Genomic DNA, 72,089 nt, shown 5'->3' on the forward strand with positions numbered 1-72,089 from the left:
AGGTCATGATCCCAGGGTTGTGGGATCGAGCCCTACATCAGGCTACATGCTGAGAGTGGAGGTGGAGCCTGCTGAAGATTCTGTATGTCTTTCTCTCTCTGGCCCTCTCCCCTGCTCATGCACATTCTTTCTTTAAAAAAAAAAAAAAAAAAAAAAAAAAAAAAAAAGTTCTAAAGATCTAATGTACAGCTTATGACTATGGTTAATAATATGGTTATTAATGACTATGGTTAATAATACAGTATTATATACTTGAAAGTTGCTGAAAGTAGATCTTACACATTCTCACCCAAAGGAAAACAAAGTTAACTATGTGTGGTGTTATAGGACAAGTTTCAAGTAAATAGGATGAAAAGCTTCTCTGCTGATAAAAGTTCCACCCTTTCTGTTTCTTCTTTGTTCCTCTAGTATGGAACACAAAGGTGATATATGGAGATGCAGCAGCTATTTTGAAACTATGAAGATATACATAAAGAAAGGCCTTCACCCCAAAGATTAAAAGATACAATCCAAGACCCTGATGAAACATTTAAGCCACTGCAGGAGTCCTAAACTGCCACTTCCCCTTTTTGCCTAAGCTGTTGTATTTGGGATTTCCATAACCTGTATCTTAACTTCCCCCAAAGTTCTCTAGATCATGGTTTAAATCATCAGTATCTACTCCTAATTAAAACTAAAAGTTGAAATGACTTAGACACTAGAGATTTTATATAATTTATTTTCTTTTCATTAGTTCTCTCAGATCTAGTATCTCCTGTTTATTTCAAAACTGTGAAAGTTGTATGTAATTACTTCATATTTGAACACTGCAACAGCTTTCAAAGTAGTTTCACTGTATCTGTTTTCTCTTAACCCACTCATGGTTACTAAAATAATCTTAAAAAAAAACCCACAACATTTCTTTTCTTTAGTTATAACCCCACACAAAGAACCTCACTACCTCCTGTCCCCTGCACTGACTCTAAATTCCTGATGGTTCACTTCTCCCACGATTTGGAAGTCTTTCAAACAATCTCTTCAATCTCAATATACATGCCCCTGCACTCTAATCGTGAGCTCATGTTATGGTTTATTTCTTCCTCCTTGTCCATACCATTCTCTACGTGTTTTCTGCCAACTTTCAACCTTCCATTATCCTTTTCCACCAAGTCTGAATTTGGTGTCCCCTACCAAAAAAAACAAAAATTAAAACAAAAACAAAAAAACTCTCAGGAAGTTTTTCTGATTCAAATCCTTTACATTACCTCTGTGATTACTATGACCTTGGTTTACAAAAAAAAAAAAACAAAAAACAGCAAATATTTAAGCAAACTCTATAGTAAAAACCCTCATATAGATAGTTATAGGGTATTCTTGAATGCAGGGATATTGTTTCTCTTTCATTCTACTTGAGTGCTTAGCACACAGCAAGTACTAAAATAAATGAATATGCCCAACATGATTATTTGAGTACATGGTATACATTTACAAATTCAGAAACTATTCATAAGATGACACTCAAAGTTATTCGATTTCAAAAATAACCTACATAGGCATAATACTTAATGCACTTAAAATCTAAACTGACCAAAAATGTACATATGTCACTGAAAATAAGTTGAGTTTATTACAATTAGCTGTTCTTTCCTTCTGGAAAACCTAAGCAGTCTAGTTACAAAAATCTAAGAACATCTAATTTTCATAGCAGAGGGTACTCTGCACAAAATTACAGGGTTAGGAGCATTTAATCAATTTACTGATCTGATTGTCTCACCAACCTACCCCTTTGATCCCCCAAGTGCTCTATACTGGGATTTGTAGCTAAGTATATTGTACTTATAAGTACATGATATTTATAGGTGTAATATACTTAAATACTATATGACAATTTTGAAAATAGATACTTTAACAGTTTAACATAACTAAAACTTCAGTAAGTTTTCTAAAATAATTAAAAATCTTGTATAGTCTTGAAAATTGCCATCATTTCATTAGCCAAACTATTCATGCAAAGAAATTACTGAAAGATATGTATTCTTTTTATATCACGGGCTTCATAATATAAAGAGTGAACTTTTTGAAAACAACTATAGAATAAAACTTTATAAGAGAAAAAATTATTTTCAGGTCTTTGATTTCATCTTATAATACAAATCAAATGTAACTATACTATATATATATATATATATACTATATATATACTATGCATTGTTTTTCCCTGCATAGTAAAGATTAAAATAGCACACTCAATCCCAACTTTATTTTCAAATTTGAATTTTTAGTATTTGCTTTACAACTGCAAAGTCTTAAAATTTAATGTTATTAGGAATCAAAATGAATGTTTTCCTTATTTAAGTCTTGGCAGCCTTAACTCTCAAGGCCTGGAGATAAAATTTGATTTAAAGCCCACTAAGGACAAACTGCTTAATCAGAAATCTGGACTTCACAATTAAGGAATTTCATCACTCACAAAATATGAGGGGGAAAAACTCATATGGCCACAAAACATAAAAATACTCATTTTCATTTAATGTTTTGTGGATCAGAGTGAAGGAGAAAACAGGGATTTTTTTTCCTGCTTTACTAGTTACTAAAATCCCTAAATGGTAGCTTTAGAATATCTGTTCATCATAAACACTTATTTTTAAACACAGGTTAACATTATTTTTCTTCACACTGTGGTATCCTAGTGTGGTTTAACCCCAACTCATATAAATTTCTGAAAATGTACAATTAGGTCACTATTCCATTTTAATCATCTCTAGCCCCTAAGTTTATAGTATTTAAAGTACAATTAGGCCAGTCGATTAGAGTTCATTATAATGCTACCATCCCCAATAGTCTGTGGTTCTACTTGAAAATTAAGAAATATAAAAATTCCAGTCACTTCACAACCAGGTCTTAGACTCACTGAGACCTTTTCCTTCAGTCTTTTTGTTTACATGAAAATTGCCCACCACAGGCAATTTTGAGCATGATTATAAGCATCAAGTCACTTCTCTCTGAATGTTTTCTGATTTGTGATTTACGAGAATAATTTTAAATAACATCTATTTTACAGGCTGTTAGTAAGGACTAAATACCTTCACCATAATGCAGATGGGTTGTCTTCTGACCTGTTTTTATTCAGTCATGATTTGTCTAGGTATTAAACTTATATATCCCATACTATGTCAATACTTCTCCTCCTTCATGCTTCTCCAACCTGGTTGGGTGGGTGAAAAATATATGGAGGGGAACAAGAAACAAATTTCCTTCATTCAAGTTTTCTTTGACATATAAAAAAGTGAATAATTTTAACGTGGAGCCTGCTTGGGATTCTGTCTCCCTCTCTTTCTGCTCCTTGCCTGCTTGCTCTCCCTTTCTTAAAAATAAATATTTAAAAAAATAAACAATTTTATTCACCCATTCACAAGAGCAGATTTTGAAGAGAAAAGCAACCTTGATAGAAAAATTAAATTTAGAGTCAATGAAGGGTAAGAACAGCTCCAAACATAGAGGGGTCAATGTGGTCATAAGAATTAGGATGCCTAAAAGCTCCACCCAGGAAAAGAAGAGCTATTAAACACTGAAAGAAAAAAAAAATGGTGGTGACACTACTCTGGAAAGTGAAAGCAGCAGAAATTTTAGCCAATTTCATAAATAAGAAACAGAAAATCTGAAGAAAAACTTTAGAAGCTTTCTGAGTGAAATGCTTAGAAAACCCTGCGCTGTGCCTTCAAGAAAGACTAGAGTTACCATCTGCATTATTCTTCAAAACCTTTGCAAACAGGTATCTATTCCTTTGAATGTGACACAGCAAAGACTAGGCTAAGTGGTCAATTTTAAGTGACTTCCATTACTCATCCATTCATCAAATGTGTAACTGAGTGCCCAATTGATGCAGTCACCACAATAGTACATTTTGCACGGCTACCATCTAGAATTCTAGATCTCAGATTTAGTACCAGGTGACTCTAGGAAGCACCACAGAACTACATATAGAATGGATTTTCACCATGCCTGTCAAATACTTGGGGGTCAGTATGCAATGGATTGAATGCAAGACAAATAACTGTTACTATTACAGTTCCTGGTACAGCATCATAAAGGAAAGAGACATTATTAAAATAAGTACAATTTGAGAACGTTCTTTTTAGTGATGAATATAGAAAAGCAAATCAACACTATTATCTGTGTATTATCTGTTTATTATCTGTGTATCAAGAAACTCCCTTGAGAAATTGCAAATTAGACATGAATTTTAATCCAATTTGCATAGATACAAGAAATCTTAAACTTGAGTTACTTTTGGATGGGTGAGACAAGGTTGATGAGAGATATACTTGGATGAGTTCAAACACTTTGCCCTAATCTGTTGCCAGAGGCCAGATTCTTTAAGGATCTGGCTGCTACTATTGGACTTAGAACAAGCTTTGGAGCCAATGGTACAAGCTAATTGCTACCAGAAACTTGACGATATGTTGGAAAATATCATGCTGAGGAAGAGAACACAACTTGAGTCACAGCTAGGTCATGCCACTAAAATTGGCCAGGGAGGTCAAGAAAAATACCAATTTTTAAGTTTTCAAATGGGTTGTAAACTCAAATGTTTACAGAGGTGCAGTAGTTAACATAAATAAGTAAAGAAGGCCTGATTAACTGGGGTGAACAAACAAAAGAATGTTGTCATCTAAGAGAAGCTACTATTTAGGTCCTACTGACTGTGGATGTATTATTGTCATACTGCACAATTTTTCAAAGAAAAAAAAAGCCAGAAGTTTAATTTGCAAGTGAAATTTAATTTTTAAATATTATTAATTCAATTTAAAAAAAAAAAAAAACTATGTGTGTCAAACAAAACTTCTGTGCAAGCCAAATATAGTACCTGAACCACCAGTTAGTTTATGGTCTCTGGTTATTCCACCCCATTATATAATGGTGGTCAGCTGATGAAATCCCTCCACCGTGAACATAATCACTTCCCTGGCTGGTCTAGTTGATATGAACTCAACAATCAAATACCAGATACTCTCCATTTGGCCATATACTGTCTTTTGGCAGTGCTGCTGTTCATTAAAGAAAGAGATCTCAGTGCCTATGTGTCCACAAAGAATCCTCAAGTTGAGACTTAACAGACATAAGCCATTTTTCTTTTAAAATACATTTCTTTTAAAAAAAAATTTTTTTTATGTTTATTTGTTTCTGAGACAGAAAGAGACAGAGCATTAGCTGGGGAGGGGCAGAGAGAGAGGGAGACACAGAACTCGAACCAGGCTCCAGGCTCTGAGCTGTCAGCACAGAGCCCGACTCGGGGCTCGAAGTCACAAACCGTGAGATCATGACCTGAGCCGAAGTCCGTCCTCAACCGACTGAGCCTCCCAGGCGGCCCTAAAATACATTTCTATGTTAACTAGAAGGATTTTTAAAATAAAATTTAAGTATGCAGGCCAAAACTATCCCAATTTCACCAAGATATACCTTTGAAACAACATCTATCTTCTAACAGTTTTCCTCTCCTTATCATATGTAGCTTTAGATAAATGAAGAACAGTGTGAATCTTAACTCTGAAAAGTTTGTTTTCAGCACAATACTAAAGAAAATCAGGGGAAAAAATAGAAATGAAGAGAACATAAGAAAAAACAACTAAATGCAACAGATCTAAGAAAAGTTATCAATAACTTTTATGGTCTTTTATGGAAACAAAATAAAAGATATTAGGGAGCTCAGAAATGCTATAATCACAGCAGTTCATGGACTTCAGACAACATGGGTTAAGGCTCTGATACGTCCAAATAGAACATTCTCCATATTAGCTCTCTCAGAAACCAGTCTATTTTTTTATTTTTATTTTTGAAGAGTTAGAAGGAATGTCAGAAACTATTGTCTTCAAATCCTTAATTTTACAGAGAGAGAAACTGAAACTACTTTGCTTAAGTGTAGTTAATGGCAGAATCCAGATGATCATCTAGATTTCTTAAAACTTGTGGCAATGTTCTTTCTTTTGGATTATTTTTGGAGTTCGGTAAGGTCATGATATATATAAAGATGCATTATCTGGCCATAAGTAACTGCTCATTGAAAATCCAGTCCTCTTGGAAATTAAATAAAAATCTGTACATCGGCTTTGAGGAATCAAATAATGAGAAGCTCTTGCCCTAGAAGACCTTATATTCTACTTGGCAAAATCAGAAATGAATATAAAATGACAATTAAAAATATAAACTGAAATACAATTTAAGACAGCATGACACTATCACAAGGCAAGTATTTCCCAAATCACATACAAAATATTGAATCTAGCCTTTTAAAAATTATATCTCCACTAATAAAAACATCTGCTCTTGTAGCATTTTTTACTGGACAAATTTTATTTTTTTTGTTTCAAACTTTAAATATGATAAAATATAAACAAGATACAGTACCTACAAATGAAAGAATTTCTTGAGCTTAATGAATAAAGCTTTGTCATCCAAGAGCCGTGTTCCTCTGCCTCACTTTTCTATGGTGCATATTAGCTATGAAGCCACAGAGCACTGAGTTCACTGCCTTCACACAGGATAGACCAGCCAGCATGAATTTTTACTTAGACACAAAAGTATCTGATCAAAAACGTCTTAGAGCCAAAAAATGCATTTTAAAAAGAGATAAATGAAAGTCAGAATTTGTACAAACACTTAAAACGATTTCAAAGACAAACCGATGATTTTGCCAACTTTCTTAGAACAATTAACAAAATAATGATTAGACAGTCTTTTAAAATTTCTAAACAATAGACATTTGTATTTCCTTAAGCACTCTTACTCATGAAAATATTGGCTTAACAATTATGAGCTAAGTAATTTAACATACAACCTCAGTATGAAAAGTAGTCTTTCTCACATGTTTTGTTAAAAATACCTTCCTACATATTAGTTTCATATTAATTTAAATTTACTAACTACCGTTTCTGGATGGCTTATAATTACAATGACCAACTGTGTCAGTGTGCCTGTGGATGAAGAGTTTCCTGGGATTGGCGATCTACAGTGCTGAACTGGAACAGCTTGGCAAACTGGGACAGGTGGTCACACTCACTTAAGTTTATGGCCAACCAGTGTTCCTTCTGAGAACAAAAAACCACTAGATAAAATACAAAAGCCATTTATATGAAGACAAATAAGATCTGCTCAGAAGAAATAGAAGGACTAAGACTGCAGAAGGGAGAACATTAAGAAAAGTGAGCTAGTATTTGCAGCCAATTTTACCCTATAGCCATCTGCCAACTCTAACAAAGAAAGCAGGCTAAGCCTCCAGGCTGCAATAGCAGAGCTTTTGATGGAGACCTAGAACCTTTAATCAGAAGGTCAGTTTTTCCTTCAGAGCATTTATAGAATTCTGGTGCCTATGTGGAAAAGACTCTGAAAAGTAAAGCAGAGTTTTTGGCATTCTGACATGTCAAAGTCTTAGCATTCAGTACATGCAAGAAGAGGAGCTACTAAAAAACATATCAAGTTCCCAGTAAAAATACCTGGAAGGCCACGGGCAAACAAGAGGTGACCGAATCTCTTCTGAACAACAACACAGCCATGGATTAGCATAGTCACTGATTAGATTAAGGTGATCAGCCATCACTCTGTTTGCACGGTGCAGGAGAGAATGACCCTTCTGTGGAGAATAACTTATTTTTTCAAACTAAATATCCAGCATTTGGGCCAAATTTATTAGGCATGCCAAAAGACAAAACTACGTGAACAAAACCCAAGAGAAAAAACAAAGAGAAAAAGAGGAAAAAAATTCAGATAACCCAAATATTGGAATTCACTGACAATTACCTTAAAATACAATTAATATGTCGGGGAGCCTGGATGGCTCAGCTCAGTGAAGCATCTGACTCTGGCTCAGGTCATGATCTCACAGTTTGTGAGTTCAAGTCCCTCATCAGGCTCACTGCTGTCAGTGAGGAGTCTGCTTGGGATCCTGTCCTCTCTGCTCCTCCCCCACTGCCTCTCTCTCTCCCTCTCTGAGTAAAATAAACTTCTATATATATACTATATAGTATATATATAATTAATATGTCCAAGACAACAGAGGAAAGAATGGATAAAAAATATTAAAAGTTTCAATAGATGAACCAAATGCATTTAAGAGAGAAAAAACGTCTGTAATATAGACCTCATCTGATGTGTGTGTGAGCAGATGAAATAGAGAAGACAAAATTAGTAAACCTGGGACAAGTGAACAGAAATATCCAAACTAAAGGACAGAGAAAAAAAATTAATGTAAAAAACACAGGAGTCTAAGAGACAAGTGGCATAGTCAGAAGTCTAATAAGACATAATTGGAATCCCAGAAGAGGAAAAAGAAAATGGACAGAACCAATATCAGAAAAGATAATGACTAAGAATCTTCCAAAACTGATGAAAGACACCACGTATTTTCAGAAACATCAAGCAAAATAAAAAGGAAAGCAAATGAACAAAGAAAACAAACCTAGGGAAAGTAATCACAGTAACATTGCTGAAAACCAGAAAGGAAACCCTTTGCTAACAGAAAGAAAGAAAGACATATTAAGTCTTCTGAATTTCTCAAAACAAAACAAAATGATGGAAGCCTGAAAATATCGAGTAATTTTTAAAGTGCTGTAACAGCTAATCTAGAATTCTATATCTAATGAAAATATCTTTCAAATTTAAAGTTGAAATTTTTTTCACAGACAAAAACAAAGAATTTATTACTAAGACACTAAAGAAAATATTAAAGAAAGTTTTTCAGGGAGTTCTTATATTCTAGATTATCTTCATCTTTTCTTATTCAGGTGTGAGGGATGGGTGGCATATAAATATAAGACACAGAAGACAAACCAATGAATTTCTCCTACTCTTCTATCTTCATTATGTCTTGCTTCTGGCTTACTTCAGTCTCTAACTCTCATGAAATGTTGGGAGTTATAATTGTTACCAAGATAGTAAAATTTCTACCTATAACAAAAAACCTCCCAGAAGAGGTGCCAAACCCACATGACACTCACGCGCCTCTACTCACTCTTACCTCTACCAATTCCCTTCATCCCATCCTACTCCCCAGGTTGTGTGCACAGCACACAAGCACATACCTCTTTTGGTCTTGTATTTTCCTGCAGGTTAGCAATATCATGGTCTGTAACGATGGAGCAAAAACCTCCAGGCCTCTCCAAATACTCGATTAGAATCTTATTTTGCCCTTCAATTGGAGAAGTTTAATCTTAGCCCACTCTCCTAGAAGTTTTCATGACTTAAAAGTTGGGGTGAGGTAGAAAATTTGTATATAGAAACCTAACATAGACACTGTAAGAATAAGTCCAGACTATTTGAAAGTCTTCTCAGGAAGTGGTAGTGGGCCTAACTGCAATATTATGCTCATCTGTCATCATATAAGAAACAGAAAAGATGAGAAAATCTCATTTTTTAAAAATATGAATGCTTCATGAATTTGCATGTCACCCTTGAGTAGGGCCATGCTAATCTTCTCTGTATTATTCCATTTTTAATACAGGTGCTGCCAAAGCAAGCACAAGGGAAAACCTCATTTTTAAAAAATCTTAAATATTAACTCCAAATACATTAGTTCTAGTTGTCCTGGATCCAATGTTCCCTAATCTAGCTCTTAAAGACAAGTGACAAATGAGATTTTGATATTACATACATTTACAGAACTCTTCAGCATGAATTATTCTAGTTGCATGTTTTTTCAATTTTATACATTCTTATGAAAAATCTTAATATTGATCTATAATTTATCCTCATATTTAACATAGTTTTATGTTAAAAATGTGTTATTTATATTGCAAATAATATGTTGAAACCTTGGCACATTAATGCTTTAGAAGTATTAACTTATTAAATTTTATTTATGTTGAACTAAGAATTCACAAGGCTTTCTGTTCAAGACCGACCACACACACACACAATCTTTCCCTCCTTAGACTCCATTAAAATAAGAAAATATAAAAAGGTATAAACCAAAATTGAAGAGATAAGATACAGACATTCAAAAGTTCAGGAAACTTCTAGATGCAAAGAGTGCTGAGGCAGAGCCTAAGAAGTTACAGGTAACAATAAAAGATGCTGCAGCAGAAGCAGCTGACCTGCTGAGGCAGAACTTGGGCCTCTCCTGAGTGCAGACAGCCATGTACAATGGAGGAAGAGACTTAAGGGCAATAACAAAATGATTTAACTGGTGATCTGTACGTGGGACAGTCCATTCCCCGAAGTTTATCACAGGGGGGGAAAAAGTGTGGAAGGGATTTTTCTCTAAAGAAATTAAATTACACAGAGGATTAGGCCACTAGGATGGCTGTACACACCTCATCCATATATAAGGAGACTCTGAAAAATATAAAGAAAACACCAGACTAGCTAGAAACCTGGGACAAAAAAAATAATAATAATAATACAGTGATGAGTACACTGGGTTTTCTTTTTCCCATTTCTACCCTAGACTGGATATTAGAGAAGCTGGCAACTCAGAAAACACCAATAAGCACAAACAAAAGAGGGAAAACTGAAAAGCCCTCTAAAAAGCTACTCTCTCTAACCAAAAGACAAGAAAAGGGGTATCCAAGCAAGACAAAAATTGAAGACAATAACCAATCTATTCCAGCCAAATACAACAGATAAAAACTGTAGCCTCCACTTCTCACTCCCTTCAGCAAGTCAAGTAGACAGCCTAGACTTCTACTCTTGCCAGAATATAATGTAGCATTCCAAACCCTGCTACCAGGGTGATGTCAGAGAAGACCAAGTGAGAAGCTAGTAATTTCAGTTCATCTTGAGCCCAAAATTTCATCTACAACTAGCACTAACAAGGAACCCCATCCTCTCCTTGTTGGTGAGGTATCAGAAACCTACTGGAGAGGCAGGACCCTTACCACTCAACATGGAAGCACACCCTCACAGTCAGCGAAGACCAGAAGTCTGGTATTCCATTCTCATGCTGTAGGAAAAAAAAAAAAAAAAAAAAAAAACTCTATCCCTTCCCCATTGGGTGGTATCAGAGACTAGTAAAGTTGGAACTTTTCATCACTGCTCAAGGGTAACACGGCTACCGTCCCACCAGAGGAATACAAGTGAATAGCAATAATAAAATACCTCTCCCCCTCCCAATCAGGATGGTATCAGCAAAGACCCAGTGGGGAGCGTAAACTCCCACCTCTACCCAGCAATAACAACAGACAGCTCCTTCCTTCACCATCATGGGCTATCAACAGTGGCTAAGTGAAGAACCTGGACTTTTACTTCCACCAGCAGTAACAAGGCAGTATCAGGTTTTATCCACCAGAAGGGTGCCAAAAAAGTCCTGTTTTAAATAAGATCCAGTCTTGTAACATAATACCCCAAATGTCCAAGTTTCAATTAAAAAAACACACAGAATACCAAGAATCAGCAGATCACAAACTGAATGATAGAAAACAAATGTCAACACCAAGATGGCACAGATGTTAGAATTATCAAACAAGAATTTCAAAGCAGCCATCATAAAAATTCTTGAATAATTACAAACATACTTAAATGAAAAAAAAATATGAAGTCTCAGGAAAGATATATAAGATAAAGAAGAAACAAGTGAAACTTTGAGAACTATAAAGTTTAATAACCAAAAAAAACCCCTCAATGAGTCAACAGTAGAATGGGGAAACAGAAGAAATAAGCAGTGAATTTGAAGACAGAACATAGAAATTACCCAATCTGAACAGAGAAACAGACATTCCCCCCTTCCCAAGAAAAGGCCTCAGGAATTTATGGAACTTAAAAAAAAATCTTACATTTGTGTCATTAGACACCCACAAAATAAGATGGGGCTAAAAAGTATTCAAAAACATAATGGCTGAAAATTCCCCAAATTTGGCAGAAAAACATTCCCAGAGTAACCTCCAGATAGGATATATGCAAAGGCATCCATGCCAAAGCACATGGTATCAAACTTCTAAAATATGACAAGAAAACTCTTAAAAGTAGCCAAAGATACAAAGCATTAATTACAGATTTTTTTCATCAAAGAGTATATAAGCCAAAAGGAAATGATACAGTATTTTTCAAGTACAAAAGAACAGTCAAACCAGAATTCTCTATCCAGTGAAAATATGCTTCAAGAATGATGGGAAAATCACATCCTAAGACATTCAAACAGGGGGGTGCCTGGGTGGCTCAGTCAGTTAAGAGTCTGACTTTGGCTCAAGTCATGATCTCCTGGTTTGTGAGTTCCAGCCCTGTGTTGGGTTCTGTGCTGGCAGCTCAGAGCCTGGAGCCGGGAGCCTGCTTCAGATTCTGTGTCTCCCTCTCTCTCTGCCCCTTTCCACTCATTCTCTCTCTCTCTCTCTCTCTCTCCCAAAAATAAAATATTTTAAAAAATTGAAAAAAAAGACATTCAAAGAAAATTTGTCACCAGAGACCTACCCTAAAAGAATGACAAAAGGAAGTTCTCTAAACACAAAGAAAATGATAAAAAAGTGAAATCTACAAGACAATGATGAAGAAATCAAAGATGTAAATAAACATAGAGACTTTCCATACCATATCAATGGGTTGGAACATTTAACATAGTTAAGATGCCAAGTCTTCCCCAGACTGATTCACAGGTTTAATCCAATTCCTATCAAAATTCTGGCAAGACTTTTTTTTTTTTTTTGTAGATACAAACGAAATCATTCTAAAATTTATATGGAAAGGCAAAGGAACAGAAGAGCCAAAAAAAAAAATTTTTTTTTTTACCAGTTTTCAACAAGCATTCAAGTCTTTATTTCAGATAGCCATTTAAAAACACACACAGCTTCACGAATCTGCATGTCACCCCTGTGCAGTGGCCATGCTTATCTTCTCTGTATCATTCCAATTTTAGTATGTGTGCTGAGCCAAAGTGAGCATGAGCCAAAACAATTCTGACCAAAAATCATGTGAGAGCAATCACTCCAGATGATTTCAAGACTGATTATATGGCCACAGTAATAAAGACTATGTGTTATTGGTGGAACAACTGAGACAAATTAATGGAATAGAGAACTCAGGACCAGCCCACACAAGTATGGCCAACAGATCTGTGACAAAACTGCAAAAGAATGGAGGAAATACAGTATTTTCAAAATAATGGTGCTGAAATAATATCTACAGACAAAAAATTAAATCTTGACCTAAACCTCACACCTCATACAAAAATTAACTCAAAATACATCAGAAATTAAAACATAAACTATAAAACTTGTAAAATAAATAATATAGGAGAAAATCTTTAGGACCAAGGCCTTGGGAAAGACTCCTTCAACATTACACCAATACCATGAAAAGGCAGAGGGTGAGAGGGTGAGGGGAACCCAATTAAGTTGGAATTCACCAAAATCAAAAACTGTTAGGGCACCTGGGTGGCTCAGTCAGTTAAGAATTTAACTCTTGATTTCAGCTCAGGTCATGATCTCACAGGTCCGTGAGAATAAGCCCAGCATTGGGCTCTGCTAGGTTTATTCCACAAAGAGCCTGCTTGGGATTCTCTCTCTCCTTCTCTCTCTGCCCCTCCCCGGTTCAAACTCTCAAAATAAATGGATAAACATTAAAAAAAAAAAAAAAAAAAAAAAAGCTGTTGATCTATAAAAGACCCTGTTAAGAGGGTAAAAAGCAACAGAAAATATTGCAAACCACATATCTGACAAATGACCCATACCTACAAAAAGTTCTCTCAGAATTCAACGTTGAAAAAAAAATCCAAGTAGAAAGTAGCCAAAAGAAATGAAGAAACATTTTACCAAAGAAAAAAAAATGGATGAGAAAGAAACATATGAAAATATGTGCAATATCATTAGCCATTAGGGAAATGGAAAAAACCATGAGACACACTCTCATCAAAACAACTTAAAATAAAAAATAACAATACAAATATTTATGAGAATGTGAAGAAACTGGACCTCTCATAAACTGATGAGAATATAAAATGGTACAGCCATTCTGGAAAATAGTTTGGCCATTTCTTTTTTAAAAAATAAACAAACGTACCATTCAACCTAGCAATCACACTCCTGGGCATTTATCCCAAAGAAATGAAAACTTCTATCTGTATAAAAACTTGTACACATTGGTTCATAGCAGCTTTACTTGTAATAGCCAAAACCTGGAAATAATCAAAATGCCTTACAATGGGTGAATAGCTGCACAAACTGTGGTACATAAATACCATAGAATACGACTAAGTAACAAAAATGAACTGATATATGCAGCAACTTGAATGGATCTCAAGGAAGTTATGCTGAGTGAAAAAAATAAATAAATACCCAAAAGTCATAGCCTGTATGATTCCATCAAAATGACAAAATTATAGAAACAGAGAAGAGATTGGTGACTGTCAGGGCTTAGGGACTGGAGGGGAGGAGTGTCCATAGAAGGCTAGGCGTAAGTATAAAAGGACATCATGGGGGTGCCTGGGTGGTTCAGTCGGTTGAGCATCTGTAACTGCGGCTCAGGTCATGATCTCACTTTTGTGAGTTCAAGCCCCGCGTCAAGCTCTGTGCTGATGGCTCAGAGGCTAGAGCCTGCTTTGGATTCTGTGTCTCCCTCTCTCTCTGGCCCTCCCCTGCTTGCACTCTGTCTCTGTCTCTCAAAAAGTTAAACATTAAAAAAAACTTTTAAATGAAAAAAAAAAGGATAGCATGAAGGAGAACTTTCTGGTAATGAAACAGTTCTGTATCTTGACTGCAGCAGCAGTTACACAAATCTACATATGATAAAATGGTACAGAATCACACCCACACTATGCTAATATCAAATTCCTGGTTTTGATTGTCATACTTCAATATTTAAGATATAACCATTGGCAAAAACCTGGATGTAGAGTACATGGGGACCTCTCTGTACTATCTTTGCAACTTCATATTGCAATCTATAATTATTCCAAAATAAAAAGTTAAAAATAACTATCAGGTGATACACAAGAACTTCTAACAGATTCCTTAGAGGAAATAAAACACCTATCTATTAAATCTACTTAAAGAAAATAAGTTTGCTCTGTTATTTTTTTGGCTCAGGAAGAGAGACAGGTTTTGAAAACACCTCACTGATATTTTCAGTTGAGAAATGTCATTAATAGTGTAAAGTAAAAATTGCATTGCTTATATGAAGGCATTAAAAAGTTAAAAATCAGTGTTAAAATGTACTGAGATTCACTGCACATTGTCTTTAGAAATGAAACTGATTCCATAGTTAATTGTAACAAAATCTAAATCCATATAAATTTAATTCTAAAATCACATCTCTTCAAACTACTTTATATAGTAAAATGTTATTTTTGTTATGTTAAACATTTGCAATACCAATAAAGTGGAAGTAAAATGAGGCCACTTAAAGTGAATGAAATGATTCCTCAAAAAAAAAAAAAAAGTTATACAGTCCTAGGTGTTAGAGATATTCCAATATCAGTAAAAAATATACAAATACACACAGTCCACAACTAGCCAATATTTTAATATACAATTTAGCTGATATATAAAAAGTGCTTTCAAGATGTGTTACCACCTAAAATAATACATCATATAATTTTCAAAAATGGTTCTTTGACTTCTAACCTCTGCTCTTCTTTAGAATTACCTGTGAGGGGGAAAAAATGAAGATTCATATTATACACAAGGCAAATAAAACAGAATTCCTCAACAAAATGTTAAATCATCCTATGTGTATAATATGCAAGATTCTGAATTTGTAAAATACAATTTAGAAGGTGATTAGGGAATTTTTTGCCTTAAAATGGTCCTAGACTTCCCTAAAATAGTCTACTTCTCTCAAAAAATGTGAAACATGCAATTCTCAAAATTTAGTTTTATAGTCACTTCTGAATGTCAATTTCTTCAAACGTAAGCCAAAAGTACCCAGATTAATGGCTCCCAACTTGAGGTTTGTAGACAATTTAGTAATCCAGGGAGTTAAAGAATGTTCCAAAAGTCGAAAATCCTATTATAAATCAAGCATTTAACAACTATAAAGCAATACAAATCCACTGTAACACCAAATTTCTTACATTTGAGCTGGAATCATATTAATTTAGAGACCAAGACTAGTCATCTTATGCTAAAAAGCTCATTAGATAGACAATTTTCAAAATATATAGCCCATGAGAAAATAAAATTAGATCTCTAGCTGTAAAAGACAGGAAGTATTAGACCAAAATATATCCAAAAATTTTTTTAAATAATTTACCTACTTATAGGTAAGTACACCTATAATTAATAAAAACAAACTATAAATTTTAAATGTGCACGTACACTCTTCAAGCCCTTAAGCTTTGCTTTTCACCTGTAGAAAAAGACTTATATTCACTTTAATAGTCTAGAAACTTATTGGAATATAAGATAATTGAAAGCCCATAAAAAAGTATCAGGGCATGTACATTTCTAAGCTTCCACAGACGCCACCAAGTAGGTTTATATCCCAGGCCAGTAACTTCTCTGGTTCTACACGTTAGTACCACAAAAGAAAGTACAACATACTCAAATTTACAAAATGCTGAGTATATTATACACTCAAATCTTTAAAATGCTAAGTTAAATAGAGTTCAACAAGTTTCTTTACTGCTGCATCTCATAAGCTTTTATAACTTTACATAAATACAGTTACATAAAGATAACACTGTGGGGAAACTGGATAAAAGGTACATGGGAACTCTATTATTTTTGCATCTGTGAGTCTATAATAATTTCAAAATAAAAAAACATTAAACAAGTCTACCAAGAGGTAGACTGTCAAAAATAAGTCTTTCTCCCACATCATCCCCCAGTCAATCATGGTTGTCAATTTCTTGCGTAGTATTACAGAAACAACCTTTATATAAAATATTGTGACTATTCAAAGAGATATAGTATGTCATCTAAATTTATCTGACCCCCAAAGCATTTTATGATGGGGCATCTACTAACATCAAATGAAAATAGTGATCTTGGGATATATTTGGGAAAAAACTACCCTAGGCATCATACTCTTACATTGTATAGAAATGCCAGTAAGACACAATCCTCTCTGTTTATATTAGTGATTTGATTCATAAGTCATTTGAATGCCAAAGTTAGAAAAACAAATAATTAGGAAAATTTTAAGTGATCATGAAGTTCTCATAAATTTCGAGGTGATAAACCCTGTCAACTATATACAGCCTACTATTAAATCATACAGATTAGCAGCCAAACATTTATCTTCCCCTAAGTAATGATAAAGTAGTGGCCACGAATCTTTCCATCAGAAATCCACAATATAAACATATAGAAAAAGAAAATCTAACTCCATAATGAAAACCCATTAACATAAAAAGCCAAACATCCCTCTGCAGTAGGCAGCTGCCTAGGCTGCCATGTACCTAGGCAAGTGTCACACCACTAGAAGTGGTGGCATAACCAGTTGGCATTCTGGGCCTGGTTCATGCCAACTCTGTTGTTAACTATACCGGGATGCCAGCATAATCGGAAAAAAAAAAAAAAAAAAAAAAAAAGCCAAGCATCAACTCAGTCAACAAAGCTGAATAAGGAATCCAAATCAGACAGAAGGGATACACTAGAGGATATTTTTTAAGTTAATTCTTGCTCAAGTAAAGCAAGTCAGATTTTACCTTTGCTGCAGCCTGTACATGCTCCTTTTTAATGACTCCACACTTATTCTCAAAAGCACTCATTCTGGACTCTTCTGCTAAACGCTGAACAAACAGTAAACAATTCAGGTGCACCTTGAAAGAGAAAATTCAAAAGGGCTTTTAAACTCAAACACTGATACTCTGAAATAATGGTTTTTAAAAATAAGATTCCAAAATTTAATGCTGTAATATTTACTAGTATAAGTTAATTCACTAACACAAAATTCAATTTAATATAAGTCCAACTTAAATTCAACACAAAAGAGACTTAGTCATTGCAATACATGAAACAAGGCTATATAAGGCTGACCAAAGGCCAGAGATGATACCATTTATTGTAAAGCATAATTACAAAGTTTATGTAGGACTCTATTAAGTAGCAAATATTCTTCCTTCCAGTTCCAAATAAATTTGAATTGATAATGGAATTTCCCAAAAATTTAAAATCAAAAGGTATCAACAATTATATTTAAAGCTAATCATCTCTCATGCTATAACCCAAGGGCTTAAGATATTTTAATCAGATATTTAATTTGAAATATCTATTCAAAAACATGTTAGAGGCACCTGGGTAGCTCAATTGGTTAAGAGTCCAACTCTTATTTCAGCTTAGTTCATGAGTTCAAGCCCCACATCCAGCTCTGCACTGACAGCATGGAACCTGCTTGGGATTCTGTCTCCCTCTCTCTCTGCCCCTCCCCTACTTGTTCTCTACCTCTCTCTCTCAAAAACAAGTAAACATTTTTTTAAAAGGTTAATAATTGAAATATTAAAAGTTTACTGAAAAGTATATATATAAAGGTCAAGTTACTTGTCATCCAACATATCAAAATAATCATATCTACTACTACTAATCTTTAAGGCTCTTTTTAAGACATTAAAATAGATAACATAAGCAGATAAATATTAATCATTTAGGTACAGCTAGATAATATCTTTAATATATTGGTCATTTATATAATATTATATGCTCTTTGCAGTAGAACAATACTCATCTAATATTTACTATCTTGTGTACTGCACACAACCACTCCTCCACAGTTCACTAAACATTAAATAACTAGATAATGTGGTGTTTTAAATTTAAATATTATACAGAAATCTTTAGTAGCTGGTTTTAGATGTTTAAGAATGTGTTAGTGATATTTGGAAAAAATAGAGGAGATTGGGAATTTAAATTTAATGAGATAAAGAACCTATGGAAAGAGAGAAAGAGATAGTCCTTTGGTACTTTTTTTTGATGTGCTGTCTTAATTCTCACAAGAACTCTAGGGTAAAGCACCCAATTCTGATTCTTTACGTAATGCCCTGTCATTCAGTTCTTTTTTAAACTTCTAATGATAGCCCATTTCCTTCTGCAGCAAAAACATTCCATAATACGGCACAATTTCCTGTTAATCTAGATTTCCTACTTCTAAAGATATAATAGCTTCCAGATATGCCCAGGATAAATTCCTTAATACTAACCCCATTTGACTAGGCTTTTCCAGTTTCATCTCTCACCATTCTCAGCTCACAGTTCTATAGTAAGTCTTTTGAACTTCTTTTGGTATTCAAATACAACCTTGCCTACCGGCATCCTACTAGTTTGTAGACTTCTCTGAAAAGTCCAACTACCCCCAATATGTAAGGTTATGCACCCTGAACTTCTCACAACTGTACACACTACATACATTATGCAGCAATTTCTCACCTGTCTTCCTCAATGTACTATATAAGGGGAAGAATTAGGTCTAATTTCCCCAACATTGTATCCTCAGTGATCTTTAGCCATTTACACACACACACACACACACACACACACACACACACACACACACAGTAGTCAACAATTAGATCTGTCCATCTCTCCACAAATTAGGCAAAAAAATTTTTTTAGTCAATCTGCAATGAACCACACCCTGTTTTGGAGAACTGATGGGTGTCAGAGAGAAGGGGAATGGGGGGATTGGAAAATGGGTGAAGAAGTATAGGAGATACAGGCTTCCAGTTATGGAATGAATAAGTCACTGGAATAAGTCACTGGAATGAACAAGTCATGGGAATAAAAGGTACAGCTCAAGAAATATAGTCAATGTATTGTAACAGCGTTGTATGGTGACAGATGGTAGCTACATCTGTGGTGAGCAGAGCATACACACTTGTTGAATCACTATGTTGTGCATCAACTATACTTCACTTTTGAAAAAATGAAAAGGCAAAAAACAAAAATTCCCAAACTGCTTTGAGATTTAGTTCACCCTATTAACCTATGTGGAAAGACCTGCCTTATAAACATGAGCCACAGGTACTGAGACAAATTAATATTACTTTTTTTAACGTCACAGAATTTTTTTTTAAAGCAACCTAATCCTCTGTCATAAAACAGTTAACTGAGTGGTGCCACTCAAATGCACTAAGGTTTAAATTAAAATGGTCCTAACAAAAACAAATTTTAAGGTATCCCACAAGGCACTCAAACTTCAAAATGACCATTCTATCAAAAATTTACTTGGGAAAAAAAAAGTCAGTTTGCTTGAAAGATAAAGCGAAAGATAATTTACAAAGAAATATCCATTCCTTTACAGTGTCAATTGGCCAAAAGACTGGGCCAGCCTGATTTCCTCCTCCCTTCATCATAGCACTTTTCAATTTTACACAAACCATAAGCATCCAGATATTTGCACAGCATTACTAGTGAGAAATCTGAAAAACAACGAATCCATGAGAAAGCTGAACAATTTATTCAGATTAATAGATGTACTCACCAGTACTGGACATGGGGATATACAATCAAGTCATAAATTAAAACAACAAAAAGCCAGTGCAGAAGAACTATGAAATAACACAAAGACTTTATGAGTAAAATGTTATAAATAATAATCAACCCACATTAATTACCATGCATTCCCAACACTAGTTGTATACTCATAATACTCAAAGTATTATACCAAAGAGTAGGAATACAAAAAGTTCCCAATTCAAAGTCCCCATCCAATGAGAGAACCAAACCTATACAAAATTAAAGACAAACATGTGTCCATAGATGATACAGAAAGATAAAGTTGGTCCTAAGATTAAGGAGGACTCAGGAAGTGGCTGGCATTTGAACTAGATTTTGAAACTGGGAGTTTACCAAGTAGAGTGAGGACATCTTCAGGTAGAAGAAATACTATATACAAAAGACAACCTTACAAAAGACAACAATACTATATACAAAAGACAAACCTATATACAAAGTAGATTGGTTTTGAGGCTCCTGGCTGTGCTCAGTTGGTGGAGTGTGCAACTCTTGATCTTGGGGTTGTAAATTTGAGCTCCACGTTGAATGTAGAGATTATTTAAAAATAAATTCTTTTAAAAAAAAGTGGATTAGTTTTCTTTTAAAGATAACGGGAGACAAAAAGGATATGTATGGTTCCTTATTCTCAAGAAGATGCATACCACACTGGGAGTCAAAACTGACATATGAAACTTAGAGAAGAGTGCCAGAGTCTCAATAGCTAAACTGTAATCACTACTATCAAAGTTCAGAAAAAACAGATCAAAACTGACCACCATAATTGTAGAAAAGTTTATGGATGACGGGGGACACTTGCTGGATAAGATTACAAAGTGTCAAAAGCAAGCAGAAAACCATAAGCAAAGAAACCAAGGTGATGGATGGCATATACAAGACAGTGAAGGAGAACCAACACAAGCCAAAGACAAGCATACAACCTAGGAACAGATGCCAACAGAAGCCTCCTTTCCTCTACCACTGCAACTGCTTGACATTTCCCTTGTCTCCTACAGCACCTGGATCCCAATCCACAATAGAGCCCACCTGTCCATGGATCACTTTGAGGCAGGCAGCTCAGGGAGGGATATGGGAGGACTCTACTTGAGAAATTTCTGCCAAATAATCTGCTCCAGTTTGTAATCTCATAGATATTCTGGAGCAGGTACATTTCCTCCCCCTCCAATTAGAAACCCAGCACCAATGAAAACTCCAGAATAAATTCCTAAAAATGTTCTTCAGATCACTTTATTTAATCCAGCTCATTATGCTATTTTGCCATTGGGGGAGAGGGGCATTCAAAATTGTATACATAAGATGACTCTTGAAAAACATAGATTTTTTTTTAATACAGTACTGTAAATGCATTTTCTCTTATGACTTTCTTAACATTTTCTTTTCTCTATCTTACTTTATTGTAAGCATACAGTATGTAATACATATACAAAAAATGTGTTAATCAACTGTTTTATGTTACCAGTAAGGCTCTGGTCAACAAGAGACTATTAGTAGTTAAGTTCTTGCAGAGTCAAAGTTATACATGGATTTTCAACTTTGGGGGGGTGGAAGGGGTCATTCAAGGGTCAACTGTATTGTCTTTTCTTACAGGGTCTTGAAAGGGATAAAAAAGAAGGGCAGGAGATATCAGAAGGGCTACTTTTCCCAGAAGAAAAAAAAAAAAAAGCTATTTTGGCTTCAGAAACCAAATAATGGAAAAGTGAAGACAATTCTATAGTACTCTAGCAAATACAGAAACGCTGCACTTGCAGGCAACAGATGGGAAGGCAGTTAGTGAATTCGGGAAGGCTACAGAGAAGAGTTGAAAACACCCAAGGTAGCTTAAGAACAGATAGATGACGCATTCTGAAGACATTCTCCAAGCCATATATCCTGGCTACCCACAATTCTTTACCTTGACTTCCTGGAAATTAGGTGCCCACTTACAATGGCTCCTTTACTCAAAAAGCTCGTGACAAAAGGGAGGAAGTGCCTCTTTTGGTTTAAACCTAGGGAAAGAGTGTTTATTCTGCTAGAAAACAATATGCTCCAGGCATACAACATAAAAACTCTCAATTTATTTCAAGATAGAAATATTACACAGTGGTTTTGGTTATGGTGAGCATTATGCTGCAGGATTATGAGTAAGATAAACAAGTTTTACTGGTTTGCCTTGAAAACTCAACTAACAGGTGCTCTATTTGTCTAGGAAAATAAATTCACAGTTGAAAGCACACTGCTTACAAGTAAACTTAGATCAGTGTTCTTTAATAAGTAAGCTAAAGTAGAGGAAATAGGGAAATATGTTTGGTTAACTAAGTAAAAATGGGGGTAAGGGAGAAAGGCAAGGAAGGAGGTACACATTTAAAAGCCATGTCAGTAATACCCTTTACGAGAGATAAATATAACCCAGCCTGAATTCCAGATTTTTTTTTTAACTGTATCTTTCATACCTTTCTCAAGTACACTTAAACGCAGTACCAGACTGTGCTCTGGAAAAGTGATATGTAAAAGCCAAAAGCAGAAATTAACGTTAGTTTTCGTAAGATGATGTGGCTAATAGCCTCCCGTAAAAAAGGTCCGGATATTTATATTTCAGCGGGCCCCGGGACAACTAAGCGTCATACGAACTGACCAGCCAAACCGGAGCAAACCTGCCCTAGTCATTGCTGGAAACGCCTTAAACGGAGGCCTGAAAGAGCTGGGGTGGCGAAATAAAACCTGGGGTTTATTTCCTTTACCTTTCCTTGCCCCACTCCCACCCAAAAAAGGGACAGAATCTCACCAGTAAGTCGCCACTTGTCTCTAGACAAAGGTGAGGCTTCTGTCGCTTGAAGACGCGCTTAAGAAAGCCCCGGGGAGCCTTCCGTTTTATCTTCTTTCTCTGGGAGACTGTGGTCGAGGGCGCCATTCTCTCCCTCAGGCACTAGCCGCCTTCGCTACCAAGATCCTCCTGGCACCGCACTGAAATTCACACCCGAACGGACAGCAGGAAGCACCCAGCCGCTGGGACACTCCTTCAGGCCCGATACCCCAGCCCGAACGTTTGAATCCGCCGCCAAAGGAGTGCGCCCGGCGCTCAGTAGTGACGTAGGCTTGGCGCAAGCCCCGCCCCCGGAGGCGCCAGGGTAGAAAACACCCTCCTCGGCGGGGGCCCAGGGATGTCATTAAAGGGCCAGGCTTCCGTTCTTCGATTTTTGTGTAATATCAGCGCTTTAGAACTATTTCTCCTGTGTTTCACAGAAGTGTTGAGAAATTATGGAAAATGATTGTATGCCAAGGCAATTACACTTACTGAACCTAATACCAGCGGACTGAGAAGTAGATGAATAAATGTTTGTGATGTTTTATCAGGATTCCTGAAGAAACAATGCTTTCCTAACAAGACATGATTTTCTGATTATTAATGCCTAACAATTTACACATTTACATAATTTCATTTGATCTTACTTGAGGTCTTTTATGACCCTAGCTTTTCTTTACAAATGCTGCTCCTTTTCATTTTAAGGCCCCTGCACTTAACCTTGCAATAAATTCAGGTGTAGTTTAAGTGCTACCTCATTGAAATCCTTGGTATTTCTCCCAATTAACTTTTTTATCTTCTGTGCTACAGGACACTAGTCCCTAAACTTTATTGTGCATCAGTGAAGCACCACTCTCAGGGGTTCTGATTCAATAGATCTGGATGGGACTTGAGAATTTGCATTTCTAACTAATCAGGCCATGTTGGCACTGCTAGTCTGAGGACCACACTGAGAACACTGTGATTTTCATTGTAATTACCTCTAATACTATACCTGTAGTAATTATTGTGATTTCCGTATCCACACAGTTGATCGTTCCACTATCTGGCCTCCCATTTCCAAGGCCTTCTCTCTATCGATGATGCTATCTTTCACCCTATCATCCAGTCACACTTACAGTCATACATTAGGCCATGTCATCACCAAATACTATACCTTTCCATATTCACAATTCAGTTGTCTCACTCTTCAACCTCATCTATCTTTTCAACTCATTCCTGCCAGTATCCCAACTCCAACAATTCTTAGACGACACTGGGATAGTAGTCCTCTTTCTTTCTATTCCTACCAGACCCCAAACCCTACTCTTCTCCTTATCCTCCCTCCTACAGTCCATTGTGCATTATTATAATATTCCCTTACACTTTGCCTTAGCTCTGTAGCCATTCTTTTTCCCTTTATACTCACCTGACAAACCTCCATCCCTGTTTAAATTACAATCTCAATCTATTCTGTGCTTGCATCTGTGAATTGATACTGGCTTAATTAAAATACACAAGACAGGTCTGTGTTGGGTCTTAATTTAAATTCATGACCATTCAAGTGGGTTTTAAGTATTTCTGGGAGTCTTTTGCTCTTTCTGAAGTCTTTTCATTCACCCATTCTTTTCCTCAAACCTTCCTTCACTCCTATCCCATCCTCACCCTCAGTTGATAACATTGCTTCACTCACAAAACAGAACCATCCCATAGAGACTTTCCACATAATCCCACCACCATATCTATCCATCAGTCTCCACTTTCTCCCACTGATGAACCATCTATGACCACTCCATTTGGGCCCTAGATCCCTGTCCTCTCCCTTTCTTAAGGACATTCTCTGGCAATTCTCCCTTCTTCTACTTCATGAATTTTCCTTCTTTGTTGATTTTTTTTTCCATCTGTACACACACATTCTGTAATATCTCTAGCCTTTTAATATCCCTTTTTAGATCCTATTTTTAGCTACTGTCCTTTCACAGAAAAACTAGAAAGCATTGGCTACATTTGATGTCTCCAGTTCCCTTTCCTCCATTCTCTCTTGAAGCCACTGCAAGTCGAAGTTTTATACCCATCTCTGTAGCAAATTTGTTTTGGTCAACATAATTAATAACACTTTAAAATTCAATGGTCAATTCTGAAACTTCAGTTTATTTGACAAACAAGGAGTATTTGTTGGGTTTTATGATTCTTTCTTCCAGGAAACATTTTCTTTAATTTGATGCTATTCTCTTTTGGTTTTCCTCCTACCTCATGGCCCTTCATTCTCCATTTCTGGTTTCTCCTTGTGTACTTTGTCTCAAAATACTGAAGCACAGGGCTCAGTCCTTAAATTTCTCTATCTACACTCTCCCTATGTGATCTTATCCAGTATTTTTACTTTAAATACCAAATTTACATCTCCAGCTAATTCTGTTTCCCAGACATGTATATCCAATTCTCCACCAGACTGGAATTTTAGTCATCTTAATTTAACATACCCAAAATTAGCTCTTGATATGCCCCTATATTCCAAATATCCTTACACTAACTTACCTATCACAGCTGATGACACTTTCATTTTTCCAATTACTAAAGCCAAAATCTTGGAATCATCCTTAGCTCCTCTCTTTCTCTCACCCAACATTCAATCTTTCATCAAATTTCATGAGCTCTATTTGCAATATCTGATAACTTTTGGCCAAGTCACCATGATCTATCACTTGGATTATTGCAACACCCTCCTGACTGTGTCTCAGGCTGCTGTTTTCCTTAACAGAAGAGCCAGATTTAACTCAGATTATGTTATTCTTTTCAAACCCCTTCCATTTCCATCAAAATAAAAGTTTCTACAATGACTTAAGAGGTCTTACCTGCCTTTCAAGTATAAATACACTTACAAATGCACAACTAACTCTGACTTTACTTACCACAATTAAGCAACTCAAGCTTCTCTAACTGTATTAGCATTCTTGATAGCCTTCAGGCACACCTGAAATCCATCAAATATACCAAACACTCCTCCATCAAGTATTTGCATTTACTATTCCCTCTGCCAACGATACTTTTTCCTCATTTATCTGCAGAAGTGTCTCCATCACTTCCTTCAAGAGTCTGCTCTGACAAGTATCAGAGACACCTCCTATTTAAAATAGAAACTCCAGGGGTGCCTGGGTGTCTCAGTCGGTTGAGCATCCAACTCTTGATTTTGGCTTAGGCCATGATCCCAGGGTCTTGGGATCAGGCTTCACGTTGGGTTCCAAACTAAGCATATAGCCTACTTAAGATTGTCTCTCTCTCCCTCTGCCCCTCTCTCCTGTGTGTGCATGCTCTTGCGCTTTCTCTCTCACACACGTGTGTGCGCTCAAATAAAAAAAAAAATAGAACCCCCCCACATGTAAACACATAAAAACCTAGACACACCCATACACATATGCACAGACACAAATCCAACAGTGTGCAAAAGCTGACTTATCCTCCCAGAACTTTGTTCAATGACATTATGTTGGTAGCCAAAAGTATTTACACCGTGGGAATTGGCAAATGCACAAATCAGGGTTTTGGGTTTTCTTTTTTTAGTTTTTGTTTTTCTGGAATGGAAGTTGTTAAACGTTTACCAACATAACACTGCACATATCCCTGCTGATCTAAATATACTAACACTGTGGTTTATTTTTGTCAACAGCACTTTCCACTATCTAATATTTGCTTCTGTATATAGAAAAATGTTATAGTAGCTTTATTTATGATAGAAATAATTGGAGACAGTTAGTATTCATAAAGAGAGGAATGGAAATGTCTATTGTCATATGTATTAGTTTCCTAGCATTACTGTAACAAATTACCACAAATTTAATGCTTCAAACAATACAACTTTCCATCTTTCAGTACTGCAGGTCAGAAGTCCTAAAATCAGTGTCAGAGTGCTTTCTTCTTTCAGGAGGCTCTAGGGGAGGGTCTGTTTCTTTGCCTTTTCTAACTTGCAGAGGCCATTTCTGTTCTGCCCAAGGTCCCTTCCTCCACCTTTAAAGCACATCACTCTACCTTCTGTTTTGATAAGCACATCTTTTTCAGACTCTAATCTGCCTGACTCCTTCTAAGAACCCTTGTTATCACAATTGGTCTACCCAGATAATCCTGGATAATCTTCTCATCTCAAGATCCTTAACTATGATCACATCTGTAAAGTCTCTTTTGCCAAGTAAGGTAACATTTTCAGATTCTGGAGATTAGGACATAGATATCTTTAGAGGTGGCATTATTCTGCCTACTATGTGATCTCTTCCTGGACTTGATTCTACAGAACTGTTCAACAGAACTTTCTTCAGTGACAGATATGGTCTATATCTGCTCTGTCCAACACAATAGCAATATGTGGCTATTGAGCATTTGAAATACGGCTACTATGATTAACAATATTAATTTTATTTAAATATAATTTACATTTACATTTACTAGCCATATGTCACTAGTAGCTACCATTTTGGACAGTGCAGTTAGAGCAAACTAACAAGTAATTTTCTGTGACACTTTGGTAGGTGAGTGGAAGCCAAGAAACAGGATTCAAAAAGGACTTTCAATTTATCTGCATTTTTCATACTTTCTACAACAAAAACACTTTGTTATTAAATTTTTACACATTTTAAGAATATTGAAGTAGAGTATAAGGGTAATAATTTATGTATTTATCCCTGTAATGAAACATAGGGCTCAATTAATTAGATAGGTTTCAATTAATTAGAACTCTAGCCCATACAGCTAGAATCTTCCCCCAAAACTGAAAATGTCTTGAGTGATGACAGCCCTAAGTCCAAATTCAGGGAAAGTAAAAGGGAATCTAGATAGAAAGACCAAGATCTGGACAGGAGTAGCATTGACGCCAGAATGCTATACATCACCTTCTTTATCCCAACCAGTCCTTCTAATGTAAACTTTGCCTTCATTTGAAAACCACAGACCTCTTTGACACTGCTGTTTACTTTGATGTTTACAATAATAAAATTTGTTTGAAGAAAATTATTTAGAGATCCCCCACCATGCTACTCTAAGGCATTGGTGTATATGAAAAACAATTAAAAATTTTGAGAATTTTTGCCTTTTTTTGATGATGACAACTGTTGATGTCTGCTAAGGTCATTTTTAAATAGGGATGCATTTTTTTTTTCAGAATCTACCCTAAGAAAATTATCCTAAATATAAAATCCATTTTATGCACAGAGATTTTAAAAATATTTTTTAAAACATGTTTGATGTGTATACATTTGGGCACATCCATCCAGCTGTGGCCATATTAGAAATGACATTTATGAAAGATTTAAGCCTAAAAGAAGGTGATTTTATTTTATTTTTTTTTAATGTTCATATATTTTTGAGAGAGAGAGAGAGAGAGAGAGAGAGACAGAGCCCGAGTGGGGGAGGGGCAGAGAGGGAGGGAGACACAGAATCCAAAGCAGGCTCCGGGCTCTGAGCTGTCAGCACAGAGCCCAACGTGGGGCTTGAACTCACGAGCTGTGAGACCATGACCTGAGTCGAAGTCAGACGCTTAACTGACTGAGCCACCCAGGTACCCCCAAGAAAGTGATTTTAATGGCAAGTGGGAGAAAAATACCTGTATACCAAGTTAAAAATAATATGACTCCAAGAATATTGAAAACACGTACATACACACACACACACACACACACACACACACATACACACACTACATTGGGAAGAAATATACCAAAAATGAACTTAGTTTTACATAATGGGAATATAGATAATATTTTTTATTATTTTAAATGTCCAATTTTCTACAATAAACTTAAAAAAAGAAATGAGATATTTCATATTTTAGCTAATTGATTTTATATAGTTGAAAATGTTTACAGAATAAATTTCATTTAAATATTTCCCTAAGAAAACTATTTACATTAGAAAAACTTTAAAAAATAATTGATAATACTTTCTGATATTCAACAGAATCTTGGAAAATAATTTGATTTTGCTTTTCATATATTGTACTAATGCACACATATGAAGTCTGATACTACATAATGTATTCCTCTGAATTAACATTTTTGAATATTTTTTTAAGTTAATTTATTTTAAGAGAGAAGTTGTGAGCAGGGGAGGGGCAGAGAGAGAGAATCTGAAGCAGGCCCCACACTGTCAGCATGGAGCCTGATGCCGGGCTCAAAAACCGTGAGATCATGACCTGAGCTTTGAAATAGGATACCATATTCCAAAACAAATGGACTTTGCTAGGAAATATTAAGTGGAAATAAAAATCAAAACTTGGGGCAAAAACTACATTGCTAACATAATTTTTCTATGACCCCTGTTTTTACACTAAGAACAACTGCCACTAGCACATGATTTGGAATAGAACAGGGCAAAAGAGAAATACTTAAATTTAAAAATTTTACTCAGCTGGTAACATCAAATCATCAGGATTTTTTTTTCCTCTTAATTTAGTGACTTCAGTAAGTTTTCAAATTGACACTGCTGTCCACAGATAAATTATTAAGGATTCTGTGAGAAAATGATATACATCAATTGGCTAATTGTCAAGAAAAGAAGAGTAAACTAAGTACTTCTTTCCAGTTAAAATTTTTTGTCTTCTATCCCTAAAACAGTCACATTTTTCTGGTGGTAAAAAAAAAAGAATTTTTAAGCAAATGTGAAAAATTCCAACATAATTTATTATTTAGCAATTTTTATTAGAAAGTAAGGGGGAAGGGTGCCTGTGCCTGGGTGGCTCAGCTGGTTAAGCATTCAACTCTTGATTTGAACTCAGGTCTTGATCTCAGGATCTGTGAGTTCAAGCCCCACATTGGGTTCTGCCCTGACAGCGCTGGGCCTCCTTGGGATTCTTTCTCTCCCTGCTCTCTCTGCCCCTGCTCTGTTCACGTTCTCTCTCTCTCAAAATAAGTAAACTTAAAGAAAGAAAGAAAGAAAGAAAGAAAGAAAGAAAGAAAGAAAGAAAGAAAAACTAGGATGAAGTGAAAGAAATAATACACCTCCCTTCTTCCACTTCAGGCTTCTCTGTTGGGATCAGGCATAGGACTGGGAGAAAGAAGCTTAATATTGGGTAAAAGTTTAAAATTTTTATTATTTCTCTGGACTGAATTGTAATGATGGGTAATTATGAGACTAGGCTAGATTTTTTTCTTATCAAAATAGAGGGTTTTTGAGTTACCAAAGAGAGGCAGTAAAATCCTGAGATTTCCATTTAAGAATAAAGGAACAGGTTTGGAGGGAAACAGGAGGAAGAATAAAGTTAGTTTCTGCTTACACTCCATCAAGTCTTTCTTGTTCAATAATCTTAAGTCATTTATCCCCCAAAAATGATAAAAATAACTATAATTTGTGCTTACCATGTACTCAGAACTGCTCTCAATACCAAACACATGTGTGCTCATTTAATCTTCTCTAGAATTCTAGAGGTAATTACTATTGTTATCCTCACTTACAGAGAAGGAAAGAGAGACCCAGAAATAACTTTCTAAAATTTACACATTTAGTGGAGATGACATGCGATTTATCACAGCAAAAACCTGGGAACAACATAAAATGTCCAGTTAATTAAACATAGTCTGTCCATGGACAGCCATGCACTCACTTAAAGCAATGATTTTAAACACCAGGTAGAAATATGTAAAACTATATCTTAATATGGTCAAGGAAAACAGTTAAAATATTCTATTACTGGTGGTTTAGTTTATACATATTTTGTTAAAAATAAAGTTTACAAAAAATGGCTAGAACAAAAATCACAAAGTGTGAATGAAGGGTATTAATTTTGAGGGTGATTTTTTCCCTCTGTAATTCCCATTTATTTTAAGTGGTAACATTGCATCTCTATAGAAAGAATAAATTAATAAAATGGAAAAAGTAATCCACTTGAAACTTTTTATCAAAACTAGTCAAGTAGTTTATGTTTTAACGTTTGACTTAAGCTAGGTTTTTAGTATTATGAGACTAGAAATGACAATAACAAAATTGTCTTATTCAATATTGAAAATTAATTTTTAGTATGGCCATATACTTAAAGTTGATCTTCTGTGAGCACCTCTGTGTTTGAGCAAGAACAAAAGAGGAAGCAGAAGTGTGGTACATACCCCCTTTCCTTAATACACATACCACATCACATCTATTCCTTTGAAGAGAACTCTGATACGTGATGACACCAAAATGTACATTGAGGTAGAAAATGCTACCTGTATTTGGGCTACAATGTGCCCAACTAAAAATCAAGGAATGTATAATAACTGGAAACCTTTGACACAGAAGGTTTTAGTGAGAGCCAATACAATTTGAAATTAGAAGGGGTTTTGAAGTCAAATAAACTAGAATCTGAATACAGGTCTATCTTAGCTTTGAGACCTTAAACAAGTGGCTTACTCTCTCTAACCATGATTTATACTATCTGAAAAGGGGGAAATACCTAATATTATGACTAGAGTATACATTTGTCCATATAATATATAACTGTATAGTATAGTTTTGGCTGCCTTCCTATTTTGGCAGGAAATAATTGTTGTGAGTGTTATAAAGCTGTCATCACACTATGTGACACATGTTTCTGTTTCCATCAAGTGCTCCTATTATAATTTGTTATTATGTTCTGCAAGTTATCTTCTGACCAAAAATTAATCATTCAATTCTACGATTAGTTCAATTATCATACACCAAACATAAAGATGTAGTTTTTGTGTTTTTTTGTTTTTAAGTAGACTCTGCACCCAATGAGACGCTTGAACTCAGGACCCTGAGATTAAGAGTCACATGCTCTACTGACTGAGCCAGATAGGAGCCCCCATAAAGATGTATTTAAAAAAAATTTTTTTTTTTGCATTTGACTACAAGCGGGTAATGAAAACAGTATCCTTGTAATATCCTCCAAAACCCAAGCTTCTATTCTTTCTACCCATCTACCTCTGTACATAAATTTCTAATGCAAAATTAGGGAACATGTAAAGAAACTAAAAAGCAGCAGCAAGTACAAGAGAAGTAATAGATATCTGAAGTAGATCCTCAAAAACACCAGATAAAAAAATAATGGACGATAGAATATAAAATAAATACGTTTAATTTTTTTCAATTAGAAACTAAGTCATTACAAAAAATTAAGCCAGCCATATTTTTCAAAAATAATATGGATGATTAATAAACTTAAAGAGTATTATTTCAAATTAAATGATTCATTATACAAGGGATTAGAAACAGTAAAATAGGAAAGTAGTGACTTGTAAATTGAGGAAATTACAAAGTGATGGAAAATATGAAAGAGAATTTTTTAAATAAGGAGGAAAAAAAATTGGAGTTCAGGAGGAAAGCATAGGCAGAATGGAAGAAAAGAAATATTCAACAAATAATGGCTAGTATTTTCCAGAACTGAATTTTTTTACTTTCAAGCAACATTATGCATCTCAAGCAGGATAAACAAAATAAAATACGTGCCTCGAAACAAGTTAGAAAAATTCCTGGATACCACTGACAAAGGAAATATGTTACATGCATCTAGAGATTTACCACAGCCTTCAAAAGATGAAAAACAAACTGAGGATATAAGTAACTATAGTTTGTTAGAGAAGTCAAAAGATAATGGAATAACAACTTCAAACTACTTAAGCTAATTAGACTTAACATATAATTTTATACCTAAACTATCATTCCAAAATGAGGGCAATATAAAAGACATTTTCAAACAAACAAAAAAATGATCGTTACCCTCAATAGGTTTTACAGAGACAATGTCTAAAGCATGCCTTTCAGGAAAAAAAGAAAGTCAAAACAGAAAAAAGAAATTGGATGATTACACAAGTGAGTAAATCTAAGCAAACATTGATTCTGTAAGATAATAATAATATTCAATTTGGGAGAATTTGAGGGAAGTTAAATCCGCAACAATGGTGACATGTGAGGTAGGAGGAAGAATGATCAGAATGAAAATAGTGTGATGGTCTTCTATTTGGGGGAAGGAAAGTAAAAATATATTAAGTATGTATATAAAATATTAAAGGATTAAAAAAGGAATAGAAGATACAACTTCCACCAAAAAAAAAAAAAAAAAAGTAGAGAATCTGGGAGGCAGGAGTCAAGATGCAGAACAGCATGGAAGCTTTTTGTGTGTCTCGCATCCATGAAATACAGCCAGACCAACACTAAACCATCCTACACACCTAGAAAACTGATTGGAGGATTAACACAACAATCTGCACAACTTGAACCACAGAATTCAGCAGGTATGCAGCGCAGAGAACTGAACTTGGGGAGCAAGAAGCCGCAAAAGGTAGGGAACTGCTTTTGCAGGCAGAGAGAGGACAGAGACTAGGGTGGGGGGGAACATATAGGAAAAGCACCCCTCCCCAAAAGCAGCTGGAGAGAAAGTGGAAAATTGGAAACAGCCACAGGGACTAAACTAAAAAGGGAGAAAGGAGAAAGGAGAGGGTTTAAATTCCATTAAGACTGTAAACAAGGGGAGCACAACGGCTGCAACTCCGCAGCTTGATACCTGGAGGTGCTCTGGTGGGAAGAGCAAATCCCCAGGAACAGAGGGGTCAGAGAGGTTCTCGGGCAACACGGGGAAAAGCAGTTCCATTGCTGGAAGGACATTTAGTAGAGACTGTTGAAGCCACCTGGTCCCAGCAGACCCCGGAAGGCAGCCACATTCACTGGTTCCGGGGCAAGGTCATTAAGGGTGAAGCCTGGTGCCAGATGTGTGTTGTGATTTTCCATAATCCCTGAAATGCTGCGGCTACACTGTCTCGTGAACATTTTCTGGGACAGGCTGGCACCTGGCTGCAGTCTCGGGGCACCAGGAACAACAGGGTCCAGTGGGCATTCCTGGGTGCAGCCGATATTTAGCCATTGCTCATTCGGCCATTGCTCAGTGAGACCCTCCCACAGAGGGGTGGAACAGGTCACAGCCGCAGTCCATCAGAAATTAGGGGCCAGGAAAAACAGCCGCATCTGAGACAAAACTTGTGAGAGAGGTACTGCCTAGGGCCTGGTCACGGAGACTGAAAAAGCAGGGAGTAGACAAGAGCTGAAGACAGAGGACAGGTGCGCAATTGCTGATCCGGGAGAACAGACTGGGTAGCTGGGTGGCACCATTTTCACAGCTCCCTCGCATGCACATACACACTTACAAGTTCCGCAACAATCCACCCCAGAGGGCTAGCAGTGCCGTCTAGTGGAGAGAGAGCTGTTACACCAAGCCCTGTCCAACTGGGCCAACTTTGCTTTTCAAGAGCACAAGTTTCACCGTGGGCTTAATTTATGGACTATAAAGAGATACATAGACTGACTTCTAGGGGAAAACAAAGCAATTTCAGTCCTACTTCAATCTGTTAGCAGGTTCATCTATTCAGTTTTCTTTCTTTTTTTTCTTTTCTTTTTTCTTTTTTTCTTTCACAATTCTTTTTCTTGAACACAAAAAGAAAAAATTCATTTTTATTTTCAACTTTTATTAAACATATCTTTCTTTAATTTTTATTACTATCTTTTTACTTTTGTGTAAATTTTTTTCAAATTCTACTTTACTTCCATCATTTTATTTCAGTCTACTTCAGTGTATTCACCTTTTCAAATTTTCAAACAATTTCCTTTTTTTATTTTCTTTTTCTTTCTTTTTCTTTTTTCTTTTTTCTGTTTTACATTTTTCTTTTTCTTGAATGCAGAAAGAGAAAAATTTCATTTTTACTTTAAATTTCTATTAAAATTTTTATTTGTTTTCATTACTACATTTTTTGCTTTTATGTAAATTTTTTCAAATTCTATTTTACTTCCAACATTTTATTTTAGTCTACTTCAGTGTATTCACCTTTCAAATTTTCAAACGATTTCTCTTTTTCTTTTTTTCTTTTATTATCTTTTTTCTCTTCTTCATTTGTTTTCTTTTTTCTTAAATACAGAAAATGAAAAAATTCATATTTATTTTTAATTTTTATTAAAAATATGTTTCTTTAAATTTTTTCTACTATATTCTTTATTTTGTGTATATTTTTTCAAATTCTATTTTACCCCCACCAATTCATTTTAGTCTACTTCAGTGTATTCATTTTTTTCAAATTCTCAAATGATTTCTTTTTTTTCTCCCCCCCACCTTTTTTTTTTTTTTTCGAATCTGTCAAACCAGTTTCAACACCAAGACCAAAACACACCTGGGATCTAGCATCATTTATTCGATTTGTGTGTGTGTGTGTGTGTGTGTGTGTGTGTGTGTGTGTGTGTTTAATTTTTAATTTTAATATTTCTTAATTTCAATTTTTTTATTTCAATTTTTCTACCTCATTAATTCCTTTTCTCCCTTCAAAATGACAAAACGAAGGAATTGACCCCAAAAGAAAGAGCACAAAGAAATGACAGCCAGGGATTTGACCAACACAGATACAAGCAAGATGTTGGAACCGGAATTTATAATCATGATAATAAGAACACTAGCTGGAGTCAAAAATAGATTAGAATCCCTTCCTGCAAAGATAAAAGAAGTAAAAAATAGCCAGAATGAAATTAAAAATGCTATAACTGAGCTGCAATCACAGATGGATGCAGCAGCAGGAAGGATGAATGAGGCAGAACAGAGAATCAGCGATATAGAGGACAACGAATAACAAATAATGAAGCAGGAAAAAGAGGGAGATGAAGGCAAAAGAGCATGATTTCAGAATTAGAGAAATCAGTGACTCATTAAAAAGGAACAACATCAGAATCATAGGGGTCCCAGAAGAGGAAGAGAGAGAAATAGGGGTAGAAGGGTTATGTGAGCAAATCATAGCAGAAAACTTTCCTAACCTGGGGAAAGACACAGACATCAAAACCCAGGAAGCACAGAGGACTCCCATTAGATTCAACAAAAACCGCCCATCAACAAGGCATATCATAGTCAAATTCACCAAATACTCAGGCGAGGAGAGAATCATGAAAGCAGCAAGGGAAAAAAAAGTCCCCAACCTACAAGGGAAGACAGATCAGGTTTGCAGCAGACCTATCCACAGAAACTTGGCAGGCCAGATAGGAGTGGTGGGATATATTCAATGTGCTGAATCAGAATAATATGCAGCCAAGAATTCTTTATCCAGCAAGGCTGTCATTCAAAATAGAAGGAGAGATAAAAACTTTCCCAGACAAACAAAAATTAAAGGAGTTTGTGACCACTAAACCATCCTGCAAGAAATATTAAGGGGGACTTTCTGAGGGGAGAAAAGATGAAAAAATATATATATACATAAATACCAAAAGCAACAGAAGATTAGAAAGGACAAGAGAACACCACCAGAAACTCCCAACCCTACAAGCATCATAATGGCAATAAATTCATATCTTTCTGTACTCACTCTAAATGTCAATGGACTCAATGCTCCAATCAAAAGACATAGGGTAACAGAATGGATAAGAAAACAAGATCCATCTATATGCTGTTTACAAGAGACCCACTTGAAACCTAAAGACATCTTCGGATTGAAAGTAAGGGGATGGAGAACCATCTATCAGGCTAATGTCGACCAAAGAAAGCCGGAGTAGCCATACTTATATCAGACAATCTAGACTTTAAAATAAAGACTGTATCAAGAGATGCAGAAGGGCATTATATCATAATCAAGGGGTCTATCCACCAAGAAGACTTACCAATTGTAAACATTTATGCACCAAATGTGAGAGCACCCAAATATATAAATCAATTAATCACAAACATAAAGAAACTCATCGATAGTAATACCATAATAGTAGGAGACTTCAACACCCCATTCACAACAATGGACACATCATCTAATCAAAAACTCAACAAGGAAACAATGGCTTTGAATGACACACTGGCCCAGATGGACTTAACAGATATATACAGAACATTTCATCCTAAAGCAGCAGAATATACATTCTTCGCCAGTGCACATAGAACGTTCTCCAGAATAGACCACATATTGGGACACAAATCAGCCCTAAGTAAGTACAAAAAGATCAAGATCATACCATGTATATTTTCAGACCACAACGCTAAGAAACTCGAAATCAACCACAAGAAAAAATTTGGAAAGGTAATAAATAATTGGAGACAGAAGAACATCCTACTAAAGAATGAATGCGCCAACGAAGCAGTTAAAGAGGAAATTAAAAAGTATATGGAAGTCAATGAAAATGATAACACCACAACCCAAAACCTCTGGGATGCAGCAAAGGTGGTCATAAAAGGAAATTATATAGCAATCCAGGCCTTCCTAAAGAAGGAAGAAAGATCTCAGATACACAACCTAACCTTACACCTTAAGGAGATGGAAAAAGAACAGCAAATAAAACCCAAAACCAGCAGAGGACCGGAAATAATAAAGATTGGAGCAGAAATCAATGCTATCAAAATCAAAAAAACAGTAGAACAGATCAATGAAACCAGAAGCTGGTTCTTTGAAAGAATTAACAAAATTGATAAACCACTAGCCAGTTTGTTCAAGAAGAAAAAGGAAAGGACCCAAATAAGTAAAATCAATAATGAAAGAGGAGAGATCACAACCAACACAACAGAACTAAAAACAATGATAAGAGAATATTATGAGCAATTATATGCCAATAAAATGGGCAATCTGGAAGAAATGGACAAATTCCTAGAAACATATACACTACCAAAACTGAAACAGGAAGAAAGAGAAAATTTGAACAGATCCATAACCAGTAAGGAAATCGAATTAGTAATAAAAAATCTGCCAAAAACCAAAAGTCCATGGCCAGATGGCTTTCCAGGGGAATTCTACCAAACATTTAAGGAATAGTTAACACCCATTCTGTTGAAGCTGTTCCAAAAAATAGAAATGGAAGGAAAACTTCCAAACTCTTTCTATGAAGCCAGCATTACCTTGATTCCAAAACCAGACAGAGACCCCACTAAAAAGGAGAACTATAGACCAATTTCCCTGATGAACATGGATGCAAAAATCCTCAATAAGATATTAGCCAACCAAATCCAACAATACATTAAAAAAAATTATTCACTACGACCAGGCAGGATTTATACCTGGGATGCAGGGCTGGTTCAATATCTGCAAAAACAATTAATGTGATTCATCACATCAATAAAAGAAAGGACAAGAACCATATGATCCTCTCAATAGATGCAGAGAAACCATTTGACAAAATACAGCATCCTTTCTTGATAAAAACCCCCAAGAAAGTAGGGATAGAAGGAGCATACTTCTATCATAAAAGATCATAAAAGCTATATATGAATGACCCAAAGCTAATATCATCCTCAATGGGGTAAAACTGAGAGCTTTCCCCGTAAGGTCAGGAACAAAACAGGGATGTCCACTCTTGCCACTCTTATTCAACATAGTATTGGAAGTCTTAGCTTCTGAAATCAGACAACCAAAGAAATAAAAGGCATCCAAATCGGCCAGGAGGAAGTCACACTTTCACTCTTCACAGATGACAGGATACTCTATATGGAAAACCCAAAAGATTCCACCAAAAAACTGCTAGAACTGATTCATGAATTCAGCAAAGTTGCAGGGTATAAAATGAATGCACAGAAGTCGGTTGCATTCCTATACACCAACAATGATGTGACAGAAAGAGAAATCAAGGAATTGACCCCATTTACAGTTGCACAAAAACCATAAAATACCTGAAATAAATCTAACCAAAGAGGTGAAAAATCTATACACTGAAAACTTATAGAAAGCTTATGAAAAAAATTGAAGAAGACACCAAAAAAATGGAAAAAGATTCCATGCTCCTGGATAGGAAGAAATATTGTTAAAATGTCGATACCACCCAAAGCAATCTACATATTCAATGCAATCCCTATCAAAGTAACACCAGCATTCTTTACAGAGCTAGAACAAATAATCCTAAAATTTGTATGGAACCAGAAAAGACCCTAATAGCCAAAGCAATCTTAAAAAAGAAAACCAAAGCAGGAGGCATCACAATCCCAGACTTCAAGCTATACTGCAAAGCTGTAATCATCAAGACAGTATGGTACTGGCACAAGAACAGACACTCAGACCAATGGAACAGAATAGGGAACCTAGAAATGGACCCACAAACGTATGGCCAACTAATCTTTGACAAAGCAGAGAATATCCAATGGAATAAACACCGTCTCTTCAGCAAGTGGTGCTGGGAAAACTGGACAGCAACATGCAGAAGTATGAACCTGGACCACTTTCTTACACCATACACAAAAATAAACTCAAAATGGATGAAAGACCTAAACATAAGACAGAAAGCCATCAAAATCCCTGAGGAGAAAGCAGGCAAAAACCTCTTTGATCTTGGCTACAGCAACGTTTTTAGTATCCAAAATCTATAAAGAACTTATCAAATCAACACCCAAAAAAACAAATAATCCAGTGAAGAAATGAGCAAAAGACATGAATTGACACTTCTCCAAAGAAGACATCCAGATGGCCAACAGACACATGAAAAAATGCTCCACATCACTCATCATCAGGTAAATACAAATCAAAACCATAATGAGATATCACCTTACACCTGTCAGAACGGCTAACATTAACAACTCAGGCAACAACAGATATTGGCGAGGATGTGGAGAAAGAGGATCTCTTTTGCATTGTTGGTGGGAATGCAAGCTGGTGCAGCCACTCTGGAAAACAGAATGGAGGCTCCTCAAAAAATTAAAAATAGAACTACCCTATGACCTAGAAATTGCACTACTAGGCATTTATCCACGGGATACAGGTGTGCTGATTCAAAGGGACACATGCACCCCTATGTTTATAGCAGCACTATCAACAATAGCCAAAGTATGGAAAGAGCCCAAATGTCCATAGATGGATGAATGGGTAAAGAAAATGAGGTATATGTATACACACGCACACACACACACACACACACACACACACAATGGAGTATTACTCAGCAATCAAAAAGAATGAAATCTTGCCATTTGCATCTATGTGGATGGAACTGGAGGGTATTATGCTAAATGAAATGAGTTAGTCAGAGAAAGACAAAAATCATATGACTTTACTCATATGAGGACTTTAAGACACAAAACAGATGAACATAAGGGAAAGGAAACAAAAATAATATAAAAACAGGGAGGGGGACAAAACAGAAGAGACTCATAAATATGGAAAACAAACTGAGGGTTGCTGGAGGGGTTGTGGGAGGGGGGATGTACTAAACGGATAAGGGGCATTAAGAATCTACTCCTGAAATCATTGTTTCACTATACGCTAACTAATTTGGATGTAAATTTTAAAAAATAAAAAATAAAATTAAAAAAAATAAATAAATAAACCTTTAAAGAAAAGCAGAATAGCCAAAGCCAGAAGGTTTAAACATAGCATTATTATCCAAAAGTATATGAGATAATAGAAAAAAACTTTGAAGGAGAATCAAAATAACAGTATTCTTAAAATGATTAAATGCATAAAAACTAAAGAGAAGATTACTAAACTGGAAAATAAATCTAAGAAATTATCTACATTGTGGACCAGAGATATAAAATTATAGAAATTATTACCCCAAAACCAAGAGTACACTTTACACATTGCATGTTAGCCAATTTGACAATAAAGTATATTTTAAAAATTATAGAAATTATTTAAGAGAAGTTGAGATGTTGAGGATACAATGAGAATGTCCAACATAAAGATGAGTTCCACATCAAGGGAACAGAGAGAAACAGAGAGGGAATACATTTTTAAATGGCCTAGAATTTTCCAGAGTTGACAGAAGACACAAAATCTCGGATTCCTAAGGTACAAGCAGGAAAAAAAAGAATTAATATACAACAAATGCACTGTAGTGAAACTGCAGAAAAACCTTCGAAAAGGGTAGATCCTAAGAGGAGCAAGATGAAGGGGGAAAGTTCCTCAACTTCTTTTATGAAGACAGTATACTTTTAACATAAAAACTAGATAAGGACAATAAAAGAAAGAAAAATATAAGAGGCTCTTCTGAACTAGATAGAAAATTCTAAAAAAAAACTCTTAGCAAAAGAAATCAGCAATACATGAAGAAATACATTTATCTCAGGAATGTACAGATGATTAACTTTGTAACAGCTCCTGTCCTGAGCACCCTCTGAAGGCCCACACATGAGTTATGTCTTTCACAGTGTCAGCTTTATTCAGTCATAAAGCAAGGGTAATGTAATTATAAAGCAGGCTCAGGATTCCAAACTCCGTGACATTTCACCACGTGATTAACTTGGCTTCTTACAAAGGCACATAAAGCTGAACACAAGACAAGTCACACAACAAACAAGATAACACAGCGGGTAGGAAGCTAAGGAACGAAACGTGGTGAGGTCAGTCTGGTGGGCGCACATTTGAGATAAGGCCTCGGTCCAGTCCAAGTCAGCTCTCGGCACTTACTGCTTGTTATGATCAAGTAGTGAAGGATCTCAGTTCTGTTCAGAGATCAATCAGGCAGAGCCTTTGGCGGCAGCTGCCTTTTGAAGTGGTCAGACATAGAGGGGTCAGTGTCTAAGGAATCTGACAGTTTGCTGCAAAAATCCTCTCTTTTTAAAGGGACTTAATCAGTCTTGGGCCCCTGCAGCCCTCCTCTGCTCCTGCTTGTTATCAGTTCTGGGGTATGGTCAGCTGCTGCTGGCCTTGGCGATATCTAGTAGCTGCAGTCCCCTCAAGTGCTTGAGTCATTGCTTGACACAGGCCCCTGCTTGACATGAGTGACTCCATCTTGCTCTCTACAGCTACTAATGTAAATTCACCACACTGACATTAAAGGAGAAAAAAATCATGAATATTTCAATGGAAGTGAAACAATTTTGATAAAATTCATCACACATGTCTAACTTAATAAGACTACTATAGGGGCGCCTGGGTGGCGCAGTCGGTTAAGCGTCCGACTTCAGCCAGGTCACGATCTCGCGGTCCGGGAGTTCGAGCCCCGCGTCGGGCTCTGGGCTGATGGCTCAGAGCCTGGAGCCTGTTTCCGATTCTGTGTCTCCCTCTCTCTCTGCTCCTCCCCCATTCATGCTCTGTCTCTCTCTGTCCCAAAAATAAATAAAGGTTGAAAAAAAAATTTTTTTAATAAAAAAAAATTAAAAAAAAAATAAGACTACTATAAACTAGGAATAGAAGGAAACTTCCCTTCCTGATGAATGTTATCTATCAAAACCCACTGCCGATAACAAAGTCACTTTTGAAACACGATAAGAAATTCCTTGTAATTCAGAAACGAACATTTCTAGTCAGCATTACATTGGAAGATCTTTCCAGTAATGTAAGGTAAAAGTTATAAAAAATAGAGAGTGGAAGAAGCACTTGGAAATGAAGAAAGAAAACTGTCACTATTTGTAAAAAAAAAAAAAAAAAAAAAAATTGTGAGAATCTGCAGATAATTTCAGTGAGTAAAGGACATTAGCAAGTTTTTCTAACATGAGCTCAGTATATAAAATCAATAGTGGTCAATACACTTGAGCAACAAACAGAAAAATGTACTTTAAAAAAGGTATCATCTACAATGGTAACAAGACTCATAAATTTCCTGAGAATAAATCAAAGAGGTATGATATTTACAGAGAATATAGTAAAATATTATTCAAAAGCATAAAAAAGTCTTAAATAAATGCTATCACATGTTTATGAATAGCAATCATAAATAAAAATAATCTCTAAAATTAATGCAGTTACAACCCACAGGATTTTTAGGGGAACTAACAAACAAATCCAAAAATTTATATGGAAAAGTAAAGGGACAGGATAGATAGAAACTGTGACAGAAAATAAACATAGGAAAATATGCTTAAAACCACAGGAATGTAAATTTAAGTAATAATGAGATATAATTTCAGAATCATCAGATTGACATAGGTATTAGGTCAGATGATAACAAATTTTTGTAAGATATGAGGAAAGGCAAATCATTTATACATTCCTGGACAGATTGTAAAAAAGCCAAACAATATGCACATACTCTACTAAACAGAAATTATTCTGGGTTCCTGCACTTGACAATTTTCACATATATACACAAAGAAATACATACAAGGATGGTCACTAAGCACGCTTTGCAACAGCAAAACTTTGGAAAAATACAAGTACCTCCCAATAACTGGCTTACTCATGCAGTGGAATAATGTATACAGCTGTTACAATTACTGAAGCAAACCTACATGTAATAATATGGATAAATCTTAACATTCTGTTGGATAAAAATAGAAGCTATAGAAACTTACATATAGTATGATTAACACTGACATAAAAATGTTCAAATGTAAAGCAGCAGTACAGTTTTACATATATAATAACTATGTATAGCACATACCGGAATGGCACATACCAACTTCAGGGGACTGGTTGCCTCTGAAAATGCAGGGAAGGATAAGTGATGCAGCTTTAGCTGTTCCTGTTTTCTTAAAACTTCAAAAAAGATACTCATGAAGATTGAAACAGGTGTGACAAAATATGAAAAGCTATTTTATATCAGTGGTGAGGACATATTTTGTATGTTGAAAATTTTGAAATATTCATACCTGTGCATAAAGCTGGATGTACATAAATTTTTATTGCAGCATTGATTGTAATTTTAAAAAAAGAATCAGAATCAATTGAATATCCATAAACAGAGAAATGAGTAAGTAAATTATGGTACATCACACATAGGAATGCTATTAACAGTGTAAACCTATATGAATGTGTATTTGATTGATTGTATCGATGGCTCCAATTCTTTACTCTTCCCATCAGTCAGGGCATTCTGCCCCATTCTTTTACTCTGGGCTCAACTACAGCACTTGCATTGGCCAAAGGAATGTTCTCAAATGGACACAATCAGAAGTGAGAAAAATTCTTGTTCACTGTACTTGCTCTCTTGCTCCTTATAAGAACCATGAGAACACACGGAAGCTACTTTGCTGAAGAAATGTAAGGAGCAGCAGGAGGAGAACTGAGTCATCACTGTGCTGACCATCCTGCACCAACGGCCCCCTCAGAGCCTCAAACTGACTAGAGATAGACATCTGAAACAGTTCTGCGTAGATCAGTTAAGCTGCGTAGATCAGATCAGTAAAAGTGCCCAGTTGATCACAGAGTTGTGAGACAAAAATTAGTTTTCAGTCTTTTCACCAAAGCAGTAAATTATAAGGAAAATTCTTTTTTTTTTTTAATTTTTAATGTTTATTTATTTTTGAGAGAGACAGAGACAGAACACAAGCTGGGGAAGAGGCAGAGAGAGGGAGACACAAAATCTGAAGCAGGCTCCAGGCTCTGAGCTGTCAGCACAGAGCCCCACGCAGGGCTGAGAGATCGTGAGAGATCGAACTGAGAGATCATGACCTGAGCCGAAGTTGGATGCTTAACTGACTAATCCACCCAGGCTCCCCATATTACAAGGAAAATTCTGATTGGAAAATGACTGTAATAGAATGTTTACAATGTCATTTTTGTACTCAGAATTTTCCCTGATAATCGATCCTTTTGATAGAAGAATAGAAATAGCATTCTTCACCATTACTTCCCCTTAAATGTCTCTTTCCCTAACTGGCTCTAAAGAGAATTGAGTATGTGCTCAGCATATAATTAAAATTTGTATCTAGAAATTTACATTTGCTCATAGTTTAGAGTTAGAAAGCCTCAGCTTACATCAGAAACAAATTTCTGTAAGGACCATTTGCTTCCAAAATATAATATTTTAACAAGCAGTTAAAGATAATTATTAACAGGGTTTTTAAATGAGTCTGAAAACAGTTTCATCACATTAAAAATGTAAATAGATTTTATAATTGTAGAATCATAAAATTGGAAGAATCCATGAGAGATTTCTGACACCTAGTACTTAAGTTAAAATTTTAAATTAGCATTCATTTTAGGATATAAGTTAATATATGTACCTCTATTTATCTATGCTATTTTATTAAGATACTGTGCTAGCCAGAGTAGAGCCATGATTTGTTTGCCAAACTTTTGCAAAACAGGTACTTTCTCAGCAAACAAATAGCAGACATGTTTTTCTGTTTAGGTAAATGTTAATAATCACAGCTGGTTTGGTAATTCAGTTATTCGGCAAAGACATTGTAAACTACTTGAAAAGAAACCATCTGGTTTGCAGTTGTAAAACTGAAACCAATTAAAACATTTAAGTGGCATTTTGTTTTTCATTTTAATCTGTAAAAATATATTTTCCAAGTTCTAATTAGTGGTTGATTTTTCTCTATTGCTTTTATAATATGAATCTGACTCTCAAATAATTTTTAAGTTTGACAAAGGTGTTCCTATCATTGATATTGTATTGGGACACCAGATAAATTAAATGATGAAGAACATAAAATGTACAGGCACACAGACACAAACAATATAGTACACAGAATTCCTATGTACCAAACATGATAAAATAAAACAAAAAGTCTAACACTTCACAAGAATTGTTTGGTTAGGTATGGCCTAAGAAGCTGATAATTTAGTTTAAGGGACTATGTCTGCTTAAAAAAAGAGAAAGAAAAATCTAGCAAGCAAGTGAGCAAGAAACAAAAAGAAAAAACATAACTCAAAGATTATAATCAGATACACTTTCCTCCCCCCCACCCACTCTCCTTTCAAAATTTATTCAGTGATATGAGCTCTTCCCTTTTTGTCTCTGGAATAAAACACTGGTAGCCTCCTAACTGTTCTTCTCACTTATAGATAATAAAAAGCACAATGATCACTCTGGGTTTCAAAGCCTGCATTTGGTACTTAGAATGTCTAGTCTCATGTAATAGTCAAAGTATCCAACTTTGCTCAAAATTAGAGCTACATCCAGTCCCCAAAGTATATAGACCTGTTGTAAGAAGTCAATAAAGTGGTGAAAGTTACTTATTTTGTATCTTTTTCTCTTCTTCTTAGGCCTTCAATCCTACACCTCTACCTTGCTAATTGTGATTATTGAAGCTTCCCTCTAGAGACAATATGCGAGGACAGACAAGGGATGGGCGGGAGCAAGAAAATTCGTAATTGATCACCATTGTCTTAAGTTGCTTACTATCTTTCAAGAGCTGGCAGATTTTTAAAGCAAACAGTTTCTCTTCTGGGGAACTTTTGCATTTGTTTGGAATGCCCTACCCTACCATCCTCCCTTTTGAGATGGTCTCTGTTCTGCAGTTCTCCTGACTAGGATAAACGTACTTTTCTGTGGTTGCTTACTCCTCTGCCATAATGAGTTTGGTGATTCACCTTCTCCTTTTGAAGCCTGTTTGTCCTCTTGGGGACCTGCTTGTATGCTATCTAATAAACATCTATGTCAAATCTCTCGACCATATACGATGAGCACAAAACACTTAGGCATCCTTTTTCCCCACACACCAGGTATAGCAGGACAATCCCAAGAGAGGAGCTAACACTCCTGTTGTAGCAAGCCCTTGCATTCTACGTTTCTGTGCCTCCTTAACTGCAGGGCCATAGCTCAGTCTCTGAGTAATCCTGCTAGAAATCCTCTCGACTCACATGAAGAGGGAAATCTTAATTTTTGTCAAAAAAAAAATCATCTTCACTAATCTCCACCCCTCTCTGCTCTCTTTGTTATTTATATTCCCAATGAGAGTTAAGGGATTTTTAGAGTCAAGAAGACCATTTACAGAGCTTTCCTTTGAAAATTTTCATCTTGGTCTGGCATCTCACTTTAGAATTTCATAGCCCATTACATTCTAATATTTTAATTAAAACTTCACTTTAACATCTGGCCTCAATAGTGGGTTTTTTTCATAATAATCCTAAGTTAGAGCAAATAGTTAAATGCTGTACAGACAAAATATTTCCACGTTTAAATTAATAGTAGCATTACAAATATTTGACACTGGATATAAATCTTTTTTTTTCCCCATAATCTCTGATGTTACAGAATGAGGCATAAAAGGTTAATGAAATAAAAATGATTGGGTTCTCTTTGTTGTGGCTATTGCCATTGTTGGCCTGGCACCTCCATCAGCCTTCTTTGAAAAACAGTCCTATATCTTGACCATAGAGGTCATCATGAGACTGAGGCTGGATAATTCATAATTTGCTTTAGTTCTGTCTACATGGATGGGTCTAGGAATGGGGATATGTGTCCAGGTAAGTCAATCAGAGTTCTGCCCCACCCAGGATTTTTCTGTTAATGATGATAAGATCTCTTTCCTTACTGATCATGAAGCTTAAATTCTGAGACATCAGAATTTCCAGGAGCCATGTCCCTAACACCCAGAAAGAAGCACTGATTAGAAGTAGAGAGTTTCTGACATCCAGAGCTATCTTATTTCCTGTTATCTTCCTTTAGTGATCCACTCTGGCATCTTTCCTATAAATCTCCTTTTTAATTTAAGCTAATTTGAGAGCTGTTTCTATCACTTTTAGCCAAACATGGTTAAGATATTGGTAATTCATTTTTTTAAATGTATATACTATGTGGGATCTTAAAATGTTTTAAACCCAAATTAACAGAAGTAAGCTCAATTTTAAGGGCAACTATAATACCATTGATATTAAAGTAGCTGTGATAATTGAAAAGGCATGAGCAGGGGGCGCCTGGGTGGCTCTGTTTGTTAGGCGTCCTGACTTCAGCTCAGGTCATGATCTCACGGTCTGTGGGTTTGAGCCCCACGTGCGGGCTCTGTGCTGACAGCTCAGAGCCTGGAGCCTGCTTTGGATTCTGTGTCTTCCTCTCTGTCTCTGCCCCTCCCCTACTGACACTCTGTCTCTCTCTCTCTCTCTCAAAAATGAATAAACCTAAAAAAATTTTTGAAAAAAAGGCATGAGCAAAGAATAAAAGAACATATTCTATTATTTAACATTCAAGGGAATGAGTTGACAGTAGCAATAGAAAACAACCATATATTCTCAATTTAGGAATTTTGTGACATCTAAGTGGCTTATACCTCTGTTTCTTCTAGGTACTTTGTGGGGACTAAAGGTCAGTGTAGCAAGTTCAAATAAACTAATGGGTAAAGAGCATTACTTTCAATTACAAAATATATATAATAGGAAGACAAATGTATAAATTTCTCTTCTCAACAAAAACAAAACATAAGAGAACATGTAGAGCATTAAGTAAATCTAAACATTTCAAAATACATGTATTTACTTTCACCTGTTCATTACTGTCTTCATTCAAAAAAAAAAAAAAAAAAAGAAACAAAGACTTGAAGAAGCAGAGGAACACTTGGATTCCAAACTTCCAATGATTTGAATCCCCCATCCAAAGAGTCTCTAAAATACTTAAGGTACCTTGTGTTTATAGAATCTTCTTATGAATAATTTGTTCATTATTATTTGCTTCTGGCTTCACATACTTTCCATAGAAATTCATTTAATTCTCTCATAATTTAGAAACACCACATAAGTAATATAGTTTCATATTTAAATGGCTAGCTGAAGTAAATTATATTCCTCATTCTGCTATTGAATGCATTTTAGATTATGGGACAGGAAACAGGTTCATGTAGAGTGAAGAAAGAGTGTATCAAATTAGTAATTTATCTGTAATCCAGGATTTCAAAACAAATTTTCTTTTTTTTTTTAAGATTTTTTTTTTAACGTTTATTATTTTTGAGACAGAGAGAGACAGAGCATGAACGGGGGAGGGTCAGAGAGAGAGGGAGACACAGAATCCGAAACAGGCTCCAGGCTCTGAGCGGTCAGCACAAAGCCCGACGCGGGGCTCAAACTCACGGACCGCGAGATCGTGACCTGAGCCGAAGTCGGACGCTCAACCGACTGAGCCACCCAGGCGCCCCTCAAAACAAATTTTCTAAGTAGAGTAAAACCTTGGATTGCAAGTAACTTGTTCTGCGAGTGTTCGGTGAGACAAGCAAACATTTCTTTTCTTTAACTTTTTTAACATTTATTTTTGAGAGAGAGAGAGAGTGTGAGTGGGAGAGGGGCAGAGAGAGAGGGAGAGGCTCCAGGCTCTGAGCTAGCAGCATGGAGCCCGATGTGGGGCTTGAAATCATGAACCATTGAGATCATGATCTGGGCCCAAGTTGGCCACTTAACAGACTAAGCCACTGAGGTGCCCTGACAAGCAAACATTTCTAATAAATTTTAACTTGATAAATGAGTGATAAAACAAGTCTTGCAATACAAGTAGTACGTGATGCCAAACACCACATGATCACAACTGAGCCAATGGTTCTTCTCTCTCTCTCTCTCTCTCTCTCTCTCTCTCGCTGCGTGATTGTGGTTAATCATTACCCATGCTCAGATGCTCGATCTCAGGCCGTGTTTGGCAGAAATAACAGATTTTTCAGAACACTGGAAGGTTCCCACAACTGGCAAAAGTGTATTTTTTGTCACTTCAGAGCACCTATGGACAGTCCTTTGCTTTTTCATATAAGAGTAAGCTTAGGAATGCTTTGCTTCATTATAGGTCAGGCTGCCTGCAGATATAGACCCTTTCTCCTGCTGCCTTATTGCCAGTTACATTAAACACAGTATATGACAAGAGTTTATTAATACCGTACTGTAGTCAACATCCATGCTACTGTATACAATGGTCCCCATGCAGAAAAAGATTCCATCCAGCCAATAGATAGCAGTGATCCCATTAGTGACAGTGAAAGTCTTCCTACACAATAACCCTTCTCTCTCTTGTCTCCCTCACAGCAGCCACAAAGGTTTTCAAAGGTAAGTGCAGGTTAATTTGTTTATTTTTTCTTTATATTTTGTATTTTATTTATTATTTGTATTATATTACAGTATTGTAATCATTTTGATATGAGTATTTTTGGGTTGTGGAACAAATTATCTGAGCTTCTATTATTTCTTATGGGGACATTCGCTTTGATATACAAGTGCTTTGGATTACAACCATGTTTCTGGAATGAATTATGCTCCCAAATCAAGGTTTTACTGCACTTTGAATTACTTCATTACTCACTCATCACATATTAAATTGGGCTTTTTAATTTAACAAGTACAATAAGAAGGCATTTTCTGTATCTTATAGAACTCTTACGATCTATAGAGGAGGTGACCAGGCAAACTCAGGGCATACATTAGAGTGTGATGGTGTCTCTAATGGAAGTGTGCATGTGTATCTACATAAAATGTAATAGGAGTACAGAAGGAGGAAGACCTAAATTTAGGCTTGTGATGGAATTAAGAAATTGATGGGATCTTCAAAGAACAGGTAGCATTTGATATGAGAATTTAATTCAATTTTTGGTTTAGGCATGAAAAATATATACTGATGTAGAAGTGGCTTTGGTCACCATCATCTTTTCAGGGGTCAATATACATATATTTACACAGCTACTGGGACATAGATGCTAGATTCAGGTTTGAGAAGGATAGTTGAATGTAAGAGGTGTTAAATATGGCTGGGCGGAAGGCAATTGCCAGCAAAGCCAACTGAAGTCTATTAGGACTTGGTAAAACACATGGGGCTTCTGAATGGAGACCTCATATTCCTTAAGGCATAGTTTATTTTTTAATTATATTTTTATATTAATTATAAATGAATATTCTTGAAGTGCCAATTTTTCCAAATAGCCTGCTAATAAAAAACTATATGTTTATTTTGAAAAAGACAATAGTTTACAAGAATCTTATCATCATAAAATAGTTTTGTTGTTAAATGGAAATGAGGCCATAAACCAAATATAATAATTTATCTTTTTACTTTATATTTTCTCTTTGTAAAGTAGAACATTCAGAACAGAAGAAACTTCAAACTCTATTGTTTAAAAAAAGTATCTATTACCTTTCATGTGTTTCTCATAATCCTTTTAACTATCCCAGATGATTGTCAAAGCTATTTATATTTAAACAAGGTTTTCCTTCCTCTCAGCTTGAGTTCTCCAGCTATTGGATACTAAAATGAAATGGTGAATTTGTGGCATCAAAATCCAATCTAAGGCAACCGATTGTTGTTGTGGTCAATCGTGACTTTTATGGTCTCACTGTAACAAATGAGAAAAATTGCAGCAAAAAAGAGTATTTGTACAAATTATTCAAACAGTAGTAAAAATTGTCCTTATAGCAATAAATAGATAAATAGCTAACATAGCTCCTCCTTAATTACAGTCCTCTGTTTCTACATTCATAGAAATATAAAGCAACCTTTTTTTAAAAGAAATAGTACCTCTCCTCTTTTAAAGACCATATTCTTAAATGTATGTAAATATGCACAGCTAGTATGAAAATCACCATGTACTGCCCCCATTTGATCAGATTAAATATTAAAGTTTGTGAGGAGCAGTGAGAGGCCAGAAAGGAGGTGAGTTGGTCTCATCTTCCAAGGCTTTGAAGCACATTTTTGGCATCTAAACCAAAGACAAACATATTATCCATTGCTGCAGTACTTTGGCACAAATGTGCATTATGCACAAGGGTCATATATTTGTATTTTTCTCTATTGTAATGGATTAAGGTTGAATCCCATAGCGCTATAATATTTGTATTTACAAATAGAAACCATATTTATTCTGAATGCATTTGTAACTAAGTGTACAATTCACAGCTTTATCGCTTGTTTTATGAGTCCATTTGGCTTGGCACAGAAAAAAAATAATTAATCAAGCCTGTAGATTTTAGGGCCTGGTCTTTATTTATGCAGAAACTGCTTATTTATTAACATTAACCATCTCCCATTTGGTCTCAAAGAGACGTATAGTTACATGGAAACAGAATAGCTTTCAGTAGATGATTGCACAACTACAGATGCTTTTTTCCGACACTGTCACAGCTGAGGAGGTCCAACCAAATGAAAAACAGTACTGATGAAGTGAGAAACAGAAAAGCGGTACCATGCAAACGTTATTACATAATAAAATGCAGGCCAGCACACATTTTTTTTACTCTCTTTATTAAATTTATGTGAATCAAGAGGAAAGGGTGAAAAGCATATTTACTGATGATAAAAATTATTCTCTGGATAATTTCAGTCATCTCATTTAAAACTTATTCTATATACGTTTCTAGCTTTCCCCATTTCCTTTTAGCTCTCTGTCATCTACTCCAAAGTTAAACTTTTTGGATTTAATAAAGAAATAGAATTTGCAGGTGGTAAGTTCCTGAACAGACGGTCTAATATCAAGTGATATTACAAAACACTTAAATGAAAATTAGTAGGCTGTCTTCACTAATCCTAGTCTTTAACATATTTTCAGATGATTCATCTTAACTTGTTTCGACAGCCACGTTAGTGTGTGTCTCTCTTGCCCCACTGGGAACAATGCCAGCCAGATAATGCATGAAATCATGGGATGTGTTATGATGCTATCCCTGAAAGATTTCCAGCCTAAGTTATACTCAACAGCATTATACTACAGGGAGCCTAGAACCCCGATGGATTCTTAAAGTACATGCAGATGTGTTTTCTGAATAAGCAGTGCTAGAAATATTGCTTATCCTTCTGGAATGTGCTAATATAGAAACAGATACAAATATTAGAATAAGTAATTGTAAAACATATAAATGGATTATGCATATTCATTTCTTACTACCTAAAGTGCTTTTTTTGCATTACTTTATATATATGCATGTGTACCTGTGTTGATATGTGCATATTGTGTATATACATACACACATACATTACATATGTATGTCTATATAAAGTTTTGCTGAATATTGAATTGTTGTACTTCAAGTAATCATCTCAAAGTATATTTCCTCATATTCAATTAGTGAACCTATACTGGAATGGAAAATAATTTTGTTCTTTTCATTTTTGCTATCAATTATTAAACATTTATGCTTCACCAGGAAACTATGTTGAGTGTTTAGCATATATTATCTCATTTAGTCCTTACAATGACCTTAAAAGGTAAATATTTTTGTGTCTGTTTTACTAAGGAAGGAATTGTGCATCTGAGAAATCAGAGCTTATGTGATATAATTAGTTAATACATGGGGAATCCAAAATTCAAATTTAGGCTCTCATTCCATAGCCACTGCTCTTAACCAATATTTCTTTCAAGTCACCAAACCAATAAACTAACTCAATATATTAGCACAAAAGGGATACAAAAGTGATTCCAATTATGTATGCTTCATTAAAGAGGTCATACTAAATGAATAAAACATATTAATTTTAATTAAAAGCAGTAGGAGGGAATTTATTGCTCTGCTGAGTCTCTCGCCTTAAGTATCTTCCTGTTCTCTCACATCAACATCCAAAAATATTTGAAAGGAATATAAATTTAACATAGGGTCTGAGATTTTTTGACATTTTACATTTCTATAGTATTTCTTTAAATACTGTTGATTATTTAAAATCTACAGCATTGTCATTGCTCAAGTTAAAGTGCAGAATGCTTTGCACATTGTTCCTTCAAGAGATTTCATCACACTTTTAATTTCTGTACAGTGAGTTCTATTCTCCTGGCATACATTTCCCCTTCTGCCTTTTGTACTCTCTTCAGAGGTGCATCCAAAGATAGAAAAGATAGGAATGGGATGAAAAGGGCCTATTATCATAAACTTCAGAAAAAGCAGAATAATATATTATCAAAGTTTGCTATTTTTTTTTTACTGGTCATCTGAAATGTTTTTTCAGCATACATAACCATTTCTTGTTCTTTTTCAGAGAGAGTACAAAGAAGATGCAACTGGCATTTATTGTAATATAAAAGTAAATCTAGAGCTAGCCCTACACATGGGCAAGTAATATTTGAGGCCCTATCTACTGGATTTGTTAAAGTTCCTATCATTCCTTTTCATTAGATAAGAAAAGCAGATGTGGTCTCCACCGAAAAACACATAAATGGTTCAATAAAACATGCTTAGATGCCAATGCGATTATTTTTGAGAGAAGATAGAGACAATCCCTTTTCCAAAATGTGGGAAATTAAGTAGATAGTACCGACTTTGTCTTTTTCTTTCTTCTACTCTAAGTAAAACTGTATAAACCTTTTTTCAAGGACAGAGAAAAACAGTGCAAAGGAAGAGTACAGTTTCAAAAAAAAAAAAAAGAAAGCTTAATTTTATACTAGGTATTTTCCAGTCTAACTGGAGGATAAAAAAAAAATTTATGTTGCAATTTGCATGGATATTTTGTATAGTAATCTAGGAATCCCAGATTTAGTTACAAAAATATACAATTGAATGTAACTGATGTTGAACTGAAGCAACAGCAAACCAAGAGATTATGAATTCTTTACAGTCACTATAAAACCTGATAAATAACATTATCATCCTGACCCAGTAGAGTCTGAGATACATTGTTGAAACTAAAAGAAAGAGCACATAATTTGGAGCTAGAACAATAAATGAAGAACAGGATCTAGATAAGAGCAGTACAGAGCATTCCCATATGAACAAGAGTCTAATCACTTCATGACAATGAGAAATTACAAGTTAATGCAAATTTGTACCACCAAAATTACAAATGCATGTACTCTTTAAACTGGATTACTAATTATAGGAATTGACATATATATGTGGTTATCCACTGCAGCATTCCTACAACAACAAAAAATTGGAAACAACCCATTCTTTCATTAAAGGGTACTAGTTTTCTAAATAATGGTATATTCTTTCAATAGAATACTATGTAGCTATAAGAAATAATAAGGAATCTCTCTATGCATTGTCTTAGTCTACTTGAACTGCTATAACAAATTGCCATAGATTGGGTGGCTTAAGCAACAGACATGTATTTCTCATAGTTATGGAGCCTGGGAAGTCCAAGATCAAGGTACCAGTAAGGATGCAGTTCTTGTCAAAGGCCATCCTCTTACTGGCTTGCAGAGAGCCCTATATTCTCACATGATGGAGAGAGCTCAGGTCTCTTCTTATAAGAACACCACCTCATTATGAAGTCTCCACCCTCATGACCTCATCTAAATATAAGCACAACCCAAAACTTCCACCTCCAAATATCATCACATGGGGGTTTAGAGGAGGAGGAGAGAAGACACAACATTTCCAGTCCATAACAGCACTAGATAAAAACTTTCTAAGACCTATCAAGTGAAAAAAACCACTGTGCAAAACCACTTTATAGAATTCTATGTGTTTAAAAGGTGGAGCAAATTAGAATATATATTGATATTTTCTGTTAACTTATGTTTTAGAAATTCAGACAGCTTACAATACCGGGAATTAATAAAAGTGTTTACCTATGGATAAGGAACGAAAACTGGGAAGATGCAGAATAGAAGTACTTAGCACTTTTTAATATCTAAATTATATGCCTGTATTAAGTAAATGATTAAATTGAAGATAAAAGGGAATGCCGGTATTGAAATTGGGCCTATAATTTTGTCAAAAATTCAATACCTATTAATGATAAAACTCTCACTAAACTAAAACTAAAATGTTGAACTGAAGCAACAACAAACCAAGGGACTATGAATTCTTTACAGTCACTATAAAATTCTGATAAATAATGTTATCATCCTGACACAGTATAGTCTGAGATATGTTGTTGAAACTAAATGAAAGAGCACATAACTTGGAGCCAGAACATTTGAAGATAAAGAACATCTGGAAAAAAAACTTTATAGTTATTATATATTTAATGGTGAAAAACAAAATTCTTTCCCCCCCAAGATCAGGAACAAACCAAGGATACCTACTCTCATCCATTCTATTAAACATTGTACTGAAAGTCCTAGTCAGGGAAATAAAGCAAAAGAAATAAATACAAGATATACACATATAAAAGAAAGAGGCAAAACTTTCTTCATTCACAAGTAACATAATTGTATACAGAAATTTATATGGAATCAACACAGGAAACTATGAGAACTAACAAATGAATTTAGTTAGGCTATAGGGTACAACTCATGAAAAAATATAAGAATACGCAAAATCAGTTGTATGAGGATGAGCTTTCAAAAAACAATTGGAAGTTCAAAATTATAAAATTCCATTTACAGTAGTAGCATAACTATAAAATACTTAGGGATAAGGTTATCAAAATATATAAACTACCTGTCCCTGAAAATTATAAAATACTGTTAAGAGAAATTAAAGACATGTGAAATAAATGGACTGGAGTATCATATTTATTGATAGGAAGACTCACTATTGTTAAAATGTCAATTCTGCCCAATTGATCTATTGATCCAATGTAATCTCAAACTATGACAAGCTTTTTGTAAAAATTGGCATAGTGATTCTAAGATTCTTATGGAAGTAAAAAGGAACAAGTAGAGCCAAAACAATGTTTAGAAAGAGGAACAAAGTTAGAAAATTTATACCACTTGATTTCTATACTTACTATAAAACCCCAGTAATACAGATTAGACATACAGATCAATGAAACAGAAGAATCTAGAAATAAACCCACATATATATGGTCAGTTGCTTTTTTACAGTGCCAAGGCAATACAATGCAGAAAGGGTAACCTTTTCAACAAATCATACTGGAACAATAGAATAGCCATATTATTAAAACAAACAAACAAACAAACAAAAAATAACTTATTTATTTACTTTTCATTAAATATATGGAATTAATTTGCAATGTATCAGAGGTCTAATATAACAGCTGAAACTATATAACTTTTAGTAGAAAACAGAAGAAAATATAGGATGCCTGGGTGGCTCCGTCAGTTAAGTATCCAACTCTTGATTTTAGCTTAGGTCATGCATGATCTCAAGGTGGTGATAGGCATGGAGCCTACTTGGGATTTCCACTCTCCCTGTCCTTCTGCCCCTCTCCATGCATGCACACACACTCTCTCTCTCTCAAAAAAAAAAAAAAAAAAAAAAAAAAAAAAAAAAAAAAAAAAAAAAAAGCTTAAAAAATAAGAAAAGAAGAAAATCTGTTACGTTGGGATAGGCAAAGATCTCATAAATTGCACGTAAAAAGCATAAATATATGATTAAAATATTGATAAATTAGACTTTATCAAAATTTTAAACTCCTTTGAAAAACATTGCTAAAAATAAATAAAAAGGGAAACCACAGAATAGGAAAAATTCACAGTATGTACATCTGATGAAGGGCTTATATTCACAATACATAAAGACTTCTGTGGCACCAGAAGCTCAGTCAGTTAAGCATCCAACTCTTAATTTTGGGCTCAAGTCATGATCCCACAGTTGTGAAATTGAGTGCCACATGCTTGGGATTCTCTCTCTCGTTCTCTTTGCCCATTCCCTGCTCCTGTGCGTGCGCTCTCTCTCAAAATAAATACACATTTAAAAAAAAAAAAAGACTTTTTTACAATTCAGTAAGAAAACAAACTGAAGTAAAAATGGACAAAATATTTGAACAAATATTTTGCAAAAGCAGAAAAATAGCCAATACTCATACAAAACAATGCCTACCACCTTTCTTTACTGCTCAGTGACTACCTGAAGGCAGGGCTGGTGTGTTGATTGCAAAGATAGAAAAGAGAATTTGGGGGAGAACTGGGTATGATTTATGACTTCAATTAGACTAGTGGTTAAATAGGTGTACAAGTATTTGTCAGAACCATCCAACTGTACCCTTAAAATGGGTACATTTTATTTACGTGAGTTATAGCACAAAATTTGATTAAAAAAGAAAACATTATAATACAAGGAGGCCAAATGTAAAGAGAGGGAGAAAGAGTGGCCAAGGAGGTAAGAAAAAATCCCAGAGAATGTATGCATTAGATATCTCCTGAACACTACCTAAAATACTCGTGGCCACACCTCTTATTACAGCCACGCAGCAGTGACATTCTATGCTGTCTTTGACCAGCTTTGCAGAGTTGCAGCCTGACAGTTTCCCACCTCAGCCTGTGCTCTGGTTCTATCAGTTCTTGCCTTCTCTGATACACGGTACCAACTTGGCACTAAAAATTTCTCAACCTGAAAGGATAGGGAAGTTAATGTTCGTGTAGCTATCCTAACCAACAGGGTGTTAGAGACAATGAACAAATGTGGTCAGTTTCAAAATGCATTACATAAGCTCCTATAGAGATGCCCATAAACTTGTGTTGGCTTTTCCTCCTTCCTTGTTTTATTCTTTTGGGTCCTTACTTCTTCCCTGGGATCATTTCACAATAAACCACTCTCATGCCAGCTTTGATTTCAGGCTCTGCTTTCAGGGAATGCAGAGTAGGGAATGGTAGGAAGGCATGTAATAATAAAATAACAATAGCCAGGAAGTATTATGTGCTTACAATGTGCTAGACACTACTTTAAGATTTCTACATATACTAACTTATTTAAAGCTAACAACAACCCAATTTATATGTGACAAAACAGAGGCAGGAAAAAGGTTAGCGGTAGGTAGGAAAGTGGTCAACAATGACAAATACTATTAAAAAAATATATGAAATTCAATGGATTTTATAAGTAGGCTATTACTGATGAATTTCATGCAAGCAACTTCAGTGCAGTAATGAAAGTAGAATCTAGATATGAGAAGACTTTTTTTTTTAACCTTAACTGAAAATCAAGACCTGACTCTGCAGAAACATATAACATATAAACATATAACTCTTGGAGAAATAGTGAGAAATACTGTGTTGGATAAGTTTAACAAAGCCTTTATATCCGCTCAGATTCTAAATGTTTCTAAATTTCTTCCATACAGTGAATTTGATATTGACTTGAGGAGATGCAGTAAAGGAATTTTTTTTCTGGGATTTTCAAATATATGGATAACAGAGTGACTAAAGTAAAACAATAATGCAATGTGTTGATATAAGAAAAGAACTAAGATTGAATAGTGGTAAGAAGAAACCCAAATATTTCAAGGCCAACTCTGATGGCCTTTACTCACTTATCATGATAGAACTTTGGTATCCCAGAGTGAATTCATCAAAATAACATATTTCATGTTTTAGTTTTCTTTGTGTCAATGCTGGCTTTGTATACTATCATTTCTCCATAAATGCTAAACAAAAACAAAAACAAAAACAAAAACAAAAACAAGAGAAGTATGGACATGAAGTCCAACAAAGGACTATTGATTTGAAAGTCTATTTAACATTTGTCATACTTTTGCTCAAATTTTCAGGCCAAATTGTTGGTCATAAGTAAACTTTAAGACTTTAAATTTGTGGTAAATGAATGTCACATTTCTAATGAACTTGTAAGGTCATGATTGCTAACCATCTGTTTCTGTTGTTACTCAATACAGTAACAAAATGCAACAAGTTCTAAGAATCCAGCCTCAAAATCCTGGCTTCTTGTTTTGAATCTAATCAACACAAAGTTCAGATTTGAAAGTTAGCCAGTATGTTCAAATATAAATCCCAATAAACAAGACAGAAGTTGATATTCTTAGTAGACTCATGGCAATTGGTGTCCATCTGCCTTCTCTTGTTGGAACATCATTCCAGCTAGTATTTTCATCGTTGTATCAAATTCTCTCATTTATCAGGTGTTCATCACATTAAAATGAAACTAAACTTGAAAAAAACTGGAAGCAAAACTTCGTAGGATGTCTGTACACTCAAGAAACAAGAAGATGTGTTGCAGAAATAAATATGTGCTGGCAACACATCTCTTCTCATATTTCAAGGACAAAATTGAAACCATATTTCCATGGGGTGCAAACATTGATTGCTATGTGTTCTTATAAACAGAGAACTACAAACAGTACTGTAGTATTCTCTTGATCCTCCTTTACTTTTATGTGAAGTCCAAAAATGTATCAGTTAAAGGAGCTTCTGAATTCAATTCAGAAAATGGGGATTCATATGTCAAGAATAGAAGCAGAGCATACTCCAGGTAAGAATAAAAATAAACAAAACCACAGTCCTGTTCAATTTGAAAGATTTAAAATTATTATTCACCAACAGATATAAAACAAGTGAGCACAAATCAAAGATTATCTCAAAGCTTCATTTAATTGTGAATTTTGTCCTTTCCTTTCCCTTCCTCCCTACACTCCCTATAGGTGTGGTCATTCAGTCCCATGCAGCCAAAGCACTCAATCCCTTTCCACCTAATTCCCTTCAGGAGCTTTATCATCACTCACAAGGCACTGCATTATTTAGCTTCTGCCCTTTTATGGAGCCTCATCTTTGTCCACTCTTTTTCTTTCTCTAGTAAGCCCCAGTAACACTGAATTTCTTTCAGTTCCTCCAATTTCTGCCCACCCCACCCCATCCCTGAGTCTTTCTGTGTAGGCCATTAGCACATTATTCCCTCTGCCTGAAAAACCACTTCCCATCAGAGTTCACGTGACTAACTTATATGCATGCCTCGGATTCCAACTATAATGTCACTTACTCCAGGAAGATGACCACCCCCATCAAGATTGGTCCAAGAGTCCTATTATATTCTTTCAACTCATCCTTTTCTTCTTCATAGCACTTACAACTAGAGCCAAATCATTAATTTTCAAACTATGTATTTATTTAGTGTTTGAGGGTAGGTTTTTGAAAGGCTGATATCTTGCCTGTTGTTGGTCATTGGGTCCGAAGTACCAAAATTAGTGCTCTAAACGCGTAAGTGCATGAATAGTTGTTTGGGAGGAAAGAAGGCAGGCAGACAAAGGAGAGAGGAATAAAGAAAAAAGGAGGTGGGGAAGAGAAGAATGGAAGGAGGAAAAAAAGAGGGAAAGGAAGAAAGGGAAGAAGAAGAAATGGAGGAAAAATTAAGTGTCTATTGGCCAAGTTCCGTTGTATAAAACCAGAAGGCAGTTATCCAATGTTATATATAAGGATACAATGACCAGTTAGAAAATTATGTTTAAAATCTGTCTCAAGAAAGTATCAAGATTCAAGGGGAAAAAAAATCAGAGAAAGCAATCAAATTGCAAGTAGGAGCACAGAGTACGATGTAATCTTATATGTTAACTTGACTAGCCAAAGGGAGGGGCAGCAGGGGGGGTGGGTGGAATCTAGATTAAACATTATTTCTGGGTGTGTCTGTGTGAATATTTCAGGATAGATTAGAATTTAAGTCAGTGGACTCAGTAAAGTAGATTGACCTTCCTAATGTGGGTGGACATCATCCAGTCCACTCAGGGCCTGAATAGAACGAATCTGCCCCTTTTTTGCTTCCTGCCTGCTTGCTTGAGTGGGACATCACATTTCATCTTGTCTGGCCTCAGACTGGGATATAAACTATTGGCGCCCTTGTTTTTCAAGCCTTTAGACTCAGACTGAATTACACTATTGACTATCCTGGGCCTTTAGCTTGCAGATAGAAGACTGTGTGACCTTTCAGGATACATAATCACATAAGCGAATTCCTCATAAGTGAATGAATGAATGGATGAATGAATACACACACACACACACACACACACACACCCTATTGGTTTTGTTTCTCTGGAGAACCTTGACTAAAGTAGAATCCAGAGATGAGGAGATCAAGGAAGGACCAGTGATTGCAAAGAAGTATTATATAGTGTCTCAAATTTTGTTTGTTTGATAATACTGGTCCATAAAGGGACCTGTATAAAGTAACTTTAGGCCATTTATTTCCACCTGGATTTTGATTCTGGCCAATCTTGACAAGTCAGTCAGCATATACTTCTGCCTGATTGTCAAGTATTAAGCATATGAAGTTTAACTTCCAGTAAAGAAAATAAGTTTTTAAATTAAATCCTATAGACTCAGCAGTATGTTCAATGAGGTTTTATTTCTTTATTTATTAAGTAGGTGTTATATAGAAAATACTTATGCTTAATTTTTGAAAACAGTGAATTGAATTGAAATGTAATATTATTTCTGGTTACTTTTTATGGAATTAATACACATATTTAACATATATCCACCACTTCAAACCATTTCCTTGTTTCTTCAAACCATTTCCTTGTTTTAATAAACTATCTTTCCCAATCACCCAGTAGGATTTAAGAAATTCAAATAGGAAGATTCAAAATAAACATTTTGACTAATTAGAAGTTAGTCACAAATATTACTAAAGAACTTAGTGAGAAAGTATACAATCCTAGACCCCAGGCCAGGTTACAAAAACAAACAAAGGCATTGTGCTTTCCTGAATTTGCCTATTCTGGTTGCTAGAGAATTGTGTGTGTTAGTTAAATAAGACAGCCTACACAATCTTTTCGATATAATAAAACCTGCCCATGTTTTGAAGTCACAATTTTATGAAAAAGGATTCTTAAGAATGATTGCACCACGGTTTCTAGCCTCCAGAGATGGCTACCATCAATTCTTTTCTTCCCTGTTTGTGTGTGCCACTCCCCTACGGGGAGGTAGAGTTTATTTCCCCTTCATTTGAGTCTGGGCTGGCTATGTACTCTTTGATCAACAGAATGCAACAGAAGTAATATTCTGACCTGAGACTTTAAGAAGACTGGCAGCTTCTGCTTCCTTACCCTTGGAATTCTTGCTCTTGAGAAACTCTCCTCCCTTCACCCCATGGACCCAATCAACATGCTACATGAAGCCAAAGACAAAAGGAAAAGCCATATTGAGGAGAATAGAGGCACTCAGATTGATAGTCGCACCCGTCTCCCACCAACAGTTAACCTCCACAGCCAACCGTGTCAGTGAGCATCTTGCATGTCCTAGCTGAGTTGAACTCTAAGATAACTACAGCATCACAAAGAGCAGAAGAACAACCCAGCTGAGACCAGTCAATCAAACAACAATGCTCTTTTGAGCAACTAAGCTTGGGGATCACTGGTTTCAAAGTAGATAACCAAAGGTACGCTGCCATGACATTTGTTTTACTCCAAGAAACCATCACAGAAATATATGCTACAAACTTTGAATATTGTACAGAGAAGTTCTGACTTGCATTTCTAGTTCTTCCTATTGACTAATTTATAAATATCTTCAAAGATTCTGTTTGGGTTTCTTCTGGATTTTACTTCACATGTTCTTCAACCTTTGCATTCCTTCTTCTACACCGTCCATGCTTTACTCATACTAACGTGTCCACTTTAGGCTTTTTTACTTACTTGATAGTACTATTTATAGACATTTTTTAATATTTTCATAAGTAAAAGCTCAAAATTTGCCTTAAATGACAAGTCTTTTTCTATGTAATGCAGAAAAACATTATGATTTCCTTTAATACGTTCTGCAAACTGATGTACTCAGTGCACACACTATACTCAGAAGACAAACAAAAAGCAACTACATTTTTTCTTAAAACTTCCTGTTAAACTCACTTCAACAAATAGTTCTTTCCCTGCCCTTGCATGAAATCTTGGAGGAATTCCTATAGCTTTAATAACAGCTCATAAATAATTTATGAATATTCTCCTTTTCAAAGTCTGGTAAAGTCCAGTCCAGTGTGATATTAGAACTCCAGTCTAACTTAAAGCTTCTCCCTTCCTGCAGCTTGGGACTACACTGGGCTTGGAAGACTTATAGAGATAAGGGAAGAGGGGGTGGAGGGCTGAGTGACAGTTTTGTCACAGCATCCTGGTTTCATCTCCCACCCTCCTCACTTAACTGGTGCATTTGAAATATGGTGTTGGAGTATGCTATGTGCAGAGATTTGTGTCCTTTCTCTCATGAGGGACAATTGTGGGTTAACGCATGATATGCCTGCTGGGGAACTCTGGCTTTATTTCCTTGATATAAGAGATGCCTCCTCTGGATGCCACTATTGAGTCTTCCCTCAGCTCTTGGTTTATAGCAATTCATTTTTCTGATGGGATACTTTCTCCCATATAAGTCCTATCCAGTGGGATCTGTATGACAATCCCAGGCCAGCTCTGTTTTGTGAGATCCACACTGATTCTGGAAACAACCAATTTCCCTTTCCCCTACTATAAATGCACCTCCTTCTCAATATGGTCAGGCTGTTTGATCCAGCCCTTAGGCCTCACAGGTAAGAGTCACATATCAGTCATTATGCTCCTCTAACCACCTAATGAGGACATATCAAGCTCTCAAATGATATTCTTCAAGAATCCTGTAGTTGGTCTGAACTGAAAGGAATATTCCCTATTACTCTTCTCCCCAAGCAGGATAGAAGGAATACATAGTACACTATCAATGCTCTCTCAAGAAATTCATAACCACATCTTCACTCTCTAGTGAACACTTTTTTTTTTATGTAGGCTAGAATCAGATGATGAGTCAGTGGAAATTCATGCTCTCCTCTAATGTTTGAAGAGCCTGCTCAAGAGTACAAACGGAGGCCCACCTAACATTCGTATAAATATTTAGAAGTTTAAGTCAAGCTAATAAACAGTTAAATAAAATGTGTCCTGTCCTCCAGCCTTGACAAATACACCTTTCTAAAAACAAAACTGAAAACTACATGCATAGCTCTGGTTTGCATGTGAACTAAAATTGATAAAGACTACTGATTTTAATTATTACTGGGTATTTTCTGAGCATGCTGTTTGCCAAACTAGCAATATCTGGGTAAGCAATAAGATAAAGACAAATTCTGATTATTATTTATGCCATAAAAGTTATTTGCCTTACCTTCAATTTAACAAAATCACTAAATATGTTATAATCAGTAATTTTACATAATTTATGTTTTCTTGACAGTGATGCCAAATTAAGCAACCTTTCTTGAGTCAATGTAGTACTTCAGTATGATTTTATAAATGGTAGTTTGTAGAAACTTTTTTTTTTCTGACATAGTAGCAATAAAATTAATACAATTATTTAAGGAGTGCCTGGGTGGGTCAGTCGGTTGAGTGACCGACTCTTGATTTCAGCTCAAGGCTTGATCTTGGAGTTTTGAGGTTGAACCCCATGTCGGGCTCCAGGCTGGGTATGGAGACAACTTAAAAAATTATTTAAGAAATTTAAAGATTTGAAAATAAACCATAAATCTTACCTATTTTGTTCAAACATTAAAATGGGATCAGAAATATTTGTAATCACAGAAATGTGACAAAATAGTTTAATTCCATTAAATAAATTACTATTGCTTCAGCAATCTTCACACTTTTTTTGACAGAGAGAGAGAGAGAGCATGAGCAGGGGAGAGGGGGGAGAGGGAGGGAGGGAGGGAGGGAGGGAGACAGAGAGAGAGAGAGAGAGAGGGAGAGAGAGAGAGAGAGAGAGAATCTCAAGGAGGCTCCACACTCAGCACAGAGCCCAAGGTGGGGCTCAATCCCATGACCCCAGGATCACGACCTGAGCCAAAATCAAGAGTTGGATGCTCAACCGACTGAGTCACCCAAGAACCCCTCCTCACATATCTTTTAAAGCAATATCTGGATTCACACAGCAATGTAAACTCACTATCATACTTCACTTATGCTATGTTTATAAGTATATAGACGTTAAGCATAATATAAATTATTCGATACTGCTGTTTTCACATTGCTAAATGTTCCTCAGCCACCATGTCCAATAATTACAAATAACCATCCAAATTTATGATTACTTCTGAAACCATAAATGAAATATGAAAAGGAGGAAATAGGCACCAAGTATTACCATGACACCATACTACATTATGTAAGACTCTATTATGTTTGTGCTAAGAGGAAGGATTTGACAAGCTAATTAATTTGTCTTTTCTCCTTACACCTTAAGCCCTTTTGCTTCTCAAACCCTCCTTCCACTTCAAAGCTGTGTCCACCACCAATACTGGCAGTTGAATAACCCACACATTTTCAAGGTATTCAGAGGAGTCACCTTTTGGTTCAGAAAGGGAACTTGCACTATGGGAACAAACGTCAACAGTTGTTTCAGAGGAAACCATATGATTCAAAAGAAGATACTTAGTCCTCTGAATATTTCAGCAACATTTGTAATATTTATTTGTTATGGCCAAACATTCACATAGAAGACCTCTGATTATTAATTTGTGCTGATATTGGAATATAAGTAAACAGCTGATATTGGAATATAAGTAAATATATTTATAAGTATAATATAAATATAGGTAAAATGGTAAGCCCAGCCATATCTGTAGGTACTTCCATTTTTAAGGAAAAGGTATAATTTTATAGAGATTTATATATTGATTTGATCTTCATGTTCGCAGCTCAGTTTTTAATTTGATGAATTACTGTAGTTTTGGAAAGTGGCAGTTCCATGGTTTATTTCACCAAGTTTTTTCATCCAGCAGGCATTCAGCAATGTCAGTGTGCAAGGCATACAGTGTGTGCTTCTCCAGGCAATGCAATACAACTTACCCTGCGTGAAGATCCTATAATAACTTTTTAGTTTCTACGTTTGTAGTTTGAAAAATTGAAACAAATTCTGTCCTCTAAAGAGTTCATCAGGGGCGCCTGGGTGGCTCAGTCTGTTGGGTGGCCGACTTCAGCTCAGGTCATGACCTCGCGGTCCGTGAGTTGGAGCCCCGCGTCCGGCTCTGTGCTGACAGCTCAGAGCCTGGAGCCTGTTTCGGATTCTGTGTCTCCCTCTCGCTGACCCTCCCCTGTTCATGCTCTGTCTCTCTCTGTCTCAAAAATAAATAAAACGTTTAAAAAAATTTTTTTTTAAATTAAAAAAAAGTTCATCATGTCTACATTTAAACATTAAATTACTTTAAAAAAACATTGAATTATTAGTCTCAAAATGCCATTGTGATATAACTGGCACCATATAGCTATTCAAAAGGTTCGATGGAATAAGACACACTAAATTATTAACCTCTCTAAAGTATTAAAAAGAACAGCTTTCATGACATATGTGAGGTTTTTTTTTAATTTATGGTTTCACACTATTTTTTTCTTTTTATTAGATTCCTCCTTTCCATAATCAAGCACTATCATAGGTCACTTCTTCTTTTACTTTATAACATTAGACAGAGGTAAATAGCTGTGAACTGTGCAAGCAAGTCTTTTAATTTCCTTGTTAAAAGCCAAAGTTTAGCTTTCTCATACAGCCATTCCGAGATGCTACAAATTGGGAGCTGGAGGCTTGGTGCCATACAAGGAAGGCCACAGCCACGCCACTAAAAACGGAAGAAAGGGCTTCATTTGTTCTTTAATTTATCCTTGTTCATTGGGGATAAGCAGAACACACCAGAGTATGGCACTCAAGGAAAAGACCCTTCGTGTCTCAGTCTAAAGTGAGGACACCATGGCAAGCCAGTATAGATGGTCTAAAACTTCTCATATATTCCCTTCTGACAACTTGTCTGTTCAGGAATGCTCTGGGGGGGTGATGCTGAACTGGGGTTCATTATCATATAAACTTGAACCAAAGGTATTTTTCTAGAGGGAAATAAATGTATCAATCTCCCAAATATATGGAGTTCTTATAGTCTTTTTATGCAATCAAGTCTTCAAGATGCCTATTGAAAACCATGTCATTTTAGGGGTACGTAGGTGGCTCAGTTGGTTAAGCAGCCGCCTTTGACTAGGGTCATGATCTCACAGTTCGTGGGGTCAATCCCCACATCGGGCTCTGTGCTGACAGCTCAGAGCCTGGCGCCTGCTTTGGGTTCTGTGTCTCCCTCTCTCTCTGCCTCTCCCCTGCTTGTTCTCTCTCCCTCTCAAAAATAAACATTAAAAAAAAATAATAATAAAATAATTAAAAAACCATGTCATTTTACTTGAAAACAAAGGATAATGAACAACAAAATTCTTAAAATTCTGGGATGGAAAAGTCCTAATTATAAACCAAACATTTTTCCATTTTAATGAATTCCTAATCTGGATCAACATCTCATTTGTACTTTATAATAACATCTATGTTCTGACTTAAGGAGGTTCTGGTCCAGAGATTTCCCAGGTTATAGATCAGTGTCAAATCAGTATATGTATGGATGAGCCATTCAACTCCCAAGTTCTCAGATTCTTGGCCTTTGCAGCCTCAGTGAACCCTCCCTCCCCCATACCTTCCCCTGCCACACAAACATCATTTCAATCACCATACCCATAGCTACTTCTTGGACCTTGATTACCTCTATCCCCTAACTTTAACTACTCCATCCCCTAATTTTAAACTCCCACATTTGTCTTTATTTTGTCCAAAGTTTAATAGTGAGTGTTAGGTCTGTCTATTTTGTTTACCACTGTATTATATATAATTTATCTTTCAGAGCCTCGCTTCTTGATATTATATTCTATATTCTATATTTGTTTATCATCTCTCATTTCCCTTGTACTATAAAATACATGGGGTCCTGAACCTTGTTTTAATCATTGCTGTGTCCCCAACATCTAGTAAAGTACCCAAGTTATCACATGTGCTCAGTAAATATTAGTTGAATGAATAAATAAAAGAGTGCCACATCAACATAGTACCCTGAACATGACCTGTGGTTAACAAATATGCATCGCATAAGTGAATAATGAATAATAACAGCCGATACTTATTGAGTGTTTAAACTGTGCTGGCTAATTCTAATTGCTGTAACTGGTTTAATCTCATTTTATCTTCAAAATTCCCTGTGGAGTATATGGTATTATTATTGCCATTTTATGGATGAACAAACTTAATTATGCAAACATACAAATAAGCCAAAATAAACTTAGACACTGTGTAATTTCAACTAAGGCATAAAGAAAAGAGGGGAAAAGACCTGAAGATTCCCACAGCTTCCCATAATGTAGGAGTGGGCTAATGCCTACCCAGGACAGTGGAATGTGGGTACCTTAATTCCATCCCCAGCAAAAAATTTCTGTACCTCAATCTTTTAAAAATAATGCTCACTGTAATGTATCCAAGTCTTTTTTGAGAAGCAGTTAGGACAAATGCATAGTCTGTTTCCATGGCCAAATATCTCCAGCATGGTTGGATGCCACTCACGAAGAAGAAAGGACAAAGATTCACAGTTCTGAGGTATCTATTCTTAAGTATTCTGTCCTCTAACCCATTCCCTTTCCCCAAAGCAGAAGTGCATTTAATGCTTTAGACCACCAGAACTAGTGAATGAGAACTAATGTCAACTAGTACAACCTCTAAGCAGTGAACTATTTCTAAGACGACTGGGCCCCATTCACATACTTCTTGTAAGATTACATTTACCACTTTCTTTTTAAAGCATCTCATACTTACTGAGAACAGAATCTTTGCCATCTGCAGTAGTACAGTTTTGATCCATATTGAGGATTTTTCCTAGGACTTTCTCTTTAGTATTTTGGTTGGGGATAGTTTATGCTAATGATAAAAGAAATGAAAAGTTCTTTTTTGGTTTCGTCTTCACTTCCACTGGAAAAGTAATCACTGACATTCAATAGCTTAGAGGAAAATTAACCTTACCACTGAATTAAACTTTATGATGTGTGAATTTTAATTAGGTGAGTTTTTCAATTGCTCCTATAACAAGCTAAGTTGTCAAATAAAAATAAACTGAACCGTGGAGAAAGGAATTGATGTCAAAGATCTCAAAAGGTAAAACAAACTAAAACACATTGTAGCTGGAATGATTAGGACTTGAGTGGTTGACAGCACAGAAGCGGCAGTGGATTTTGAAACTTTTATAGTTTAACTTACAAGAGTCATAAAGATTCCAGTTTGTATAGAAAGAAGGTCAAGAAGAATATAATGCCACTGCAGGGTACAGTCAAATCTTATCTCTCCAGGACCACCCATCAATGAGGAAAGAAATTAGTCATGAGCCATACAAAAGTCAAAAACAAAATTAATTTAGGCATTTTGGGGGATAAAACATACACAAACACATCATTCACTTTTTAACTCCATAGAAAACACAAAGCTCTATTCAACAAGAAGTAATATATATGCATCAATCCCATGCTTTTTATTGGTAGAGTAACCAGGACAAGTCTGAAGAGATGTGTTGCCTTACTTAACAAAGGCCCCTCCTTCTTCCTACCATCTATTAACGTCTTCTCCTATTTTATTGTTTGTTAGTCAATTCATTAGGTGACAGGTGTCTCCATAATTCATGGCTCCTTCTCTTCTAATTGCAAAAAACAAAAACAAAAACAAAAACAAAATGCATGCATGAAACAAAACTTTCCTTTGACCATATGGCTCCCACTAGATTACATTCTAGCTCTGTCATTTCCTTTTCAACCAAGCTCCTTGAGAATAAAACTAACCCTAATTCTATCCTCAAAACACTGTAATCCACCTTCTGTCCCTGTAACTTCTTCCCAACTACTCTCAAAATTCCACTAATGGTTTCTGTCTGCAAATCCAAAGAGCAATTTTTAGTTTCTATCTATTTGATTTCTTTTGCAACATTTGTCATCATCTCCTACTCATTCCCTGGGTTTTTGAAAGACCGATTTTCTACTCACATTTCTATCTACTTCTCCTCCATCTCTTCCATTGACTCCTCTTCTTCTCTTCTATACACTGAAACAGTATGCAGTCAAGGATTCTATCCTTTCCTCTTTGAAGCCTGATTCCCAGATATTTATACCTCAGGTCCCAGAAATCTATATCCAGCAGCCCAATTAACATGACCCATTGTGATTTTCCATAGACTTTTAAATTTAGCATGGGTCAAAAGGATTTTATCAACCCCTCTACAAATATTTCCTCCTCCTCCATCTCTACCTAAGCAAATGATCCTGCAATGCCCTTAGGCACCAGAGTCAGAAGTCTGGGAGGAGCCTGCTCCCTTATTGTCTTTTACATTCTCATGTCAGTTCAGCATAGCTTTTTTTTTCTTTCTACATCTCATCAATACTCTTCAATAAATTCCCACATCTAATACCATCTACCTTAGTTTTGACTTTTATAACTTACCTTGTGAATTGTATCCGTAGTCTATATATGTCTTCCTGTCACCAGTATAATCTTTCTCCTTTCTATTGTCTCTCTGCTTCCACATTGCTGTTTCTCAAAAGCATATCTAAGCATTTCTTCCATCTGAATTTCTATAACATCTAAATATCTTTCCCTTAACACCCAAAGACTTTATGAGAGTCTTGTGGGTTAAGGTCAAGCAATTAGACTGTATTTGAAGTGCAATGAGACCCACTGAAAAGTTTCATTCAGGCGGGTGTAATAATTTGATTGACACTTTGATAAAATCACTCTAGTTGTAGGGAGTGAATTATAAGGTGGAAAAGATTAGAAGTGGGGACATCATTTAAGGAGGTTGGCAGTCAAGGTGATGGTGGCATGCACTAGTATATGAATTGTTGAGACGGAGAGGTGAACAAATTCAAGAAATTCTATGGAGATAAAGGCAAAGGGTCTTGCTTTTGGGTTTAACGTACAGAGTAAGAAAATGAGAAGACTCAGGAATAAATGGCTCCAAGTTTTACGCTAAAGCAAGTTGTCAGATAATTGTGCTGATTACTCAATTTGAGAAAAAAGACTGTGACAGGAAGTTTTGGTGGATGAGGGTGTGGGGATTGGAGAGAATCAGGTGATCTGTTTTAAGACATTAAAATTTGAAATTCCTGTTAGACATTTCTATGGACTGAACTATGTCCTCCCACCCTATCCATATGGTGAAGGCCTAACTCCCAATAGGACTATATTGGAGATAGGGACTTTCAGAAGATAATTAAAGGATGTCATAAAGGTGGAGGTGATCTATAAAACTGGTGTCCTTTTAAATTCTCTTTCTTCCTCCCTCTTCCCCTCTCCCTTCTCTCTCTCCCCTCTTCCCTCCCTCCTCAACAGCAAGGCTTCCTGAAGACAGCAAGCCAGGAAGAGAATTCTCACCTGAAACTGAACTTTGATCTTTGGCTTTCCAGCTTCCAGAACTGTAAGAAAATAAATTTCTGTTGTTTAAACTGCCTATTCCATGATATTTTGTTATAGCAGCCTGAGCTGACTAAAGAAACATCTTGGTGAGATAATAGTTTGATATATTTCCGGATGTTTACTTTTCTCCTCTCCCAAGCTCTATTCACACAGCCATGCTATTCTGTACTCAATCGAATTAAAGTAAGGATCGAACTGTAGAATCTAGAGAAAAGAGGGAGACTTCTTGGTTTTGGATCCTTTTAAAACATGAAAAGATTCCTAGCATGGATAAAAATGATTGGGAGAGATATACTTAGGCAGGTCAGGACTTTGCTCTACCATGCCCTCACCCACCCCTGCAATCCTCTTCCCTTTCCCAGCACTCAGAAAAAAAGAGATTCTCTGAGATGAAGAAGAACAAAAGATGGCAGTGATGAGAGTAGAGAGGTTGGTAGTACGGGTCAAGAGGGCTAGACATAAATGGGCCACATGGACAGGAAAGGGGACTAGCTTAGCAAAGGGCCACAGTGAGGAGCATTGTTAACTACCTAGGAACCATGTGGAAGTCATCATCTGATGACTGCCCTGGCCTACTTTTTATGCAATCACTGTCCATCCCTTGTGCCCAGAGGTTATGCAAGCTGCTCTTTTCATCAATGTCTAATAAAGGCATCTCTTCAATAGCTTCTGGCACGTCTCCCAGCCACTGCTCAGCAGGAGTGACACCTGTTGG

At 35.8% G+C, this 72,089-nt stretch overlaps 1 protein-coding gene and 2 non-coding genes across 3 annotated transcripts; all 3 read right to left on the reverse strand.

Moving 5' to 3' along the window:
• Positions 1-9,385: 9,385 nt before the first annotated feature.
• Positions 9,386-9,491, reverse strand: LOC124529453 (U6 spliceosomal RNA). Its single transcript, XR_006966350.1, has one exon. It is a non-coding gene; the product is annotated as a U6 spliceosomal RNA (small nuclear RNA).
• Positions 9,492-12,731: 3,240 nt separating this feature from the next.
• On the reverse strand, positions 12,732-12,840 carry LOC124529463 (U6 spliceosomal RNA). Its single transcript, XR_006966359.1, has one exon. It is a non-coding gene; the product is annotated as a U6 spliceosomal RNA (small nuclear RNA).
• A 2,561-nt stretch (positions 12,841-15,401) lies between these two features.
• CENPW (centromere protein W) lies at positions 15,402-23,368 on the reverse strand. The gene is made up of 3 exons (XM_047102624.1): positions 23,107-23,368; positions 17,546-17,659; positions 15,402-15,540 (listed from the first exon to the last, which is right to left on the reverse strand). Exons 1-3 carry the CDS (start codon positions 23,230-23,232, stop codon positions 15,514-15,516), a joined length of 267 nt encoding a protein of 88 aa, XP_046958580.1. The 5' UTR covers positions 23,233-23,368; the 3' UTR covers positions 15,402-15,513.
• Positions 23,369-72,089: the final 48,721 nt, after the last annotated feature.

Source organism: Lynx rufus, unplaced genomic scaffold (assembly GCF_022079265.1).
Source record: "Lynx rufus isolate CCGP_SWC_20201006 ecotype Redwood Valley unplaced genomic scaffold, mLynRuf1.p SCAF_6, whole genome shotgun sequence".
Lineage (NCBI taxonomy): Eukaryota > Metazoa > Chordata > Mammalia > Carnivora > Felidae > Lynx > Lynx rufus.

What these genes read in the sequence shown, in the direction of transcription:
- CENPW (XM_047102624.1), bottom strand. Translation starts at nt 23,232, where the DNA reads ATGGCGCCCTCGACCACAGTCTCCCAGAGAAAGAAGATAAAACGGAAG. An exon ending in AGACAAGTGGCGACTTACTG is followed by an intron (nt 17,660 to 23,106) that starts GTGAGATTCTGT and finishes TTCTCTTTCAAG; the next exon opens with GTGCACCTGAATTGTTTACT. An exon ending in ATGTACAGGCTGCAGCAAAG is followed by an intron (nt 15,541 to 17,545) that starts GTAAAATCTGAC and finishes TCCCCCTCACAG; the next exon opens with GTAATTCTAAAGAAGAGCAG.